General features: G+C 35.7%; 1 protein-coding gene and 1 pseudogene across 1 annotated transcript; both read right to left on the bottom strand.

Annotated features, from left to right (window-relative positions):
* Positions 1–1,602: 1,602 nt before the first annotated feature.
* Positions 1,603–7,812, bottom strand: LOC129880575 (ranBP2-type zinc finger protein At1g67325). Its single transcript, XM_055954662.1, has 10 exons — positions 7,672–7,812; positions 7,021–7,066; positions 6,786–6,901; positions 3,647–3,914; positions 3,344–3,414; positions 3,008–3,053; positions 2,803–2,912; positions 2,473–2,497; positions 2,250–2,401; positions 1,603–1,964 (listed from the first exon to the last, which is right to left on the bottom strand). The coding sequence occupies exons 1-10, from the start codon at positions 7,678–7,680 to the stop codon at positions 1,962–1,964; spliced, it is 846 nt and encodes a 281-aa protein (XP_055810637.1). The 5' UTR covers positions 7,681–7,812; the 3' UTR covers positions 1,603–1,961.
* A 43,744-nt stretch (positions 7,813–51,556) lies between these two features.
* Positions 51,557–51,676, bottom strand: LOC129881291 (5S ribosomal RNA; annotated as a pseudogene).
* Between the last annotated feature and the right edge of the window lie 20,413 nt (positions 51,677–72,089).

Raw genomic sequence — 72,089 nt, 5'->3', positions numbered from 1 at the left:
CATTTTACAAATTTATGAATCTGTTTCAGGGATTCTTTTAATAAAAATATGATGTAAAAAATTTACAAATTCTTTAAATTTTTCCTCCCACCCCCGCCCCACAAAAAAAAAAGAGGAGTCAATGTTCCACCAAAGATTTATTTAGATTGAACTCATAAATTCTGAACCTCTTCGTTGATTTTGGAATGCAGTAGTAGTAAAGGTTACTGCACATATTGTGATCAAGGAGCCGTTATAGGTTTAATTTGTGGTACGGTAATCAACCATACCTCAGTTGACTCATCAAATCCACTAAAAGAAAACACATTTCTTTTTATAAAGATAATATCCGAACCAACTAAGGCGCACCATGACTAGAACCAACTAGGGCGCACCGTGACTAGCTCCATTGAATACTAATACCTTTCCCTAACACAAATACCGAGTAACTTTATCCACCAACACTTTGACAGATCACTTAACATTTCTTACCTCTACTAGAATTTAAATTGAAACCTTATGATTCCAATACACTTCATGACCATTAGGCCACTCCTGGGTGCTACTACAGAAAACAAATCTTGTTGTGGCTGCACTATAATTCAGAAGACCGCGCGAAAAAGAAGTTTCAAATGGGAGACATGGAGAATGAAGAAAATAAAAACCGCATCATATATAGAACACATATATGAAATAATCCTGTAACTTGAAATAATCCTGTAACTACATTTCGGGAACCAAATTGATTATTATACCATTAAAAGCAAGGCATTAAAGGACAAGTGGGGGGAAAATATGCAGCTCAACTGATGGTCTAACCTAACCAGCTGTGGTGATGAACCTGTCGCATCCCTCCAGGACCAGCAGGAAGGAATAACGCGACTTCAAAAAGTTGGTATAAAGAAAGTAAAAAGGCAAAGTAAAACTTACAAATAGAGCTAGAAACAAAATTTTGATCAATTTAACTATTACTGCTATCTTATAATACACTTTATTAAAGGTGTAATACAAGATACGATAGACTAATTTTAACAAGCACTTCTCAAAGATAACACATGATTGGAGGGAGTGTTCACAAACATAAAAAAAAAGCATCATATATAGGTGGATTAGACTGCATTTCAGTGGCGATCAAAGTGCCAAATCAATACTCACCTACTGTTTGGTCAAAATGAGTTAAAAAAACCACAAACCTAACCCACCTAACTCAAAATCAATCTTTTTATTTGTTACCAAATTAAAATGTGTTAGGATCAAAATCTATAAAGATAGAGATGACCCTCTCATAAATATATATACCAAAACAAACCAGCGAAATCAGACCAGCTTATAATTTCATAGGCTAAATTTGACACCCCTATGTAAAAACATAACCTAGGATCTTTTAAATTCTTAACAGTATTCAATGTGATGTGCCAATCTACATTAGGCGCTCATGAGCAATAAGACTGCTCATATTCAACTTACCTGTGGGAACTCCTAATCTAACAAATTCTTTGCCCTATATTATTTTGGGAGAAAATCAAAAGATCCTACACCATGGAACTTGATGTGCGCAACCCAGACATGTTACGACAGTCAGACACATACTGAATACATTTGAAACACGATAAGAGACCAGGATAAGCAGGCTGCATTAGGCTTTTTATATTACCACCCAAAACAAATGGATGACAACAACCCGTCTAACATTTCATGCAGCTACACCAGAAGAAATCCTACTGAACATTTTAACCAAATAAACCTCAATAGCATCTAGCCAGAATGAGCTGGTAGACACCTGATGAAACTCAACAAGCATCCATAAGGACCAGAAAATACCAATTTCAGTTTAAGTACAACTTTGACACCACATTAAGAAGGCACAGTAACTTGACAACCGCTGCAACAGGAAGATGACATGACTGAATTTCAGACACCCACACTGAGCAATGCTGGACGACAACTCTGGACCTTCTCAACCCTTAAACAAGCCCTAGTACTCACTGGAACAGTAGACAACTTTGAATTAATAGATGCAGAATAAAATAGATGCGAACAAACACAAAAAGAAGGATAAAGTAAACAAGAAGAAGAAGTAACATATGAAATACCCAAACAGGAGAAAAGAGAGAAAACTAGAGGGTAATTCCAACACAGAATTTCAAACTTAGGAAGTTTCTTGAGCATAATATGCATGAACGGTGCAATAAATACATAGATAACTCACAATTTGTTGACAACTTCACACTACAAATCATCATACAAATCAAACTTGTCACACAACAGACCTGATCATTCTCATCAGCTGATTGTGAAGGAGACTTCTTGGATTCAGATGGTTTCTCCGCACCGCAATTCTGTCTGTTACACTTGGTTCGAAAAGGATAATTTATGTTGTTGCATTTCTCACATTTCCAGCTTCCATCTGGTGTGTCTGGTTCTGAAGAATTGAGTTGTTAGAAAGTTAATGATAATTAGTAAAAGGCAGCATGCTAGATACTGAAAACTTACTAGTATTCTTCACCGATTTGGAAACCTGCTTAAATGCAAATAGAACCAAGAAATCAGAACGTAGTTTCAAAACTACTTCGAGATTTTTAAAAAAATAGGAAGAAAACGAAGAGGCCAACTTGAATTTCAAAATCAGATCTAACGTAAACATAGCACATACAGACTTGCTAGCAAATCCTTTTTTTTAAAATGAGACACTCGACATTTTGAATCCAAGATAAACTGAACTTCATTCAAAATAGTTAGAAAGTTGGTGGTGGATATTAAAAAGGACACAAAATAATATATTATTATTAGGTGTAAATCCTGGAACGAGTCAGCAAGTCAAACCTGAGAACCAGGCTTTGGAGTGTTGCACTTCCTCATGTTACAAACTGTTCTAAAAGAAAAGTTGACATTTCCACACTTGGGACATGTCCAGTCATTATCACGTGTTCCATCTGAGAAATTTATAGATAAGAAGGTAATAAGTACAGATGCCATAAAATTAATTCAGAATACAGGAGTAGAATATATATTACTGCAGAACTCTCACCTTTCTTTTGAGAACTATCATCAGGATAAAATCCTGGCCTCGGTGCCTGCAATAAGAATTAAAATTAACCAAGTACTTCTTAACAGAACAGAAAACCATTATGTATAGTGTGATAAGCATATTCACAAGGGTGATCACGTCTATTCATTTATCGAGAAAGATTAATAAGTGAGTTTATTGAGTCAAAGATACTAGGGAAGGGGAGAAATTTCAGGCGGTGTTTAAAGAAACACAAAGTAGTCATTTAAAATGTAAAGAACTAAAACTTAATGTCGACTGTCTAATATAGTCAAACAAGACAATTATTTCCAAGAAAACAAAGAAACTTAACCCTACCATGGCAGCAGGGGCCATTGGCAATGCTAGACCATATCGGTCCATGAGTGGTGGCACACCGTACATCCCACCTGTAAGCCAAAAAGGTAGTCACAACATCATTATGGAACAACTGAAACTATATTCACTGCAAAGTGCTGTTTAGATGAGTGACATTACACAGAATTAGCAATGGACAAAGCATTCCCTGTTATGCAATATGTTAATGACCGGAAAACTGCACTACATTACCAAAATATAAACTTGCAAGCAGCACTCTTCATTTTTTTGAACTTATAATTGGTTGAGATTAAGAATACATACCATTTCCCAGCCCACCAGTGTAAGGAGGTGGAGCAGAGAGATGTACAGGGCGGTAAGGGCTGCCCCCAGAAAGGCGGCTCCCAAAATTGTAATGATAAGCTGAACCTCCAGCAAAGGGAACATCATAGGCGGGCATGGATGGTCCATTGAACAAAGAACCACCATATGGTGTTACGCCCATATACATTGAAGAGGGAGCACCAGACCCAACATATGCAGCTGAGGGTGAATAGCTCTGTGGAGCATGCATGGGCCTAACTGCAGATTTCTACAAAGGCAAAGCACTACTAGTAAGAGAAACTAAATCAAGGTTACTGAAAATCAGTATAAGGATACAAGATTTGCAGGATATGCCAAAATAAGGTAAAACTATAATTTCAAGACAACCAACAGACAATGAGCACACCAGATACAGTCAGACTAGAAAGTTAAACTATCAGGGGTAATTTGGTGTGATGGATAAAATGGTGTGATGGATAAGAGTAGTTAATCCCGGGATAATTTTTGAGTGCCCTTAAATTCTTTGTTTGGTTGCAAAGGCTGGGATAAGTTATCCCAGGATTAATAATCAGTATTGGGATAAAGCCCCCCCTCCCCAAATGAAATAGTAATTCCAGGATAACTTATCCATGAAATGATAAAAATACCTTCCTTAAACTATTTTTTATATTCCACTTTTACACTCATATATATTAATATAATTTATAATAACATTCACGACCTTAATTAATCGTTGTTTTTATGATAATATATTTTTCTATTAAAAAATTACATTTTATAAGTACAATTTGTATTTATGAATATATTATAAGGTGAATTTATTTGTCTAATTCTTATGTTTAATTATATTTTAATTTCTCTTAAAATGTTCACTCCACTATCAAATTACATATTTTTAATTAAATAGTATATTACTCACTTAAAAATCATATTTTATATATCAATTAAAATGAAAATAACTTTTAATTTAAATAATTTTAATAATAAAATTTCTTTTACTTTAACAAACTTAAAAGGGAAGTTTTATTTAAGCTAAATAAGATGAAAAAATTATTTTTAGCTAAATAAGATGAAATTTTATTTTTAGCTAAATAAAATAAAAGCTTTATTTTTAAGTTAACTAAGATGAAAATTTTATTTAAGGCTAAATTTGATGGAAGTTTTATTTTTTAAATTAAATAAAATCAAAGTTTAATTTTAAAAACACACGGCATAATCATGGAAATGCATACACAAAAATATTAAAGTTAAATAAGATGAAAATTTTATTTTTAAGAATGAATAACCAAGGCCTACAAAGAAAATGTAAAAAAAAAAACTAAATAAGATGAAGGGTATTTTTGTAAACAAACAACTTATTCTTAAAAATTATGCAATGAATATAATTTTAAATATGTCAAACCAAACAAGCAATAAAAACTAATCCTAGTATAGCTTATCCCAGCATAACTTGAATCCAAACCAAACGACCCCTCAAAGAGATCATACTAGAGGAATACTTCACATAATTAAGATAGTTTTTGAAGCATCCAAAATACCATATAAATATGCTGGGTCAACAAGAGTTGAAGAGTATATTCTCTTAGATAATATGATTGTGTGGGCATGTAAAACTTTACCTAATCTCTACATCCTTGACACCACTTTTATTCATTACATCATATTCTATGCATCCACAAGAAAACTATTCCAGGATAATCCAAGATACATCTCAAACTTATGCTCCAACACTCCCAAACTCCATGCATAATTAAAGTTGAAACACCTCTAGTTAGTGTCAACAATAGTTTCACATGTTCAATCATATAGCAATTCTAGCATGATTGCTATAAGCTAATTTTTATACTAAGTAGGTGTCAAACGTAAGGGTTGGAACTGTTTAAGCAAAAGTTGGGGCCCATGATAAATTGGGCTGGGAAATATGAGTTTCAACTGAGCATCCCCAACTTTTTGGAGAAGTAACAATCCTTTTAAACCAAGCCTACAATGACTTTCACTCATTTTGACGTTTTTCTAGATACTTGTCAGAAAAAAGGCTTTTAATCTTTTATCAACAAGAGAAAAATCAAAGGGCACACCATTCAATAAATTCAGTGTCTTGAGGACAATTAAACTGAAAGCATAAGGAGAGGAACAAACTTCATAATATAATTATGGGCACTACAAAATCCTGTTCGATATTCCACAATGCTATAAATGTAAAATCATTTTTCAAAAGAATTCAGGGCACCTAGCAGGCTAAGAAAATGGGGATGAAGTGTCTTCTTGGATCATTGGACAACTTTAAGCATAAGAAGTCCCTAAATCAGGGAGTGGGTGATTGAAAGATTGGGGCTCCAGATAGTTAGAGAACAAGCTCAATAGACATAGAGTTTAGCAAATATTAAGGGTTTTGAGTCTTGAATGAAAATCCAAGCAACACCCATGGCAGTGGCTGATTGTTGAGGCTAGCTATCAGGAACTTTGTTTACCAAAACATGCCTATGGGTCAGACTGGTTGGTCCTATAAGTGACATCATCACCCATTAGAAAGCATACCAACCCAACTATCAAACTCATGGATAGGTTGGGTGAGTTGCAGAACATACGAAGGTCAGTTTTGACGCCCTTGTACAGAAGATCATCCACCCACAATTTGGAATGATGAAAGGAAGGGACAATGTTTCATTTACTCAGCTTCTAGCATAATGAAGACAAATGTATTCTGCACTTAAATCATATCAAGATATATACCAAATATATAATGTAATTGCCAAAATGATGCAGTGAACGGGGAGAAAATATGAAATAGCATGATATGACTAACGTTTTTTTGGTTGAAAACACTAATCATACTTTGTTCTTATCAACTGGAATAACGAAATTCGACAAACGATTAGGATTATATGGCTCAAATGAAAAAAGTTCTTTTGTGGGGGATTGGGGGGGGGGGGGGGGTTATAGAAATGAAAAGTTAATGTTAAGAACTGCAATTCAGAAAACTGATGTCTGTACATACACAAACAAACTTTGCACAACAATTGACTACACGGTTGGAGGCTAAATTACAGAAAAAAACAGCACAAGTTACAAATAAAATCATGTAACAGTATGAACGTAGCTCTCCCAAACTGAATTAAGAAAATAGTTGATATCTTACTGAGTTGTGATCTGCAGGCCTAGACTGGGTACAGTTGCGCATGTTGCATGTAGTTCTGAAGGAGAAGTTGACATTCCCACAGCTCGGACAAGTCCAGTCATCTTCCCTACGGCCACCTACAAAATGTCAACGGACTAGAAGCTTTTAATAGGAAGCAAAACTCAGGAACCCTCTCCATTGAGTATAAAACAGAAAAAACAGAATGCAACAAAGATGTACAGACTAGCATACATACCATCAGTTCGGGCACGTTTGGCAGCAGAAGAATTTCTGTTATCAACCTGAAAACATTTATATAGCATATCAATACACACTATAAAGCCTATTACAAGTCAATGACTAAACTACTCATGAATTTTAACTAATCGGGGTTTCCTACATGAATCAATCCTCTAAATTCCTTCGCTCTATTCACACACATTTCATTTCAACACTAGTAAACAAGCCAATCAACAAGTAGAAAATAGAAAAGCTTCTCCTTTAAATAGATAAAACCCCTGAACTTACCAATTCTCAAAAAAAAGAAGATAAAACCCCTTCGACTCTTCATTAATTATAGGTAGGGAAAAAGGGTACAACTCATACATAGTAGATAAAAAAGACTAAATTGAGATAATCTATTCAATTTTACATGTATACAGACCCAAAAGCCAAAAAGGAAAACCCTAGCTCCTATGCATCGACCCAATATTAGAAGCAAGAAATGACAGACAATCTAGAAAACCTATTTCGAATCTAATAGAAAACAATTACAGGCAAAAATACAGAGATATTAAGCAGCGCAACAGAGAATTTTACATTATAAGTAAGAAAAATATTGAAATTATATTAAATAGATCATAAAATCAGAAATGTAAGATTATTGAAAGATTAGAAAGATATATACCTGAGACATCGCAGCTTCAAATTAGAGGTATCGAAAAGGGAGGAAAGACGGTGATAAATCCTTTGCTCTTCTGCCGAGCTACAAAATTTTGTCGTCGAACGGCGGAGCGAGAGAGCGAGAGAGCGAGAGGTAGTTTTGTGGTAAGAATTAAATAAGGGCTTGTGAGTAAAATGAGTCAAGGAAGTCAAGCTAATTCGATGGGCCTAGGCAGCCCCTCGGCGTTGTTATGCCCACTTAGTTAGAAGCCCATCCTCGACGAAAGCCCTATAAACGGGTGGGATTTTATCGGGAAAATTACGCGCGATGTCAAATCTTATTACTATATTATATGTTTAGGATATAGTTTAAAATAATTACTGTTCACAATAAATATAGCTATATATTTACACGAATGGCAAATCTCGCTTGCTAGATATACAAATATATATGTATATTAGTTACCATTATACAAATTTTCTGACAAATATACATATACAATTCGACAGATATACATATACAATTCGCCTCTCACTTGCCTCTCTCCTCCCTCTCTCAATATCCTTGCATCTCTCCTCCCTCTCTTGATCTCTCCGCCTCTCTCCTCCTCTCTCTCAATCTCGTTTGCTAGATATACAAATACATATGTATATCAGTTACATATAAATAATTTTTTGACAAAAATACATATACAATTTAACAGATATACATATACAATTCGCCTCTCGCTCTCCTCTCTCCTCCTCTCTCTCAATCTCGCTTGCCAGTTATACAAATACATAAGTATACTAGTATTTGTATATTTTGGTATATAAATAATTCGTGGATATAGTGTTTGTATAATGACAAATTTATGTTTTTCATTATAAGTAATTAGGGAAACTATACCCATATGGAGTAATTATGCTTAAAAGGTTTGTCATATCTGAAAATTTCCTGATTTTATATAGAAATTTTTTACAAATAGCAAACTTTAAACCTTAAATAGGATTGCATAGTTATATTTTCAAAACATTGTCATGTTTTTATTTGCTATGCCTTCAAATTTTGTATTTTTTCTTGTGTTGCATACAAAAAAAAATATACAACATAACTGAATGTATTAAATTTTAGATTATATTTGGTAATCTCTTATAATTTACTCTCTCATTGTTCCTGATACTTATGGACTCTTTATTCCTCATTATCTCTCATCTTTTTGAAACCCAATTCAAAAACTCATCAATTTCCTTTGTTTGTTTTTCTAAAAAATTTAAAAACGTTGATACATCTTGCAAGAAAATTTGGAGCAGCTCATAATCGTTCTTCCACCATACTCTTACAAAACAAGGTTCGTTTATAGACATCACAGTTGTTAAACAAACCAAAATTGTTCAGTAAATGACTCCCTATTTCGATTCAAATATAGTCTAATTTAAATTTCAAATCGTGGTTGAATCTGTTTTTATACATCATTTATTTTTGCTATTTGTAATAATTTAGAATATATAATTGTGAGATTTATATGTCGAATAAGTTGTTAATACAATTTTGATATATCAAATAAGTTGTGAATACAATTTTGATATATCATTCGATTTGTATAAAAAGTGTTTAAAGATTTGAATACAAATGTGTACGTTATATAAATTTGAATTTGGGTACAATTTTTATGCTTTGGAGGTGAGTTAAGTTCGGAATACAAAAAAAATGTAATTTTATGTAGATGAATTTAAATACAACTTTGATGTTCTTAGTGGTGAATAAACTTATGTAGTGTAACACCCTAAATTATTTTTATGCCAACACCCGAACCATTCTTCATATGTGTCACGACCCAAGCCTAGGGCCTAGACGTGACATGGCGAATGAGGAACCCGAAGGTACCTCAAACAAGTCTCTTAGCATTCTTTTAGCCTTTCATAGGTAATGATGATAAATAAACAAGCAGAAATCATAATAGTAAATCTTCAACTTACATATGTCCAACAATAGCTCTAACTATTAGATTTAACAGGGCTAAGACAAGTCTCTAGCTCACCCTCAATCATAATAGAAGAAATGTCATGGTAAAATATCTCAACGTATTATAAGTTAGAAAGATAAAGGAGTATTGTTCTCGGAACATGGGAACTCACCAAAATTAGTCTTCAATGAAATCTCAACTAGCCACGTGGAGGAGAACGAGGAGGAGCATTGGTCCCTACATGGTGATATCATGTAGGCAAAAGAGTATGCGTTAGTACTTTGAATGTACTAAGTATGTAAGGATGCATGAACATTGAGGAAACATTATAACATTTATGTGATATGGAACATAATGTAATGCATGCATAATAAATCATATAGATATCCTTTAAAACATTCATTTTGTGGGAAAATAACCATAACCGACATTTAAGACCATGCGAGCTATTACATGGAATCCAACATAACCCCTTACGTTGGCCGGGGAGACTACTTGTCAGGTAGAACTCCGTCAATTTCATTCGTTTCTTTAACTTTAACTTTAAGAGTTATTTATGGATCCATTAGCCTAAGCCTACAAGGGCTCCTATGTTGGCACATAGTTAATGAGACAAGGGGTTGCTACTAGGATTCCCTTACCAAATCTCACTTCAATGCCCCATTCGGTGCTAAGTCAATCCCACGGAATAGTTTAATACTTCAAAATATTCATAGCATATAACTTGAGAATTCAAACATCATATTCGGTAGAATAGCTCATTAAAACATTTGATAATTCAAATATGCATGAATTGTCCTTATTGCATAAAGAATCCATCATTCATATCATTTCATCATTCTTTCATTTCATAAGACTCCCTTTTGATCATAGATATTACTTTCATAAACATTCATTTGGAGTCAAAACTTTCAAGTCAAACTTTATTAAAAACATAGTAAAACTAGGTGGGTTCAAATCACTTCAACTTGCAAATATGTATGTAAATAAATATACATAAATACTTTAAAATCCATTAATTAAAAATCATGTTTTAAACAACCCATCATGAATTTCAAGAACCTTTAAATAGATAAATAGAGGAATTACTTGCAAACCATCAATTCATACATATGAAATTATGTTGCATCAAAATAAACCAATAATCATTAGTTTAACCATGATTCATACTATTAAGTAAAAATAAGAATTACCATAAAAAAATATTACTTGAAATCAAAAGACTTAATTGAAAGAGTTTTTGGACTACATGAGTGGAAGAACCCATGGATAAACGCCCACATAACTTAGAGTAAAGCTTAAAGAAAATAAATATAATTTATCATATAATCAAAATAATTTAGACATGAGAGTGAAAGGAATACTCTCATTGAAGCCTTACATACCTGAAATCCGAAGCTTTAGTCGGAACCGAAGAACTTAATGAACACTCTTGAGTCCTAGATTTTCTCCTCGCCGGAATATTTTGTGTACTATCCGGAGTATATGAATCATCGGAATAGTATTTATTCACTACTAAGAACTAAAATTATATTTGAGAATGATTAAAGAAGTGTATAGAGAGAAGTGTTGCTTGAGAAAGCTTGATAAATAAAATAAGAAAATAAGGTAGGTATTTATAGGTATGAAGGAGGGACCTAACAATAAATAAAATAATTATAAAGAAAAAATATGAAAATTTAATAGAAAATTATGATGTCATGGGTGATGTTAAATGGAGGACAATTGATGTCATGAGTGATCTCAAATGTATCTAGATCTTTCCATGATAGGTGAGATGAGTTCTTTTTAACAGAATACTCTTTTTCGGAGTTGCGTTTGAATAAGATAATTCCTTATTAGGATTTAGTGTCTTCATAAGAATTGTATATATGGACGTCTAGTTTCATATAGTTCAAGAATCAACCAATTTGGATAATTCTACATTGAGATATGAATTTTTTTCTATAAATACTCTATTCCGTCACAACATCCTATCTTACAACAATTAATTTATTTGACCTACTTAACCTCTGAAACTTAAAATATGGTCTTCAAAAAAGTTGTAGATAATGATCTTTTGGTTACTCAGAAATTTGAATCACCCAATTTGGACAACCATATAAAAAGTTATTCCCAAAATACAAAGGCTATATCATTTTTAGGCGAGAATTGAAACATCGTATACAATGTTTTTAGGAGATGTTACAATATGCATATAAGATATATGAATTATGAATAATTAATAAGTATTTAAAGTATATTAGATGTGATTTAGGATCATAGGGGATCTCTAACACCAAGTCAAGTCAAAAGAATTTCTATTGGCTAAATTTTTGTATGAGTCTGTATAAGGGTCAACTTAGCATATAACGTATTAGGTGGCTCACGATATATCAAATTAAAGGTCTTTGGGTCTTCTTTCCAATGCCACAAGATTGCATTTTTTGGAGTTCGGAGTAAAACGTTATGCCCTCTTAACTAGAAAGGTGCGCGGACTTAGTCAATCTTGGGTCAAATTTTAATTTTGGGAAAAAATAAACTATGGGGGAATACCTCCGCATCGCGAACATGTTCCCAGTTAGTTCAAAATTTAGCAAAAATTTCCAGTTTCAAGTAATGGCAATTTGGACAATTTCCTGAACATATATAGACGGACTTGGATGCATTTGGAGGTTATTTTCCACTTTTTGGCTATCCAAAACCTTAAAATTTCATTCCTCTCTCTCTCAAATCATCTCCAAAAAATATCCTCTCGAACTCTAGGATTCAAGACTCCTTATTGAAGGCCAAACATCAAGATTTTTTGAAACTTTACTCTAAGGTATGTGGATATTTGATTCTAGGGTACTTTCACCCATGAAGCCCAACAAATTCTCTACTTTTTCAATCAATTAAAGTATGTACTTTTATGGATTCTATGAATTTTCTTCCAATTTAATCAATTGAGTTTAATTACATAATTCTCTACTCAAATATGTATGAATTTTATGATATTGCATGATTTCAATAATTTTTCAATAAATCCTCTTACATGATATTTATGGTTCATGATCTCATTATGGGGTTTGTTTAATTCTTATTAAATTACATGAATTATGATTCTTATCATTGTTATGGATCTATTGATTGTAGTATTGAACTGAAGAGTTTTCTATAAATTTTCATACATTGGTCTTTAGGGTTTATAATGTGGATTATGGATTTGTTCAATTATACTCCCATTGATGTTACTTTTCATGAATTATGTATGAGCTGATAGAAAATATATGATCATGCATGTTTTTAAGTTAATCTCATGATTTTCAAGTCAATTGACCATGTATTCAAGTTTTCACTATATTTTCAAGTATAAGCTGTGATCATGGATTTCAAGTGATTTCATTGAAAGTTTTATGAATGATTTTCCAAGTTTATGAATGACTCATGAGAAGTTATGAATGATGCTTTAAAGATGTTTTAAGCAAGTTAATGATAGAGTGAGTTAAGGCCCTAAAGATATTTATGAACAAAGATATGTGATGATGAAAGGTCTACATTCACATTACATGAGATAAAGTTAAGGAGCTATTCTATGATTATATTCTTATAAAGAGTGAACGGGTAGTAGATATGGCCCCTTCCACATGATGTTGACTTTATATCTTATGGTTTGTCTAATCCGTTGAGAGTTTACCTAGCATCGAGTGGATCTTGGGATAGGCATTCTCTCCCGTAGTAAAGGCAAGAGACCCTTAGAAAGATCTCATTGCCCCATAATTACGTGCCACCGTAGGATAAAGGATCACCCATAGAAGAGGATTGATTCCTTTGAGGATCACCCGTAGTTGAGGCTCGATCCTTCATGTAGCTTAGTGGATCCACTTAGGCATATAGGAGTCTACCTTGGCAAGTAGTCTCCCCCTTTCCTCCGATGCATGGGTAAACATTGAGACTCCATGTTAAAACTCACATGGTTTATGTAGGTTAACAGTTGCTCTCACAAAAAGGTAAAAAGTCTCTCTCAAAATGTTTAATATATTTCTTACTATAGCGGTATCTCTCACAAAGTAAAGTATGTGCTCTCACAAGGTTAAAGGTTTCTCCTAAAGGATTTATGGTATACTTCATTATGATTCATGGTATTTTCAAAGTATATGTTTCCCTATCATAACTCATGATTTCTATGATAGTGTTTAAGTTCTTTTATGATTCATGATAGTTCCTATATTGCATTGGCCAAGCCTCATGGTTTCAAATAGTATTTCAAATGATTTCATGGTTTTAAAATGACCCATTGTATCACCTCATTGTATCATGGCATTCTTTAAGTCAAATGACTTCTTACATTGACTTATGATTATCATTATAGTATTTATGTTTTCATGTGACTCCATTGTGATTTCCAAATTGCATTGAGTTTGTTCATAAATTGCTATCATGATTTAATGATTTACTTGGTATGTTTTTTAACTTGATCAATTGCACATTATGATGATATGCATTGCATTGCTCACATACTTAGTACATTCAAAGTACTAATGCATACTCTTTTGTCTATATGATATCACCATGTAGGGATCGGTGCTCCTCTTCGTTCTCCTCCACGTGGCTAGTTGGGATTGCTTGAAGGTTGCTTTTGAGTCAGTTCCCCTATTTCGGGAATAATACTCCTTTTCCTTTCTAGTTTATGCTATGTTGAAGAACTTTAGATATCTACTATGGTACTTTATTATCACATATTATTTGAGGGTGAGATATGAACGTGTCTTAGCCTCCGTCAAGTCTAAGACTAGAGGTATTGTTGGACAAATGTAAGACAAATTTTGACTATTGATGTTTGCTATGATGATTTCCCATAGTCTCTCTTTCCCCTTGTTTCGGCTTGTCATTTAATGTCATTACTTATGAAAGGCTAAATAAATGCTAAGAGCCTTGCTTGAAGTACTTTTGGTGTCACAACCCAAAATCGGCCATGATGGCGCCTACTATAATCCCCCAAGTAGGTAAGTCAAATCCAAATCAAGCGGAAGTTAAACCTCAAATTAATTAAATAAAAAATAACATAAGAAGGCAGAAGCAAGACAAATATAATAAAATAAATTAGTCCAAGGTATATGTAAATACGATACAAAATATACAAAAAAGGATATGTAGCATCCCCTTTGGGAGGATGCCACTCACGAAGCAAAAGATAGTTTTTTTTATAATCTTAACTAGTCAAAATATTTAGAAAACTTATTTTGAAATTCTATTTCCAATTCAACACCATTGCGGGTCCATAAAATACACAAAACTATTATCTTCCTTTGTGCATAATGACAAGTCAAAGTATAAACCCAGCACATGGCATGACTTGAGTTAAAAGCACACTCCAAAAATAGCAAAAATAGTCACCCTGTTCAAGTTACAAGCATATGGTTTTATTTTCACAAACCTTCAAAATTACATACATAAGTGCCACATGTATCTTGTACAAGTCCCCAAAATATTTACAAGACTAGATGCATATGCAGATGTGATCTTCATAAGGATCCAAAAAGTCTACTCCAAATGGCCATCTTCATATCTCATCCCGCATATTACCTACGATAGAAAACAACTATCGCTAAGCATAAAGCTTAGTGGTGTACAAACTTTGGGCTTGGAGCCATTAAATTCTTCAACTCCCTGGTTCATCGCAGGTGGCTTAATAAGGGAAAAGTAAGCCCAAGTGAACAAGTATATCAAAGTATCGAATACAAACCGTGAAGAGTTTCAAAATCAATATCAATATTCGAAGGCTCAAGTATCAAGAAACTTATAATTCAATTCAAAAGAGTTGTCAAATAATCAATTTCACCCAATAGGTACGCCATGCCTTCACACTAAGCACAATCAATATCAAGACGGACCAAAGCCCCAAAATTAAGAAGTGTCGGCACCCAATATCAAGAGAATCAAGAACCATGTTGAAAGTGGTTTTCCACTCGTACTCGAAAATGGATGAAACTCCATCGTCAAGACGAAATATAAATCCAAAGTCAAGATGGACAAGATCCGAATTGAGAGGCATGCCAATATCGATGACAAGTCACCATAACAAGAAGGAAGAAGTTCCAACAAGAATGTAAAATGATCAAGCAATTTGTACAAGTGGGCGATTTAGCAAAACTTTTACAATACTTGAGATAATAGTCATACCATAATACAAGACAAGGAGTAAGGAAACAACCCATCAAAATACTTCTAATATCAGAAAAATAAAATATTCCAAGTTCAAGTTTATACACAAATCTTGGTGTTTTAGTACATAAAAAGTTCTACCCTAACTTGAGGAGCTTAATTCCTCTACGCCATAGACCAACCAAAATCCACTTTGTACCTTAAATACACAATCAAATATCTACTTAAGTTTAAGAGTCTCATCATATTGAAACTAAATATGAAATCAATAAAAATCAGCCCAAACTATCAAAATAGGAAATCTGGACAACCTACTGTCTTGTATTGTTGCTCAGTTTTGAAGGGGTAAATGGGGGAAATAGTCTTTGTGGCCTTAGTAAAAGTTATAGACATGTGTCGCATACAATTTCAAATCACCCATAACAATTTTGTACAAAAAATATATGCCCAAAATACCAACAACAGTCTATGTAGGATTTTCAAAACAAAATCTGGGCAGCACCTCCCCTATACTTCATCACCCTTTTTCAAGCAGATAAAAACAAAAATGGATTTTAGAGCCTAAATGAAAGTTATAGCCCTATGAAATAGATTTCCAAAACATCTTAAATCACTCGAAACGAAGATTTACACAAGGAGTTATACTAATATTACTAACAGAAGTCCCATCCAAAAATGGGTTTGCAAAATAAAGTTTATTCCCCCACTTTCGACAACAACGTATCAACAACATCAACAACAATATCATTAGATTCAACTCAAAAGGAAAAACCTTACCTTGTCAAAACTCAACCTCGAAAGCTCCTTAATCGCGGCTAAAAATTGGTGGCTGCTCATTACCCTTGCTTGCTACCCCAATCAATTTATTTATGTTATTAAGCACCTCCATTTGATCGAAGAAAATCTTAGATAATTAATTCATGGAATAAAATCGGAGGGCTTACCTTTTTTCTTTGTTGCTACCGTAGGTATTCTCTCTTATTCTCTAAGTTTTCTCTCAAACTCTAAGTATAATTTTGCTGAAGAAATGACTTCTTAGTCATCTTAACATACATATATATGCTCCCTTAAAGTGTGACACATGGCAGCCCATAGGGGTGACACGTGTCCAGCCTCTAGGGCACCACCTCATCCATGCACCTAATCTAAAGCTGTCACATGGCAATGTGGGTTCCACCCCAAGTAGGTGCTACGCCTTTTTTTCCCTCTTCCGTGGGTTCGTAATCTCATCTCACTTTAAAAACCTATATAATCCTTGCTACTTAAACTCTACGTGTACTCAAGTAGCTTAATTATGTAAGACATCCCAGTCAATAGCTTATGCAAGTAAGATGATTATCATGACTCATTACTTGGCCTCTAACTCCTTGCAAATCCCTCTAGACCTATTTCCAACCGTCACTACTCACGTAGAACTTCATAGATAACGTGGATCACCTGGAAATCTTTTAGAAAAACCATAAAAAGAAAATTGGGGTGTTATAGGCCCAAAGTGACCAAATCTGACGGACTGACACTAGACCAAACCTCGGACTTAGTGTCACCTATCCAGGATCTACTAAGTACAAAAGTTGATAATAGATATAAATATACAATGCAACGCTAACTGTACAAAATACAAAATACAAATCAAAGCAAAAACGGGAAAGTAGCAAGTCTCTGAACGCCGAAAGCTCACCATAATCCGAATTTGGCACCGCTATGGATGATCAGACGTGCACTGGGGTGGTTCAAACTAGGAACTGCATCAAAAAAATATAGAAGTATAGTATGAGTATCAAAACACGGGGTACTAGTAGGCATCATAGGCCGACTGAGCTCAAAAAGAAGAAATATATGATAAGTAGCACGATGATACCACTAATAATAAGAGAGAAGCATAACGCTACAGTTTACGGGGAAAGGGGTATGTAGAGAATCATATGGTAAACAAGTAAAACCCAACCAAACTGGTAATCATATTAATAATTTCAACCCACGAAATACCAGAGGGATGCATCAATATAAAATGGTAGATATAGATCAATACTTCCTCAAATATATCATGGAGCGCTCAGAATTCACACCTTGAGTTTCCCAATAATAATAATAATAATAGTAACTCGAATATGTATCAATGGGCCGCTCGAAATTCATGCCTTGAGCTTTTCAATAATAATAGTAATACTAATAACCCAAAATATGTATCAACGGGCTGCCCAAAATTCACGTCTTGAGCTTCTCAATATTGAATGCCATAAATAAAATATCACCGATATTTCTTTAATAAAATTCATACCCTTATTCATCAACCAAAAGCCTAAATCTCACCATTTTGTTCTCTCTTTGAAAAAGGATTTTTAACACCAGCGAGACAAATCAATACAAGTACCACGTCAAAATCATATATCATTCGAGCTGAGTAAAAATCCCATCAAGGGCACCAAATCAGTAACTTCAGACTCCGGTATACTGAAAACGCGGCCTCAGGCCCAATATTTCAATATCAAGGTAAACAAGACACAAGCATAAGCCAAAATTCACAACAAGTGGCACACGAAATCAAACAAGTCGAGACACGACATCTTAATTCCAAATCACCTAGAAGTGAGTTCTAAGAATTCTAAGCAATGCCAAACAAATCAAGATATCACCTAGACTAAGGATCCAACGGCTAAAACCCCAAATTAGTCACTAACGATGATCATCGACTCCAAATTTCTCAATGGGATATCAAATCTTAAGTCATCAACCTAATCATGTGTTTCTACTCGAAATATACCAATTTTAATAAAGCCAAGTCTAACAAGAGTAAGCCATAACCTACCTCAAGATCGAAACTGCACACGAACTGCTAAACTTAAGCCTTTCCTTTGTGGGCCGCCTCCAAATGATGCCACTCTATCAAATTATTGATGAACACATCAAAACAAGGCCAACAATACCCATATTGCTATAATTAAAAACAGAACTAAAATCGAGTCAATATTTGACATTGGGACTCGCACACGAAATCAAAAAACCAACTCTATTACAAAGTCCCAAAATAACTCAAGGAACTTATGCCCCAAAAATGGGCACATTCCGAGCATCGGAAGAGCTTAAACAACCTCACCAAAATCAAACCATAGAATAGTTAAAACATTACAAGAAATAACAAAATTTCATGAAACTTATGAGGTTTTTAGGACGAGGAAGGGTCTAGGAACGTCCCCGCAAGAGTTTCCAACACACCGAAGCAAGAATAATCAAAAATGGCAAAAAGAAGTTCTCAAAATCCCAAAATTACTAAGTCCCAAAATAGGACTTAGATGCTGAAAATGGGTCTTTTAATTCATTGAAGCCAGTGAATTTATTTATTGCAATCGCGAGCTGGGTCTCGCGATCTTAAGGTATGATCTAGCTAGTCCATCACGATCGTGATGATCAATCACGCAATCGTGATGTCCAGGGTCTCAAACAAGGGTACGCGATCGCGAAGAGCAAAAGCTCTTGCACCTGTAGTTCAGCTGGTGCTGAACTTTGGAGAATTGAGTTTTTCTCCAATAGGGGTACAAAATTCATTCAGAACCCGGCGAACGCAAACGGTCTATGTTACCCAACTGAAATGACATTCTAGACTCAATGGAATTAACAAATTTTCCAACGGAGGTTGTTTAGTTGAAATATTGACCAAAGTCAAAGAATTTCAAAGAAAACACAAAAAATGAAAACTCATTCCGATCACCTTGGGAACCGAACCAAAGGTGGTTCTAGATCAGACTTGGTGTTTTTGAACTAACCACTCTGACAGAATTTTCATTTAAGCGCTTTTACTCAAAATATTGACTGAAGTCAACCCTTGGCTAAAACTTAAAGTTAAAACGACAAATCGCACAAACTCAAAATGAAGATTCCAAAACCCAAGCCAACCTTTCTTCCAGACCAAAATGGATCTTCCGAAGCTGATAAAACTGTCAAAATTTTCATACAATGCTCGAATCTTCGGATGTTGACTAAAGTCAACTCTTTCAAACCTTAAGCCTCAAAAATGTCCAAACTACCTCAAAACTCAACCAAACACCTTGGGGAGCATGTCACCCATCCCAACATCATATAAGAGCTATAAAGAAGCTATGGGAAGGGGTAAAATGATAAAAACATGAAAATTACCTTGGGGGTCATTAAAATATTCACTACTAAAAGGACTTTAGTCCTCGAAAGTCAAGGAAGAAAGCTACTTGGTGGCTCAAAAAGATGAGGATATCGGGTCCACATGTCCTGCTCGGTCTCCCAAGTAGCCTCCTTGACCGGATGATGTGTCCATTCGACTTTCACCGATGGAATCTTCTTAGACCTCAACTTCTTGACCTGTTTGTCCAACATAGCCATAGGCTCCTCCTCAAAGGCTAATGACTCATCAAATTGAACTGAATCTCACTGAAGCACGTGAGACTCATCTGAAATGTACCACTGCAACATATAAACATGGAATACAGGGTGAACATGTGAGAGTGCTGGGGGCAAGGCCAACTCATAAGCTACCTCCCCTATCCATCTCAAGATCTCAAAAGGGCCAAAAAACTTAGGGCTGAGTTTACCCCTCCTCTCGAATCTCATCATGTCCTTTATGAGCGACACTCGCAGGAATACCCGATCTCCAACCATAAACTCCAAAGGTTGCTACTCTCAGATCAATATACTCTTTTGTCTACTCTGGGCAGTATGGAGCCTCTCTTGAATCATACAAACTCTGTCCATTGATTCATACAGCAAATCGGTGCCCCAAGGCCTAACCTTAAAAGCATCAAGCTAGCCTAATGGGGAATGACATCTCCTATCATACAATGCCTCAAAAGGTATTATCTCGATGCTCGAATGGTAGCTATTATTATATGTGAACTCTGGAAAAGCCAAGGACTGATCCCAAAATCAATAACACAGGCCCGTAGCATGTCCTCCAAGACTTGAATAGTCCTCTCTAACTAACCATCGGTTTGTGGGTGGAAAGCTGTGTTGAGCTCAACTCGGGTACCCAACTCTTTCTATATATACCCCCAAGAAATATGATGTGAACTGAGTACCACGGTCTAAAATGATAGATACTAGCATCCCAAGCAATCGGACCACCTCTCGGATGTAAATCTGAGCCAATTTCTATGAAGTATAGGTAGTTTGGACCGTCAGAAGTGAGCAGACTTAGTCAATCAATCTACGATGACCTAAATAGAATCAAAACCTCGGGAGGTACATGGTAAACCTACTATAAAGCCATAGCTATCCACTCCCACTTCCACTCTGGAATGGGTAGTTGCTGGGTCAAACCATCTGGCCTCTAGTGTTCAAACTTAACCTGCTGACAATTGAAGCCCCTAGCCATAAAAGTTGTAATATTCCACTTCATCCTACACCACCAATAATGCTATCGTAGGTCGCGATACATCTTCGCCGCATTGGGATGAATGGAATATGTGGAACAATGGGCCTCCTCAAGGATGAACCTAACTAGATCTCCAACTCTAGGAACACAGATACGACCCTCAATCCACAAGATGCCCTTCGAATATAAGGTCACCTTCTTAGCCTCCCCATCGAGTACCTTATCATGAATCACCCTTCTCAAACTGCTGTGTCCAAATTTGCTCCATCAAGGAAGACCTAGCCTATACACAAGCAAGTACCCTACTCGTCTCAGAATAATCAAGTTGAACCATCTGGTTAGCTAATGACTAAATACCTAAAGTTAAAGGCTGCTTCTCTACTAACAGGAATGCCAAACTTCCCATACTCACCGCCTTTTGGCTCAAAGAATCTGCTATTACATTTACCTTGCTCGGGTGATAGAGTATAGTGACATCATAGTCCTTCAGCAACTCCAACCACCTGCGTTGTCTCAAATTAAGGTCTTTTTAACTGAATATGTACTAAAGACTATGGTGGTCAGTGGAGATCTCACAATGGACTCCATATAAGTAATGCCTCTAAATCTTCAATACGAAGACCACCGCTGCCAACTCTAAATCATTTATAGGGTAGTTTCGCTTATGCACTTTCAGTTGCCTAGAAGCATATGCAATGTCTCTACCTTGCTGCATTAGAACGCAACCCAAACCAATACCTGAAGCATCATAATACATTGTAAATCCTTTGTCCTCCATATGAAGAGTAAGAATCGAAGCTGAAGACAACAAGACTTTGAGCTTCAGGAAGCTCGCCTTACACTCGCCAAACCATTGGAAGAGAACATTCTTCTGAGTCAATCTAGTTAAAGGCGCTATAATAGAAGAGAACCGCTTCACAAATCATCTATAATACCCTGCCAACTCAATGAAATTACGAACCTCAGTAGGAGAAGTAGGCCTAGCCTAATCACGAACTGCTACTATCTTCGCTGGATCTACCATAATCCCATCCTTGGACACTACGCACCCTAGGAATGCCACAGACTCAAGCCAAAATTCACACTTGGTGAATTTGGCATACAACTACTGATCTCACAAGGTTTAAAGTACTATCCTAAGGTGCTGCTCATGCTGCTCTCTACTCCTGGAGTAGACTAGGATTTCATCAATGAACACAATGACAAAGGAGTCCAAGTAGGGCCTGAACACATGGTTCATCAAACCCGAAAGACATGACGAAGAACTCATAATGCTCGTATCGAGTCTTGAAAGCATTCTTAGGGATATCTGGCTCCTTAATCCTCAACTGGTGATACCCTGACCTTAAGTCTATCTTAAATAACACTGTTGCACACTAGAGTTGGTCAAATAAGTCATCAATCCGTGATATTGGGTACCTATTTCTTGATGGTTACCTTATTCAGCTACCTATAATCAATACACATATGCAAGGTACCATCCTTCTTTTTTACGAACAGAATAGGAACACCGTAGGAAGACACACCGGGCCTAATAAACCCCTTACTCAAGAGGTCCTGGACCTGTACCTTAAGCTCCCTCAACTTAACTGGAGCCATCCGATATGGTGGAATAGAGAGGTTGTGTACCCAACTCAATATCAATATAGAAATCAATATCACACTCAGGAGAAAGACCATGTAGATCGGTGGGAAATATATCAGGTGTAACACCTCTAAAATATGTTGTAGATAGTATTTCAATTTTTGATGAAAATGATACTACTTCTGTATTTAGGGCATTATTTTTCATAAGATATTCTAAATTAGGTGATTCAAATTTCTAAATAACTTCAACATCATTACCTACAACTTTTGTGAGACTATAACTTAAGACTCGGAGGCTAAGTAGGTCAAATAAATTAATCTTTGCAAGACTTAGTGGTGTGACAAAATGGAGTATTTCTAGAAGAAAATTCATATCTCACTGTAGGATGCTCCAAATAGGTTGAATCTTTAACGACATGAAAGAAGACTTCTAGAGAAAAAATTCATATGAAACACCAAATCCTAAGTAGGAAGTTATTTTTTTCAAATATAGCTTCGAAAAAGGGTATTTCGTAAACAAAAAGATTCATCTCACCAACCATGGAAGATCTAGATCCATTTATCTCACGACCTAATTCCTCAGATCATGATGGCACCTACTAGAACCAACCAGTAGGTAAACCAATCTGTCAACCCAGAACTTCAAGTAATGGATTTGAGGGCAGAAACTAAACTAGAGTGATGAATTATAAAGATAAGCCGAAAGAATAAGCGGAAGTAAACCAAAATATGATATAAACAACTAAAGATCCCTCCCAGAACCTGGAAGTCATAAGCACAAAACTGCTATAAAATAAAATACAAGTACAAGTCCCAAAAGTGGATCGAAAATATATATACAACAACTGGCTAGTCTTAGAAGGAAAAAGACCAATTTTAGGGTCTAAAATAGGAAATGTGGGACCCACGTCTGAAATTCCAGATTTGAGCCCCAAATAGGTTCTAAACATCACTCTAAGCTCATAAATCAATACTATAACACAATTCAGAATGGAAAATTACGCGGGATGAGCATGCAAGTAAAATTCACAAAATTTAAAGTAAAAGATAAAAATGGCATCTTCTTGATGAGCGAATTTTGAAAAAGCTAGACCCTCCCAATTCAAAAAAATTACACCATGACGTTCCTTTCGAAAACTCCCACAATCTAGCCTAAAAATCACTAAAAACAGAGTTCAAATGATCAAGATACAATCTTCCAAAATTTCACACAATTTCAATCCAAAAATGGCCAAAACAGTAGTTAGATTCGTGAATTTACCTCAAATGAAGCCTCCTACAAGATTCTGAGTTTACCAGAGGATTCCCCACAAAATTCTCTTGAACTTAGACCCTTGAATCATCAAAATCGGATTTATATAGACCAAGAAATAAATTCTTCAAAAATTAGTTTCAAAAATGAACATTGCAACAACTAGAATCCAGATTTTACCTCAATCAAAACCCTCTCCTCAAGATTCTTTGCTGACCAACGGATTCCTCGTAAAAATCTCTTGAACATAGAATCTTGAATCACTAGATTTAGACTTGAAAAGATCAAGAAATGAGGGTTCAAAATTGAGAGAAAAATTTGGAAAAAAATCTGCGTTTTTGCACCAGATTTTGCTGATTTTTGCATTATTTAAAGTCTCCGAAAGGATCCTCGAAATTCATTTAGAATCTGATAAAAATAAATCAGATATGCTACCCCCACTAAATTCGATGTTATGGACTCAATGGCACATTCAAAATTATCATACGAGGTCATTTTAATAAAAAGTGGATCCCACACTCAAGTGACATTTTAAGCCAAATTCCACAACGGACCTCGGGATTAGACTGAAACTTTAAGAAGCAAACAAAGGGTTGTTCTAGACCAAACTCAAAATTTTGGAACTAACAACACTGTCAGATTTTTTATCTTAGTGCATTTTCCAAGAATGTTGATCAAAGTCAAGCACATGCTAACTTTCAATGTCAAAAGCATCAAATGGCCCCAAACTCGTATCGATTGTCTCGATAGTCATGACAACAACACTACTAGCCTAATTTGACCATTCCAGAGCTGATGGAACCATCAAAATTCAAATTCGAGATCTCCTTGACCCAACACTCGAAAAGTCACAACTAAACCAACTTAGGCCTTCAAAATACCAAAATGGGCTCGAGACCTCTAAAAATTCGGCCAACACTTCTTCTAGAACAAACACCATCCCTCAAATCCAACGGAGTCATTAGAATTCCATTCCGAGCATCAAAACTCCAAAAGTTGACCAAAGTCAAACCTTAGCCTAAAATTCCTCAAATTCTCAACTCAAAACGTCAAATCTTGGTTACAACTCCAAAACTGATTCCGTAAACTCTCTTAGGCCAATTTCGATATTTTGGAGCTACTGAAATCAATGGAATTTCATTTTGACACCCGTAGCTCTGATTGGCCCCAAATACCACTTTTAAACACTTAAAGCTTATAAAATTCAAAATATCGAAAAACTTAACTTTTCATAGAAATGACTCGAGGCAACTAAAGGGAGGGGTAAAATGATCATTTTACAAAATTCAAAAAATGACCTTCAGGCTCATTACAATTTAACATCACCTATGACATCACAATCCTCCATTACATTTTCAGATTTTTCTTTATAATTATTTTAATTATTGTTAGATCCCTTCTTTACACCTATAAATACCCACCTTATTTCATCATTTTGTTCATCAAGATTTCTCAAACAACTCTTCTCTCTATACACTTCTTTACTTATTCTCAAAATATAGTTTTATTTATTAGTAGTGTAGAAATACTATTCTGTTGATTCATATACTCTGGGTAGTACACAAAATGCTCTGAAGAGGAGAAAATGTTAGGATTCAAGAGTGTTCATTAAGTCCTTTGACTCTGTGTAAAACTTCAGATTTCAGGTATGTAAGGCTTCAATAAGAGTATTCCTTCCACTCGCATCTCTAAATTATTATGATTATATGATAAATTATGTTTATTTTATTTAAGTTTTACTCTACGGTATGTGGGTGTTCATCCATGGATTCTTCCACTCATGTAGGCCAAAACTCTTTCAGCAAAATCTCTTAATTTCAAGTAATATTTTCTTATGGATAATTTTTATTTCTATTTAATAGCATGAATCATGATTAAACTAATAATTATTGATCTATTTTGATGCAAAAAAATTTCATATGTATGAATTGATGGTTTGTAAGTAATTTCTCTATTTATCTCTTTAAAGGTTCTTTAAATTCATGGTGGATTATTTAAAGTATGATTTTTCATTAATGAATTTCAAAGTATTTATGCATAATTTTATTTACATTCATGTTTGAAAGTTGAAGTGATTTGAACCCACCTAATTTTACTATATTTTCAATAAAGATTGACTTGAAAGATTTGACTACAAACGAATGTTTATGAAAACAATATCTATGATGAAAAGGGAGTCTTATGAAATAAAAGAATGATAAAATGATATGAATGATGGGTTTTTTATGCTATAAGAAATTTTTTTGCATATTTGAATCACTAAAGGTTTTAATGAGCTATTCCATCGAATGTGATGTGTTGAATTCTCAAGCTATACGCTATGACTATTTTAAAGTATTAAACTATTCCGTGGGATTGACTTAGCACCAAATGGGTCATTGAGGTGGAATTCAGTAAGAAAATCCTAGTAGCAAACCCTTGTCTCATTAACTATGTGCCAACATAGGAGCCCTTGTAGGTTTGGACTAATAGATCCATGAAAGCCTTTAAAATTAAAGTTAAAATTAAAGAATGAATGTAAAATTGACAGAGTTCTACCCTAGGCAAGTAGAATCCCCAGCCAACGTAGGGGTTATGTTGGATTCTATGCAATAGCTCAAATGGTCTTAATTAGGGGTGTGCATCGGTTGGTTTGGTTTAGTTTTATGTATTATCGATTCGATTTATCATTTTTTGGGTTTTAAATACGCTAAACGAATAACAAACCAATAAGATATTTTTTATTAGTTTTTAGTTTATCAATTTTTGGTCGTTAGCGGTTTGGGTTTTGATTTACCCAATAAGAAATGACTCATAAAATAAATATATGACTTCACATTTATCTAATATTTTCCGATAAACCTGTAAATGCTTTGATATTTTAAAACAAAAAAGATAATGAGAAATTACATCAATAAGAGCACATGTAGTACGGATGCTACAATTACATGTTACAACCAAAATATAATATGAAATTTCTGATGTTAATCAAATTACATACATTTACGAACTTTCAAAAACTACAATTACTAAGTAAAATTAAAACTAAAACCAAGAAGTCAAACAAGACAATCTTGAATAATCTTAGTTCTTACTTTAATCTTTAGGTTTTCTGTAAAGACTAAACCGGTCTAGTGTGAAGTAGAAGTACTGTGAAGACTGTAGCATACTATTATATTAGATTATTTCTAATATTTAATATTTATGAAGAGTAAAGAAGTACAATACTACTGTCTTAATGGGTTATCGATTTATCCAATAACCTAATACTAAAAATCGATAATGAAATGATGACCCAATAATTTTTTTTATAAAACCATTAAGAACCCATTAGCCTAATAAAAACAACCCAATAATATTTTTTCAATTCAGTTTATTGGTCGGTTTGGTTTTTGTACACCCATAGTCTTAATATCGGTTATAGTCAACTTTCCACAAATGAACATTTCAAATGCTATTTACATGATGGCTCATGCATGTATATATCCAATATGTATGATTTAAATGATATCTACTTGGTTACTCATGCATGCACTCATTTATGTACTTTACCTTATAAATGTCCTAAATATTTTACTTTCTAATGCAAGCCTATATACTTAGTATATTTAAAGTACTAAGGCATACTTTTTTGCCTACATGATATCACCATGTAGGGACCGGTGCTCCTCTTCATTCTCCTCCACGTGGCTAGTTGAAATTTCATTTAAAGGCTACTTTTAGTGAGTTTCTATGTACTGGGAACAATACTCCTTTATCTTTCCAGCTTATGATATGTAGAGACCTTTAGACACTTACTATAATATTTCTTTCCATTATGAATAATGGTGATCTAGGGACTTTTCTTAGCCCCGTTAAATCTAAAAGCTAGAGGTATTGTTGGATATATGTAAGTTGAAGATTTATTTTATGATTTTTATTTGTTTATTTGTTGTCATTACCTATGAAAGACTAAAAGATTGCTAAGAGACTTATTTGAGGTACTTTCCAGTTCCTCATTCCCCATATCACATCTAGGCCCTAGGCTTAGGTCATGACAAACTTGGTATCAGAGCCTGTGGTTATGAATGATCCTCGGAGTCTAACATACCATTCATGATTGTGAAGCACGACAAAACTATGAATAGGAGACTATGAGACGTTTAGAAAAGTTTTTGCTTCTTTGAAATTCATGTTATGCCGTAGAGTGTCCTAAGATTTCCTCTATCTAATGTCCCATTTTATATTCTCTATATAATGATTCATGGAAAAGCACCTCCAAGAGTAAGGGTTGATAATGAGGACTAACCTCCTTTGGTTCCCAATGCCCTACATCATGAGAAAGGGGTAACCTATGCTGAGTTTCACAATATCATTACATTTTTGGCTTAAGTTGTAGCCAATCAAGGGCATCCAGGTGTTCCTCCTCCCCAAATACAAAATCCAACCTCTAGGATTCAAGATTTCCAAAGGATGTCCCATGTTTATCTTGCATAAAGTTATTCCTTGTGATCTCATTGAGCTTGACATGGGAGATTTTGATGTCATTCTTAGGATGGATTGGTTACATGCATCTTAAGCTTCCATAGATTGTAGGACTCGTTGAGTGAAGTTCCAATTTCCAAATGAGTCCATTATTAAATGCGAGGGTTGTGATTCGGTAGTGAAGGGTAAGTTTATTTCTTATTTTAAGGCTAAAAAATTGATTGCTAAGGGTTATATTTACGACATTGTGAGGGTTAGGGATGTCGACTTCGAAAGTCCTTCCCTTGAGTCAGTTTCCGTAGTCAATGAGTTCCTCGATGTCTTTTTCAATGTCCTTCTCGGTGTCCTCCTGAAAGGTTAGTTGATTTTGGTATTAATCTCCTCTTCGGTACCCAACCTATCTCTATTCCTCCTTATCGGATATCCCCGGCAGAATTGAAAGAGTTTGAAGGAATAATTAAAGAACTTGTTAGAAAAGGAGTTCATAAGGCCAAGTATTTCGCCATAGGGTGCTCCCATGTTATTTGTGAGAAAGAAGGATAGATCGCTTTGAATGTGCATAGACTATTGACAATTAAATAATATGACCATTAAGAATAAGTACCCAATCTCTAAAATAGATGACTTGTTTGATTAATTGCAAGGAGCATGTCACTTCTCCAAGATTGACCTTCGGTCCGACTATCACCAACTAAGGGTAAGGGAGTGTGAAATTCCCAAAATGGCTTTTCGAATAAGGTATGGTCACTTCGAATTTGTGGTGATGAGTTTTGGGTTGACGAATGCGCCGACGATGTTCATGGACTACATGAATAGGGTGTTAAAACCTTACCTTTCTACTTTTGTAGTGGTCTTCATTGATGATATTTTGATTTACTCTCGAGGTGAGGAAGAACATAAGAATCACTTGAGAGTTGTGCTTCAAACATTGAGAGATATGCAATTATTTGCAAAATTTAGTAAGTGTGAATTTTTGTTGAAGGAGGTGGCATTTCTTGGTCACGTAGTGTCCAGTGATGGGATCAAGGTTGATTCTAAGAAAATAGAGGTAGTTAAGAATTATCCTAGACCGTTATTTCCTTCAGGCATTAGGAGTTTTTTGGGTCTAGTCAGGTACTATAGAAGGTTTGTCAAAGGGTTTTCTTTCATCCTATCTCCTATGATGAAATTGACCTAAAAGAAAGCCAAATTTATATGGACAGATGAGTGTGAGAAGAGTTTTCAGACCTTGAAAGATTGACTTACCTCTGCTCCTATTTTGACTCTACTAGAAAGATTAGAGGGGTTGGTGGTTTAATTTGTATAATTTAAAGATTGGTTTAGATTGTGTCATAATGCAAAATGGCAAGGTCATAGCCTATGTTTCTAGGCAATTAAAGGTGCATGAGCATAACTACCCCACTCATGACCTTGAATTAGGGGCCGTTGTTTTTGCTTTGAAGATTTAGTGGCATTATCTCTATGGGGTGAATGTAGATGTGTATACCGAACATAAAATTCTTCAATATGTATTCACCCCAAAGGACCTTAATCTAAGACAAAGGAGGAGGATAGAACTCCTTAAGGACTATGATATGAGTGTGCACTATCATCCAGGTAAAGCCAATGTGGTTGCCGGATGCACTTAGTAGAGTGTCTATGAGGAGTGTGGCCCATGTTTATGAAGGGAAGAGGGAGTTGGTGAAAGATTTTCACCGATTGGCTAGATTAGGAGTAAAGTTGTGTGGTACCAATGATGGTGGTATGGTTGTTCAAAATAGGTTTGAATCCTCTTTGGTGTTGGATGTTAAGTCAAAGCAAGATCTTGACTTAACATTTATTGAGTTTAAGAAGTTGGTGAAGGAAAAGAAGGTAGAGGTCTTTTCCCGAGGAGGAGATGGTGGTGCTATACTACCAAGGTCGGCTATATGTTCTGAATGTGGATGGTCTAAGGAGTTTGATCTTGGTGGAGGCTCATAATTCTACATACTTCATTCATCCTGATTTGACGAAAATATACCGAGACTTAAAAAAGTTCTATTGGTGGGGTGACATGAAGAAGAACATAGCAAGGTTCGTGTCTAAATGTACGAATTGCCAATAAGTGAAGGTTGAATATCAAGGGTTGGGTGGCCTAGCCCAATACATTGAAATCCCTATTTGGAAGTGGGAAGATGTGAATATGGATTTTGTAGTGGGTTTGCCTCATACCCGGAAGCATCATGACTCGATTTGGGTATTTTTTGATAGAAAGACTAAGTCTACTCTCTTCCTACCAGTTAAGACTTCCTATAGTATCGAAGACTATGCCAAGTTGTATATTCAGGAGTTGGTGAGGTTGCATGGTGTACCGTTATCCATTATTTTGGATCGTGGTACCCAATTCACTTCTCATATTTGGAGATTATTTCAAAAGGGCCTCGGTACTAAGGTAAACATTAGCACTGCATTCCATCCTCAAATCGATGGGCAAGCCGAAAGGACAATCCAAATACTAGAGGATATGTTAAGAGCTTATGTGTTAGAGTTTAAAGGAAATTGGGATGATCATCTACCGCTCATCGAGTTTTTCTATAATAATAGTTACCACTCAAGTGTTGAGATGGCGCCGTTTGAGGCTTTGTATGGGAGATGATATAGATCCCCCAGTTGGTTGGTTCGAAGAAGGTAAGATGACCTTGTTGGGGGCCCCAATTTGGTAGTTGATGCTTTAGAGAAGGTGAAGATTATTAGAGAAAGGTTGAAGATGGCTCAAAGTCATTAAAAGTCCTATTCCGATACTAGAAGAAGGGATGTTTTATTTAATGTGGATGATTGGGTGTATCTCAAGGTTTCACCCATGAAGGGTGTGGTTTTATTTGGTAAGAAAGGGAAATTGAGCCCTAGGTATGTAGGGCCTTATAGAATCTTGAGACGTGTTGGAAAGGTTGCGTATGAGTTGGAGTTGCCATTGGAAATGACCATGGTTCACCTGATGTTCCATGTGTCTATGTTGAGAAAATGTGTGGGTGATTCTAGTTCTATTTTTCCTTTGAGAGTAGTGAATGTTGAAGAAAACTTGACCTATGAAGAAGTCCCAATTGAAATTTTGGACCGACAAGTTAAGAAATTGAGGAACAAAGAATTTGCATATGTTAAAGTCCTTTGGAGGAATCAATAAGTTGAAAGTGCTACATAGATAGTGGAAGCGGATATGATTAAGTGATACCCTCATATTTTTTCCTCTACTCAAATCTAAGGTATTAAGTTGTCCTTGCTCAATTTCTTAGAATCCTTGCATTCCAACTTTTCTTGTCATATTCTTGCAAAATTATGTAATATGTTTCAAAAGATGTTTTAAATTGCACAATTTCATTAATGATGGATTGTTGGTTTACACTCTACTCTACTCAAGTTAAGTCTTGCATCATTCGAGAACGAATGTTCCCAAGGGGGAGATAATGTAACACCCCCTAAAAATATTGTATATAGTGTTCTAATTCTCGATGAAAATGATACTGCTTCTGTATTTTGGGCATCACTTTTCATATGATGGTCTAAATTTGGTGATTCAAATTTCTGAATAACCCCAACATCATTACCTACAACTTTTATGAGATCATATCTTAAGATTCGGAAGCTAAGTAGGTCAAATAAATTAAACTTCGCAAGATGGGGTAGTGTGACAAAATGGAGTATTTCTAGAAGAAAATTCATATCTCAATGTAGGATCTCCAAATAAGTTAAATCTTGACTGACATGAAAGAAGACTTCTAGAGCTACAATTCATATGAGACACCAAATCCTAATTAGGAAGTTATCTTGTTCAAACGTAGTTCCGAATAAGGGTATTCCGTAAACAAGAAGATTCATCTCACCAACCACAGAAGATCTAGATCCATTTGACATCAAGATGACATCACAATCCTCCATTAAATTTTTAGATTTTTCTTTATAATTATTTTAATTATTGTTAGGTCCCCCTTCACACCTATAAATATCCACCTTATTTTATTATTTTATTTATCAAGCTTTCTCAAGCAATTCTTCTCTCTATACACTTCTTTACTCATTCTCAAAATATAGTTTTATTTTTTAGTAGTGTAGAAATACTATTCTAGTGATTCATATACTTCGGATAGTACACAAAATGCTCTGGCGAGGAGAAAAGATTAGGATTCAAGAGTGTTCATTAAGTCCTTCGATTTTGAGTAAAGCTTCAGATTCCAGGTATGAAAGGCTTCTTTGAGAGTATTCCTTCCACTCTCATGCCTAAAGTATTTTGATTATATGATAAATTATATTTATATTCTTTAAGTTTTGCTCTACGGTATATGGGTGTTCATCAATGGATTCTTCCACCCATGTAGTCTGAAAACTCTTTCAACTAAATTTCTTGATTTTAAGCAATATTTTCTTATGGGTAATTCTTATTTCTACTTAATAGCATGAATCATGGTTAAACTAATGACTATTGCTCTATTTTGATTCAAAATGATTTCATATGTATGAATTGATGGTTTGCAAGTAATTTCTCTATTTATCACTTTAAAAGTTCTTGAAATTCATTGTGGTTGTTTAAAGCATGATTTTTAATTAACGGGTTTCAAAGTATTTATGCATATTCATTTACATACATGTTTTAAATTTGAAGTGATTTGAACCCACCAAGTTTTAATATATTTTAAATGAAGTTTGACTTGAAAGTTTTGACTCTTCATAAGTTTTTATGAAAACAATGTCTATGATCAAAAAGGAGTCTTATAAAATAAAAGAATGATGAAATGCTATGAATGGTGGATTCTTTATGATATAAGGACAATTCTTATATATTTGAATAACTAAAGGTTTTAATGAGTTATTTCACCGAATGTGATGTTTTGAATTTTCAAGCTAAATGATATGACTATTTTGAAGTATTAAACTATTCTGTGGGATTGAATTAGCACTGAATGGGGCATTGAGGTGGGATTCAATAAGGGAATCCTAGTAGCAACTCTTTGTTTCATTAACTATGTGCCAACATAGGAGCCCGTGTAGGCTTAGGCTAATGGATCCATGAAAGTCCTTAAAGTTAAAGTTAAAGAATGGATGTAAAATTGACGGAGTTCTACCTTAGGTATGTAGACTCCCCAGCCAACGCATGAGTTTATGTTGGATTCCATGTAATAGTTCACATGGTCTTAATGTCAGTTATTGTCAACTTTCCATAAATGAACGTTTTAAATGCTATTTACATGAGTACTCATGTATGTATCTATCCACATATGTATGATTTAAATGATATCTACTTGATTATTCATGCATGCACTCATTTATGTACTTTACCTTATAAATATCCTAAATATTTTACTTCTAATGCATGCCTACATACTTAGTACATTTAAAGTACTAACGCATACTTTTTTGCCTACATGATATCACTATGTAGGAACTGGTGCTCCTCATCATTCTCCTCCACATGGTAAGTTGAGATTTTGTTTGAAGGCTACTTTTGATGAGTTCCCATATCCCGGGAATAATACTCCTTTATCTTTCTAGTTTATGATATGTTGAGACCATTAGACACTTACTATGATATTTCTTTCTATTATGAATGAGGGTGAGTAGGGACTTGTCTTAGCTGCATTCAATCTAAAAGCTAGAGGTATTGTTAGACATACGTAAGTTGAAGATTTACTTTATGATTTTCGCTTGTTTATTTGTTGTCATTACCTATGAAAGGATAAAATATTGCTAAGAGGCTTATTTGAGGTACTTTCAGGTTCCTCATTCTCCATGTCATGTGTAGGCCCTAGGCTTGGATCATAACATTAGGGAACTCTCGGACCACTAGAACAAAATCAATAGACGGACTGTTAGCACTAGTGTCACAGACATAAACAAGATAGGATTGACACCCTTTTCCCACTAACCGCTGGGCCCTGAGGAAGGATATCACACCACACGATACATGACTAGCTGTACCTGCCCACACGATCGGAGGAATGCCAGGTATACTCAGGGTAACGGTCTTAGAGAAGCAATCCAAAATCGCATGATGAGTAGACCAATCCATGCCTAGAATGTAGTCAAAGTCTACCATATCTAGTACAATCAGGCCCGCTCTAGTATTATACCCTACTATAGTCACCACACAAGATCGATACACTTGATCCACTAATAAAGAATCAGCTATGGGGGTAGCTACGCATATAGCCACAGGCAGTGGCTCATCTAAAATATCCCATTGCGTATCATGACGAGCAGATACATATGAGTAAGTGGACCCAAATCAAATAAAGTATAGGTAGGCGGATGAGAGATGGAGATCGTACTTGTGATGACAACATCTGATGTCTCTGCCTTCGGCCTACCCAAAAAAGCATACATGTGATTGCGTCCACCTCTACCATCTGTCCGGCCTGCCGGGGGACCATCCCCAGTGCCCTTAGACTCGCCTCTACCACCCTGCACTCTTTCTCTCTTGGTGAATGAACTGAGAACCTAAGGCCTGAACCTGCTGACCCTATTGCATTTGGCGTCTACGATGGCTAATAGTATGATACTGCCTGGCAAAGTGACCTATCACACCACACTCATAGCACGACCCTCTGAATAAACCTCCATGTGATATCCCAGCTAAACCTAAATGGACACCATAGCCTGAATACCCATAAGTTTGACCCCAAGAAGACTGACTCGAAGTCTGGCCGCCCTGACTGCCGGCACCTGCTGATCCACCATCGGTAAGCTGCAAGGCTTCCTGTACTGGTCTGCTGGGTGGATACTTTTATGGATGGCCTCTGTCAAAAGAACCCCTACCATGTAATTGGCACCCACTGAAACTGCCCTTGCATCGAGGCCTTTTGTCGCTACCTCCGTAGGCCTTTTTTTGCTGCCTTCGTAGGCCTCATGACGTATAGCCTCAATAGTGCGGGCACGATCTACTATATGCAAGAACGAATAGCCTGATGCAACCATCTACTCTGTAGATAACCTCAAAAAAACCAATAACCCTTTAATAAACTGGTGTACCCTTTTCTTTTCTATTGGCATAATCATGGTATTATGCCTGAAGAGATTATGGGCATCCTCTGTACCAATGCTATGAACACATCCCTCAGCCTCTGTCTTAAACTGTAGGGTGCATACTTCTCCAATTAGACCTCAGAGAGTTGGGTCGATGTCATCAACGGCGATCCCGTGAATCTACAACTGAACTATGACCTCTACTACTATTTCACTGGTTCATCTAGATGGAAAACAATGTAATCAACAACGTGGGACTCCACCAACCCGAGGTTATAGAACCTTTCATGGCAACTAACCAAAAATTCGTGGGCATCCTCGCACGCGACACTTGAGAACCTGAGAGGTGCCAATCAGATAAATCTACCTAATATCTTCTACTCCTCCGCAGTTATAACTGACCTAAATTCCATGTGATGAACAACCATAGGAATAGGATGAACCATCAGACAACCTGTAGTAGGTTGTAAAACTAGGGTCTGATTGTACTATTCCCCGGCTTAGCCTGAAGGTTGTGCCTCCTCTCAGACCTGAGGTCCAGCTGCTAGACAGGGTCCCTACTCGGGACATACTCTCCATGAAGGTGAGGATCCATGCTAGAGTATCTTGTAACAGTGGTATGGCAAGGAAAAGGCGCAAAAGTGACCAAATCTGACGGACTAAACTTGACCAAACCCCGGATCTGGTGTCACTTATATAGGAGCTACTAAGTACAAAAGCTGATAATAGATATAAATATACAACAAAAACTGACAATATATATAAATATACAACGCAGAGCTGACTTTCCAAATTACAAAACACAAGTCAAAGCAAAAAAGGGAACGTAGCAAGTCTTTGAACACCGAGAGCTCGCCATAATCCAAATCTGGCAGCGCTATGGATGATCGGCGTGTGATGGGTGTGGCTCGAACTGGGAACTGCATCAAAAAGATGCAGAAGTACAGTATGAGTACCAAAACATGGGGTACTTAGTAGACATCAAAGGCCGACCGAGCTTAGATAGATGAAATATCTGATAAGCAGCATGATGATACCACCAATAATAAGAGAGAAGCATAACGCTATAGTTTACGGGATAAACAAGTAAATCCCAACCAAACAGGTAATCATATTAATAATCTCAACCCACAAAATACCAGAGGAATGCATCAATATAAAATGGTAGATATAGATCAATATTTCCTTAAATGTATCATGGAGCACCCATAATTCACACCTCGATCTTCTCAATAATAATAATAATAACCCAGAAATATATCAATGCGTCGCCCAGAATTCATGCCTTGAGATTTTCAATAATAATAGTAATACTAATAATCCAAAATACATATCAACGGGCTGCCCGAAATTCACGCCTCGAGCTTCTCAATAATAATAGTAATAATAATAGCCTAAAATATGTACCAACGGGCTGCCCAAAATGTACACCTCGTGCGTCTCAATATGAAATTCCATAAATAAAATATCACTGGTATTTCATTAATAAAATTCATACCCTTATTCATCAACCAATAGCCTAAATCTCATCATTTTGTTCTCTCTTTAAAAAGAGGTTTTTAACACCGGTGAGGCAAATCAATACAAGTAGTATGTCAAAATCATATATCATTCGAGCCGAGTAAAAGTCCATTAAGGGCATCAAATCACTAACCTGAGACTCAGTGTACCAAAAACGCAGCCTCGGGCCCAACATTTCAATATCAAGGCAAATAAGACACAAGTACAAGACAAAATTCACAACAAGTGGCAACCGAAACCAAATAAGTCAAAAAACGACATCCCAAGTTCAAATCAACTAGAAGTGAGTTCTAAGGATTCTAAGCAATGACAAACAAATTAAGATATCACCTAGACTAAGGAACCAACGGCTAAAACCCTAAATTAGTCACTAACTATGATTACCGACTCTAAATTTCTCAAAGGGATATCAACTCTTAAGTCATCAGCCTAATCATGCATTTATACTCAAAATATACCAATTCTAACCAAGCCAAGTCTAACAAGAGTAAGCCATAAACTACCTCAAGGCCAAAACCGCACACGAACCGCTAAACTTAAGCCTTTCCTTTTTGGGCCACCTCCAAACAATGCCACTCTATCAAATTGTTGATGAACATATCAAAACAAGGGCAACAATACCCATATTGCTATAATTAAAAACGAAACTAAAATTGGATCAAAATTTGACTTTAGGACATGTGCACGAAATTGAAAAACGAACTCTGTCACAAGTTCCCAAATAACTCAAGGAATATATTCCCCAAAAATGGGCATATTCCAAACACCGAAAGAGGTCAAACAATCCCACCTATCAAGCTCTAGAATAGTTCAAAAATATCAAGAAACAATGAAATTTCACGAAAATTACGAGGTTTTTAAGATGAGGAAGGGTCTCAGAATATCCCTGCAAGAATTCCCAACACACCGGAGCAAGAATGATCGAAAATGGCCCAAAGAAGCTTTCAAAATCCAAAATTACTAAGTCCCAAAATGGGACTTAGCTGTTGGAAACGGGTCTTTTAATTCACTGAAGCCAGTGAATTTGTTCATCGCGATCGCGAGTTGGGCCTTACGATCATGCGGTGTAGTCCAGCTAACCCATTATGATCGCGATGGTCAATCATGCAATCGTGATAACCAGTGTCTTAGAGCTTCATGATTGAGTACCAATGGGTCGCGAACGCTAAGTGAAAAATCTCTTGCACTAGTAGTTCATCTGCTGCTGAATGGAGAATTGAGTTTTTCTCCGATGGGGGTCCAAAATTTATTTGGAATCCTGCAAACTCAAACGGACTATGCTACCTAGCCAGAAATGGCATTCTGGACTCAATAGAATCGATGGATTTTTCGAGGTGGTCATTTTGTTGAAATGTTGACCAAAGTCAAAGAATTTCAAAGAAAATACTAAAAATGCACAAACGGCCAAAAACTCATTCCGATCACCTTAGGAACGACCAAAGGTCATTCCAGAGCAAACATAGCATTTCGGAACTAATTGCGTTGATAAATTTTTCATCTGAACGCATTTACTCAAAATATTGACTAAAGTCAATCCTTGGCCAAAACTTAAAGTTAAAACGATAAATTGCACAAACTTAAAATGAAGAATCCAAAACTCAAATCAACCTTCCTTATAGACCAAAATGGACTTTCGAAGCTGATGGAACTGTCGGAATTTTTATACGATGCTCGAATATTCAAATGTTGTCTAAAATCAACTCTTTCAAATCTTAAGCGTAAAAAATGGCTAAACCACCTCAAAATATAATCGAACACCTTGGAGAGCGTGCCACCCATCCCAACATTACATAAGAGCTATAAAAAAGCTACGAGAAAGGGTAAAACAGTAAAACCACACAAAAGCACAAAAATGACCTTGGAGGTCATTACATTCGTGTTCCTCATTCGCTGTGTCACGTCTAGGCTTTAGGCTTAAGTCGTGACATGTAGTTTATGTAATATAAAATAAGAATAAAATACAAATTAAAACTGAACTAAAAAATGTAATTATAATGCAAATAAATCATTAATAAAAATAAGTTTAGAATACAAGTAAATTCTGATACAAATAAATCTTGGATACAAAGAAGGTATATATAATACAAATAAAATTATAATACAAGTAAGTTGAGGATACTGATTATTTTTCAATTTAAATAAACTTTTTATACAAGTTATTGTGGACTATAAAGTGTAAAGTTGGAATACAAAAATATTTTATGTGCGATGTAAAGTGGTAATACAAGAAGAAATTTAGCATACAAATTGGTTTGTGATACAAAATGTCTATTTGTAATTAAGTTTGAAATATAAAATATATTAATATAACTTTGAATAATGATACATTTAGTTTGATGCAGAATGGGAAGCATTAGTTTTCTGATCATGAGCTTCGGAAGATAGAACCAAAATAATTGTTATGTTGATTACACGATAGAGGTGATTACGTTGAAGGAGTATGCAACATATAAAGATTTAGTTAAAGACGTTGCTAAACAAATTGATATAGATTTGAGATTCAACTGTATGAAACTGAAGTATAAGATTGAAGGTAGTGATGCACCTTCAGAAATACACAATGCGATGTGCGTAAGAGTTTATGCATCTTTAAAAAAAGATAGCAAATATGTGGTGAAGAATCCACTTTGTGTGACAGTATCTGTGAAAGATAAAAAATTGGGTGACAAAAATGGTCATGATGAACTGATAGGTATGTGAGGACTAGATGCAGATGATACAGTTGATATATAAGCACTAGTGGTTGTAGATGAGTTTTGGTGAATCAAAAACAACATTATTTCTAAACTAACCAAAAAGAAGTGATGGTAGATCAACTTTATAAAGACAAGGCAACAGTTAGAGCTGTGATGACACAATGTTTCATTGACCATAGGTTCCAATTTAGAACAGAAAGGTCAAATGCAATCAAGTATGTGTATTTTTTTACTCTTTAAGTTTTTAATATATTTTCTTCTGTATACTTGTTTTCAGTTATAAGTTATATTATTATTAAATATCCTTTATCCATATTTGCATCAGCTACACTCTTATTTGTGTATCCGGGGGATTGTAAATGAAAAATAAAGTTGTCAAATATCAAAAAATTCAGAATATTTAAAATTAGGGAGTTCAACGATGAGCATACTTGTCCATTGAAGGATATGGTGTATTCTCAACGACAAGAAAAAAGCAATATCATTGGAGGGATAATTAAACTGAAACTCCCAAATCACAAAAGAAAATACACACCAAGGGATATAATGATTGATGTTAAAGCATATCTTGGAGTTGATGAAACCTACTCTTTGGCATAGAGGGCAAAGGAAAAGGCTGTGATTTCATTGTGGGGACACCATCTGATTCATATGAAAAATTGTCGAGCTACTTACATATATATTGGATACAACATACCTCGGTTCGCATATAAGGATGAAGAAAACATATGAGAATGAGTTTTGTATTTGTTTATTTCTCTCTTTCTGATTATAAAGGTTTTTGAGAGTTGTAAGCCAATTGTTAGTGGATGACAGCCACCCCAGAGGCACCTATAATAGAACTTTTATGTCTGCAAGTATGTTGGATGGAGCAGGTAATTGACGTTCTATGAATACTAACTGATGCATGATCATTTTTTTTGAGAATGTATGTTTGTATGCGGGAAATATATGGCCACTAGCGTATAATATTCTTGATTCAGAAAATGATGCTTCCTAGACTTGGTTCTTTGAGAAATTTAGAGAAGGTCATAGTGAAAAAAAAATATGTGTGTTGTAACCGATAGGAACAAGAATATTATAAAGTCAATTTCGATGGTATACAATATTGTTCCACATTATGCTTGCATATGACACCTATGGGGTAATATGAAAAAGTGATATAGAAAGTCGCATGATATGTTGTCGAAAGTGTTTTATACCATGGCAAAAACATAAACAAAATGATTTTGAACATGTGGATGTTCGAATAAAGGAGTATTTAGAGTTGGCAGGATATGAAAAATGGGCTAGAGTATTCAACAGTTGATAGGGGATAGAAGATGACATATATCAAATATCGCAGAGAGCATAAATGCAACACTTGTTTTAGCAAGAGAATGACCTATTTATGATTTTCTTGAGAAAGTTAGGTAGATGTTTGAGAGATGGAATTAAACCAATCATAAATTTGCTTCGTTCACATTCACACCACTCTATGGGAAAGCTCAGAAAATACTTACTGATAATGAAACAAAATCAAGGCGAATGGCGGTATATTATATTTATTATTCATTATATATTATCAAATTATAGTAATTAGTGGTGTTCATTGGACATCTTGTTATGCATAGGTTGTATCAACCAGTGATTATGTGCACACCATATATGATGAAGGTACACAATTTATAATTTGTCTTCAAACTAAAATTTGTACCTGTATGCGATTCCAGATGGAAAAAATATCCTGTTTACATGTTTGGGCTGTTTTCAAAAGCAAACATATAGTTTTCAATCCTTTTTGTTCTAACTATTACAAGCCAAAGGTGTTGTTGAATACATACAACATTCCTATATAACTTTTGTCGAATAGAAGAGAGTGGAAGGTGCCTGATCATATTAAGGATGACATAATTCGGCCACCAAAATTTAAAAAACCTCCTGATAGGCCACTAAAGAAGCTACATAACAAATCTTATAGAGAGTTACATGGGAAGAAGAGTAAAAATTCATGTAGTACTTCTGGGAATAAATATCACAATAGACGGTCATGTATGAATGGACCACGTGTTACATAGTTTGTTAACTTTATATGTTTTCTTTATATTCTATGTTTGTTGGATAATTTGAGCTCTCTATATTTTCATTTTATAGTGAACATCTCTAATGATGAGTTTGACTAAATTATGTTCAGATTATAGTATTCACTTTTTGGAATACAAAAAATGCCCTTTTCAATCATGAATTTTGTGAAAATTATGATTTTGATTTTAATTAGTTTCTGCATATTGTATTTAAATAAACGCTAAGATAATAAATTGTATCCATTTATATTTTTCTTGATAAAGTATTATATTGGATTGATTGTTATTTAAAGTATTGAATTGTGAACTGACTTTTTTATATTTGCCAAAATGTTAGATGCTATTGTAAAAACTATATGTATAATTATTTTTGTATATTCATATGCAAATAGTGTCAATTAGAAGGTGAGTAATAGTTGTATTCAATAATTATATGTATATTTATTTTTGTATATCTGTATGAAAATAGTGTCAACTAGAAATTGAGTAATATTTGTATTCAATAACTATATGTATATTTACTTTTGTATGTACGTATGCTAATAGTGTCATCTAGAATTATATCTATGTATTCTCAATATCACGTTTACCATTTCTCCTATTTAATCATGAGTAATAGGTGTATTCAACATAATATATATGTTTTTGACATATTTACATGCAAGATCTGTCAAATATATTTGTATTCATGAATTTTTAATAATTGTATTTATCACTGTGTGTAAACTGGTGTTGTTGAATGATTTTTAAATGCGCAAGTAATTATATATACAAAAGCAACTTGTACTAAATAAAGTGTGTTCAATAAATCAAGACAAATATATTGAAGTGAAACTTAGCAAACATAACTGCTACAAAATATATAGAGTAGGCTTGAGTATTTGGAACCAACCCAAAAAATTACCAACTTCAAAACACAATCTAATACTAATGAATTACAATTCTTTCACTGCTATCACAATTAATGCATATTCTTTTATTTTGGGAGGTGACTCGCTGTCACTTATGACTTTGGCATCGTTCTTCTGCTGACCATAATCCCAAAGAAGGACAACATATCTTGTACGCAATAACTATGTATCGAAATTACCTTTTGGGGTATCTTGGTCATAACTTAAGTACTCAGCAAATGCAAGCATATATATACAACAGTCCCTGCACACAATCTAACAGCTAAAAAAATAAATCAAATACAAATACGTAATCATCAAGTTGCCAGTCAATTAAACAAGAAAAAATAATAAATTGAAGAAAGTAAATTTAACTTACATGTTACCAGATGGCTGTTGAGGTATATTATTCATGAATACGACATCAAAGAAATTTGATTCGTCTGATGATTCGTCGAGTTCTTTCTTCTTGTAGTAATGATTCTTTGTTAGATACAAAGGAATGAGCTGAACTAACTTTTCTATTTCAAACTTGACGGATGCATCACGGCCTGCCACTCTATAAGAATCATAGACATCAATACGTTTGTCACTAAGTGATAAAACAGCTAACACCCAATGCATTTTGTCCTTCAGATTCACAGGAAAAAACACATAATCTACCATATGCCATGGTAAAGTAGCATGCACTTTGTATCCATCGATATAATCACCTATGTCATGCTCTTCATCCACACAACTTTCATCCCGTTCTAGATTAGCATACTTGTCCCAGATCGATGAAATTCTTGACAAAAACAAATAATCTACAGTTGTGTATTTATATGTGTTGTCAATGTTATACTTGGCTTTCTTCCACAATAATAAATGTTGACACTGATATGCTGACACGTATAATATAAAAATTAACAAAATACTTATATTACATAAAGAATAGTCAGCATTACTCAAAATATAATGCTTACCGAATCATTCAACAACAACCCTTTGAAAGATAACTTGTAGAATCAATTTTTGTCGTTGATTTGATCAACCCCAAAATTCATGGGGATTGGCATAGTTACTTTGTTCTTTTTGTATCTGTCTTGGTGATACTGCCTATAAAGATGATAAAAAAACAAGAAGATACTAGTTGTAAAGAAGATACAATCAAGAAATTAATTGAAAATATATATGAAAACATTTCTTACTTGTGATCATGCCTGACAAGAAGTCCTTCCCGAACCTATTTAAGGTATGTATAAATTAAAGTAGTGTCATGAGAGCCCAATATGAGATTAGAAACAAAAGGATGTTTCAATTAAAAAATAGAAGTGTGCATTGATGAACTACCTGCAAATATAGCCATATGTAGCATTTATTTTATGCATTAAAATAAAAATTAAACAAATATACAAAGGTTGTGGATAAATACAACACCAGTGGATGATCCAAAGGTCATCAAGTAAGGAGATGAATTAAAGGGGCCTGAGCATCTGTTCTTGTGCACAGGTAATGGTGTATGTTCTTCAACAACTGTGATTGAATGTGGGATAATACTCTTTTCTAGATTCAGACTTGACATCAACTCATTCGGCAATTCAAACTGTGACTGAGTTATTTGATTAGTGGGATGCAATGTTCGAATAGGGGCTGGACACATGACTTGATGGGGGAAAATTGTTTTGACCTTCGAATGATATTGTATGTGCTTCTTTTGCTATCATCGGATATGCTTTAGTAGAAACCTCATGTTCGAGGTTTTATCCAGATACCCATTTATCTAAAAGATGATTATTTTCAGATACAAACTTAATTGTATCGCACATAATTTCTATTTTAAAAATATGAATAATGAACATACTTGTTCCATTGTGTCGATATCATTTGTTATGCATGCAATGTTTCCTAGAATTTCTATAAAAAATTTGAGACAAACACTCTTCAAAGTAAAAAATGCATTGTAATTGCATTAGTATACGATCAAACAGTGTACAAACGCACGTAAAGAAACATACTTGTTGTCCTACTAATTTTGCATCAGTTTGAATGCCATCCGTGTTCAAAATATCCCAATAGGAGAATTAGCAGAAACTCCCTAAAATAAGATTTATTAAATATGATCATATTGCTTAAAATAAAGCACTGAAATGGAAATATAATACATTCAAGGTACTATGCAAATATGCGATTAATACACATACTTGATGCATAGCCTTTTTATCACTTTGTATGCCATTCATCTTCGGCATATTTTTAATAGGATAATTGACACCACTCATCTTAATAAATTAAATAATTTGATTAACAATGTGCATTAAAATGGAAAATATTAATCAAAATTAATTTATTAGACATACATTTTATTCGATAGTGTTGGCATCAATTCGTACGTCAGTTGTGCTCTGTATGTTCTTAGCAGGATAACTAACAGCATCACTTTGAAAAAAAACATATAGGAAAAAACACATAGGTAATTTACAAAAGTGTATTCATATATCTAGTTTAAAGAGTCTATACCTGCACATCTGCTTTTTCAGATATAAGAGCCTGACTGTGAACTTTGTATGCTATGTCGGTCGAAGTCTTATAATATAATGATAAATTTAAGTGTAGTAGAATTAAATATAATGAATAAAAATACTTAAATAAATAGAAAGAAATATAATAGGTGGTCCGAATTAAATACAAAATATGGTTAAAAGTTGATATGCATTGAGTAAATACATAATACAAAAAATACAATAAATTGTTTCAGGTCATTTAACTTAGAAAAATTAAATAAAAAATTACAGAATACAATGCAAAGTCTATCACAAAAAAATTGCATACAATGCAAATTCAATGTAAAGGTCACAATGAAATAGGTTCCAGCTACAAGAAGATATAAAACAGTTGTATCTTTTCTCGAATGATGATATAAAACTTAAGTTATTCACCAAACATATACATATAAGATGAATACATGTGCATAACATGGGAATATGTAAATATAAACAATAAATATTAGTAATTGGAGTAAATACGAATACCTCTGTCTCCCCAAACTAATTTCTGTCTACCTGATTTGGTATTTCTTCTGAAAATTCATGAATATTAATTGGTGGTGACCTTTTATTACCATCTTCTGGTGTGTCACATTAAACTACTGGATCATCACCTGAATGTCCTCGATAAATAAACAAGGCATAATCAATTATACGATTATTTCAAGCTATAGTACATTATGATTGAGTTTGATAGACCTTTCGGCACAGTTGTTGCATTTTGTAGTATTCAGTAAGAGTTTGACGTTATCATTGATTAATTTTTGAATATCTTGAAACTCTTGCCAGACCTGAGTTCTCAAATAACAAATTACACCTTGATGAGAATCGATAAATGTTAAAATGAAAATAAAAAAAATAACATATATCGCACGTACCTCTTTTTTGAAAGAAGAAAATTCTTAAAGCTTTTGTCTAGAGACACTTGCCTTTTGTATCTCATATTTGGCTGATGGTATTTTTTTAGATGGTAGTGTGAGTGGATTTCCTCGTAATCACAACATCTGATTGCTTGTACACAGTCTTTTGTGGTTGGATTTTTTTCATTTGATGCTTTAGGACATGACGAAGCTGGATCTTGTGTACAACTTGATCTTCTATGTTACACCCCACACTATTGAACCTTGAAACGTGTTCCTAATCTTTTTGAAAGTAGCCATGAGACCCCTACTATCCACACACATTAAACAACTCGAAGAAAAGAAGACTGTGATACCCCGTGAGAGGGAAAGTTGGAAATAGAATCGTAGGAATCCGAAATGAGTTGGAGGCCAAGAAATGAGTCGTAGGACTCGAATTACCTACGTAAGCTACTTGCTTAGAAGTCTTACATACCTAAGATACTTGAGGACATACCAAGCTTATGTAGCATGGATTACACGGGTTCTTAAAATAAGATGAGATTACGAACCCACGGAAAATAGGAGAAGATGACACGTGGCAGCCTAGGAAGGCGACATGTGGCAGCACCTCAAGCAAGCAGGTGACCCATCTGCTCGGAGTCAAGTAGGTGACCCACCTACTTGGGGGTGGACCCCACCAAGGACACGTGGCAGCCCCTAACTAATTGCATGCTTACGTTGGCCCAATAAGGTGTGGACACATGTCCCCCTATGGGGATGACATGTGTCACCTCCCAAAACAACACATAAAGGTATGTTAATGACTCTTAACTCATTCATTTTCAGCAAAAAGGAAACCAAAGAGAAGAGAGAACAAACGTGAAGCAAGAAAAGGATTAGCTACGACTTTGGCCAAATTTAAGGTGAGTTCTTCAATTTTCCTCCGTGAATTAATTATCTACAATGTTTTTCAACCATGTGAGGGTGTATACATGTGTCTTAGTATGCCTACGAAACCATGGTTGCAGTTTACACTTGGAAAGAAATAAGAGAAAGTTGAAGGAGAAAATGTTAAGAACTAATTAACAAACCCATTTTCGGAAGGGACTATTGTTAGTAATATTGGTATAACTTCTTGTGTATAGATTCGTTTCGAATGATTTAATATGTTTTGGAAAGGTATTTCATAGTTCTATAACTTTTGTTTATACTTTGAAATCCAGTTTTGCTTTTAGCTTCTCGAAAAAGGGTGATGAAGTGTAGAGTAGGTACTGCCCAGATTTTGGGTTTGGAAATCTTACACGGATTGCTGTTGGTGTTTTGGGCATATCGTTTTGTAAACAATTGATGTAGGGTTGATTCTAAACTGTATGAGACCCCACGACACATGTATATAACTTTCATGGAGGACGTAAATCCTTTTTCCCTCCATTACCCCTTCGAAACGAAGCGACAAGGTAAAATAGTAAGCTGTCCAGAATTCACGTTTTGATAGTTTTGAGTTAGTTGTTGCTGCAGGAGTGTAATGTATTGTTGCAGGGCCTAAATGCATTCTAAAAGGGATGTGGATGCTTTTGGTTGCAGCCACACGACCCCTCGTTGTGTATAATGAAAGGCGTTATAAAATAAAGGCTAGACGCCCTATTGTGATATCATATTTTTGAATAAGTCATTCGGAGTTTATGTTGTATATTGTTGGTGTGGATTACTTAAACATATACTGCATGTTGTTGTTGTTGGTTGGCTTTAGGTCTTAGGGACCTAATTGGAAATTTGGATAGGGCACATTATAGGGGAGGTGCTGCCCAATTTTCGTTAACGCCTTACCAAACTAAAGAACTAGTCGAGGAAACTACTAAGGAAATAGATTCCATTAATACTAAGGTGTAACCTAAGATGCTGGAAAGCTAAGAGTAGTTGATATTCATATTACTTTCATGTTTAATAGGTTCAAAGGACGGCAAGACAAACAGGATAAGAAATAATTCAGATAAAGTATGTGAAGCTTCTCTTGGTATATTTTTGGTATAGGTATGTAAAACCTATCTTTTCTCTTTTGGCATGTCTTAGATGTAAGCAGGATATGATATGATCTTTGGGGGTAATTCCATTCCCAGGTTCTGAATATGGCTTTAGGACCCTCACTCACTTTTGAATGTTTAACTTTAAAGTAGTAAGCTGCTATCTTCGAGTCTTCTATATGACTGTATAACAATTGATTCGACTAAACTCTTGTTTGTAAAAAAAGAAAGGCTCTGAGATAATCAATGCTCGTACTACTATAAGATATTTCACATTGGCATACGTCTAAGATTTCTAAAAACTCTTTTTTACATAGTCCTTAGTGACAGTTAGAGAGTATACGTCAGATACCTTCTGCCCTGATCCCCAGGTGATGGTTCACTTGATGACTTCATTGAGTCTCAGATAATGATTTAAACTGTGTTTTGTTTCTCACTACACTACTCATGTATACTGTAACACTTCTTTCACCGAGTCCCGGGCTGGGTCCATTATCGTGCACAACTCACTACATTGTCCACCGAGCCCTTCACTAGAGGGTCGGGTACGTATATATATATATATATATATATATATATATATATATATGATGATGATGATATATTGTAATAAGGTGACAATGGCGCAGGGCTTGATACTAATACTACAAATATGATTCACCGGATCCCTGAAAGGGCCGGCTATATTGTATAATTTGAGCATTCATGCTTTTATGACTCACAGAGGACAGGTACAGGTTTCCAATTTTGATAGTTTATCCCCTGTTTCTCTACTTCAGATATGCTTCTAGTTGTATTATGTTATGTTTTATATACTCATTACATATGTCGTACTGACTCCCTTTCTTCGGGGGGCTGCGTTCATGCCTGCAGGTATAGATATAGGTTTTGGGAGTCCGTCAGCTTAGGATTCCATGCAGCTCAGCTAGAAGATGCTCAATTATATCAGAGCCTAGTTTTGGCACTAGCCACTAATGTATATCCTCATTTTATTTATTCAGGGGTACGACGGGGGCCCTGTCCCGCCAAATGTTGTCCTTATTATTTTTAGAGGTCTACAAACATGTATATGTGAGTTGTGTATGTCAGTTTGATTTAGTTGGGTCTACCTGATATATGATATATGTGATTATGTTATGGCAGCCTTGTCGGCTTGCATGCCTTGTCATATTGTGATACAAACGAAAAAGGCTACAGGTTTATGAAAATGTTATCTCCTAGTGGGGCTCTATTGCATGATATTATCTTATTTATGATTTAATGTGATCACAGCTAATAGATATGTGTATGGGGGGTCCAGGTCAGACCCCAGTCGCGGCCTACGGGGTTGGGTCGTGATAGAAGTGGTATCAGAGCATTTCGTCCTTGGATTGTTTGCAGACCGTGTCTAGTAGAGTCTTGGTTATCGATGTGTTGCGCGCCACATCTAACCAGGAAGCTACATGATATTTAGGATGTTACCTTTCTTCTACATCTGATATCGTGCTTTAGATCCGAGTCGTAGGAAAATTTCTTATACTAACCTTGGATCTTAACAGAAGAACGACATCAACCGAAGGAAGTAATTGACGATATGGAAAGTTACGAAGCATGCAGGTAAGTAAAGTAAAGCCATGGAAGATATCCGTTTGGTAAGGTATTGAACTAATATTGAAATGTAAAGTTGAAACCTGAAAGGAAGGCAGACAGGAAATGCCACAGATGCAATTTGAAGTTGGACATACGAGGTAAGTCCAGTATTTTTATATTATTATTAATATTGAAAGCCCCGTGTGGCTGCAGTGTAAGATTATATTGAAAGCCTTGTGCGGCTATGATGGGATATGAATATATATATGTGTTGGACCTGTGAGGCATTGTTGGTATTTTTTGCGTGCAGGTTATGGGATAGTAAGAAGTGTAGAGGAAACTCTCCCAAAATTTTCCCAAAATGGGAAAAAGGAAATGAAACATAGATTTTTGAGATATCTGAGAAGTTGATACCAAGTACCCCTACTGTGTTCAAATAAAGCTGTAAGAGGTACCCTTTAGGTCGTCGATAAGGGGCACCCTTTTCACTTGAAGAATTTTGTTTCGGAGGAACAAAAGCTTATTTAAGTAGTAAAGTTCAGACTACGGTATTTCCAGCCGTATTTGTACTATAGGAATATAAACAGAGGGCTCAGGGTGAATGATAAGATGTCCCGCGAATGAGTTTCACTCTTTTTGGAAAAAAATACCAAGCCCTCAACTCCTATTGTAAATTAGACGAGTTGTTCATAACTTGAAGTTAAACTCGGAATGAGACCAGGAGGGTCAAGTATTAAACTAAGTACTGTGATGTTTCAGAGATTCTGGGTTCTTTCAACAATGGTTGAAAAATGATTTATGATAACAGTTTATAGTTCTCCACCGACTAATTGGGAAAAGAACTCCTAACGGAAGCATCTCAAGGAGATATCAGGGACTGAATACGAATGCGAATTAAAAAGGGGATATGTAAGTATGAATTGACCAGTGTGATACGAGTATGCAAGAATAAAGTGAAACCACTAGTAAGATGCACTTAGTACGTGTTCACTAAGTTAAAGGCCTGCGTTGAGAACGCACTAAGAGCATGGGGCTTAATATACAAAAAAATGACGTGTGTACACAACGTCGCCCCAGAAATAGTGGAACCCTTAAGGGATGAGGACGACAAGCTTAAGGAATAATTGGTGTAACCTACATTCACCTCAAGGAATAAAGGATATAGGTTGGGGTAAAGCTACTACTTCAAGAAAACCTTAAATAGTTATCGTCGGAATACTAGCACTGCCTAATTGGAATTGGAACGACTACAGGTGCTAAGTAATTCTTGGAAACGGAAAAGTAGAAGGTGGACTTGGACGAGTTGTCCCCTGGGTCACATTATTCAAGTACCAATTAGTAGACAAGACATCACATTAGATATGGAAAGGTTCTCGTTGCTTCATAATTTAGTCAAGGCTCTGTACGCAGATAGTCAGGTTATAAAATATGCAGATATACGGAGACATGATGCAGTATCAAATAGATTGGTGAAAGGAATTGGACAAAAATTGAGATTGGACATAGAGATGTAGAACAAAGTATAGACAAATGAAAGTACGAGTACCCTCTAAAGGGGGGAAGTTAATGAGAAAATGGCAAAAGTAAGGTAAAGGCAATCGATATAGGAATATATCTGAGATGGACGTCTAAACTTCAATAAGATATCTTGCCAAACCAAGTTAGAAAGGTCCGAAAGCCGCCAATAATTGAATGAAAGCCAGAATACTACATAAGACAGTGTTAAGAAGTTTGTGACAAGACCCTGAACAACATAACACTAGAAGGCGACTGTGTATAAAAATAAAAGAGAGTAACCATGAAAGGATATCAACCAACTTAAGAGACATTACGAAGGATAATGACAGCATGGTAGACCAAAAGCCAAAATATTGATTATAGCATTAGTCGCAAATGATGTTGCGATAGATAAATAACCATAGAAAAAGGAATAGAAAGTCTCCTGTGGTAGAAAATGAGGAGAACACAAAGTGAATAGAGGATAGTGGAGCTAAAGGTCTACGCCGATACTAGATGCAAGATTACAGACGAAAGGACAGGGCAAAACATAAAGACGCGCGAGATAACGCTAAGGTAAATCTGGAGCTGAGTTGAGTGCCCCACACATTATGGCAAGGATTGTAATGAAACGCGACACGAAGACTTCCCAGGGAGTTCACCCATCCCAGTATTACTCTCGCCCTAGCACGCTTAACCTCGAAATTTTGATGGAATTTAATGTGTTAGTGCTGGTATGATCACGCGAGATGGAAGAATCGGAACTAGCGGTAGAGGAACAATATGAGATTATGTTCCTGGAATACTATACGTTATGTTAAGGCAATTGTGATAAGGGCTTAAGCAAAATAAGAAGGATTAGCTAATTGCTAACTGACGACACATTCAAATGCCACAACTCTTCAACATAGTACCAGTTAATGAGAGGAAAACCACAGAATGACTATATGGGCTAGTGGACGAGGGAATTTCGACACCACTTGGTAGCCAACTCTGAGGGCGAAAAAGCAGAACCCAAAAGGTAAGGGTACCAGCTGATGTAATTTACGAATGATAAGAAGCAATGCCTAAGATCAAAAATTTCATAATATGACCAGGACTACAAGACTCATTTCGCACTCCAGCGCTAGATGAATCTAGAGGGAATGTTACTTATGGATTAACGATGTTAGTCCCTGCTCCTTTGATCAAAGGTTACCTACTCCATCGAGAAGGTGTAAAATTATAGAGTAAAAGAGTGGTAGGACCTTATGGAGTCCCCATAACTATTATCCCAGGCGAAGGAGCCCAAGTTGCAATCAACTACCGAGAAATGCGAAAGTAGGTTAAGACAAACTATTGAGATAGAGTTAGTACTACGGGTAAGGTAAGACATGGCCACGATTGGACCAAAGACCTACCCCAACATCGAATGTAGTATAAGGGAGAGAAAGGCAAGGTAAGACATGAGAACTAACGAGATAGCACTGGGATATTTCTTGTACCCTCTCATAATCTTGTAAAGGTAAAGAATGACACAAGATAATGGGTCTAGAGGATTACAAGCGGGGGTATCCAACCCTAAGGATTGGAAAAATAGGGGAAGAAGGACCCAAAAGATTGAATGCCAGTTAAAGTTCTGAAAAGAGTTGAGAAGGACTATATGAGGCTAACGGTTCCCAAATTATCAACATCGTTATGAACCTATTTTGTACTCTGTAAGAGTAGGGTGCTATATGGGTTATTGTGAGTAGTCTAATAAATCAGCCCATTTGCTTCCAATCAAGAGCACCTATACAACTAATATTAGGTGGAGTTATACAACATTGAGGTAGTAAGATTCCGTGAGGTTTCCCCAGCTAATATCTTAGATGGAAGAACTTCAATTAAGATTAACATTTGGACATCAGTCCAAGAAGAGATTGGGAACACAGGTAGGTCTTAGTACACCAATTTTTCCCTCGAGCTGCTGAATAGACTGAGCATACTATCAGACTTTAGAAGATATATTGCGGACTAATATGGTTGGCTTTAAGAGTAGCTGAGACGATCGCCCACCACTTATTGAATTTGCCTACGAGAAGGGCTACCATTCCAGCATTCAGATGACCCCCTATAAGAAGTTGTAAGGTAAAATGTATAAGTCCCCCTATTGGGGAAAAAGACTAAGTTGGTAGGCTAAACAGGATTAAGAAAACTATTGACTAACAACCCAGAGTCAGCCAAAATGATGTACATATAATCGATATCAATATTCAGAGTTCAAATTGATGATTGAATGTTCATAACGGAGTCACCCAGAAAAGGGAACGTAACCCAAAATATATTAGACTGTATCAAGTTACTCATAAGATGGGCAACGTGGCGGGTAAGTTGAGCTTACCACCTCACTTGGAAACTATACGCCCAGTCCATCAGATAAAAATGCTTCGCAAAGGTACTAATGAGCCACCCAGGGTATATTCCATAGATAAGGTCCAGGAGATGGAATCTTGTGAGGCAAAACCTATCGCCATCTTAGATCGGCAAACTAGAAGATTGTAGACTAAAGATGTGCCTTCCATCAAGATACTGTGGCAAAATCAAAACTAGAAAAGGGGATGACCTGAGAAATTGAAGAGGACTGGAAACACAAGTATTCGTACCTATTTCCCGATGTCTACAGGTAACCCCAACTCCTGAAACCTGTATACTAATCACTTAGGTAGGAGTATGTATTATAATAACAACAAAGAACCTCCCAATACTCTGTATAAAGTTCTAAGGGAGATTTTGTTTAACATTCGGGGACGAATGTTCTAATGGGGTGAAGGATGTTACACCCCACACTATTGAACCTTGAAATGTGTCCCTAATCGTCTTGAAAGTAGCCATGATACCCCTACTATCCACACACATTAAACAACTTGGAGGAAAGAAGAATGTGATACCCCGTGAGAGAGAAGGTTGGAAATAGAATTGTAGGAATCCAGAATGAGTTGGAGGCCAAGAAATGAGTCGTAGGACTCGAATTACCTACGTAAGCTACTAGATTAGAAGTCTTACATACCTAAGATACTTGAGGACATACCAAGTTTACGTAGCATGGATTACACGGGTTCTTAAAATAAGACGAGATTATGAACCTACGGAGAAGAGGAGAAGATGACACGTGGCAGCCTAGGAAGGCGACACGTGGCAGCACCTCAAGCAAGCAGGTGACCCACCTGCTTGGGGTCAAGTAGGTGACCCACCTACTTGGGGGTGGGCCCCACCAAGGACATGTGGCAGCCCCTAACTAGTTGCATGGTTATGTAGGCCCAATAAGGTGTGGACACGTGTCCCCCTATGGGGATGACACATGTCACCTCCCCAAAAAAGCACATAAAGGTATGTTCATGACTCTTAAGTCATTCATTTTTAGAAAAAAGGAAACCAAAGAGAAGAGAGAACAAACGTGAAGCAAGAAAAGGATTAGCTACGACTTTGGCCAAATTTAAGGTGAGTTCTTCAATTTTCCTCTATGAATTAATTATCTACAGTATTTTTCAACCATGTGGGGGGTGTATACATGTGTCTTAGTATTCCTACGGAACCATGGTTGCAGTTTACACTTGGAAAGAAATAAGAGAAAGTTGAAGGAGAAAATGTTAAGAACTAATTAACAAACCCATTTTTGGAAGGGACTGTTGTTAGTAATATTGGTATAAATTCTTGTGTATAGATTCATTTCGAATGATTTAATATGTTTTGGAAAGGTATTTTATATTTCTATAACTTTAATTTAGATTTTCAAATCTAGTTTTGCTTTTAGCTTCTCGAAAAAGGATGATAAAGTGTAGAGGAGGTACTGCCCAGATTTTGGGTTTGGAAATCTTACACGGATTGCTGTTGGTGTTTTGGGCATATCGTTTTTTACAAAATTTATATAGGGGTGATTATAAATTTTATGCGACCCTAAGACACATGTATATAACTTTCATGAAGGACGTAAATCCTTTTTCCCTCCATTACCCCATCGAAATAAAGCGACAAGGTAAAACAGTAAGCTGTCCAGAATTCACGTTTTGATAGTTTTGAGTGAGTTGTTGCTGCAGGAGTGTAATGTATTGTTGCAGGGCATAAATGCATTATAAAAGGGATGTGGATGCTTCTGGTTGCATCCACACGACCCCTCGTTGCGTATAATAAAAGGCATTACAAAATAAAGGCTAGACGCCCTATTGTGATATCGTATTTTTGAATAAGTCATTTGGAGTTTATGTTGTATATTGTTGGTGTGGATTACTTAAACATATGCTTCTGGTTGTTGTTGTTGGTTGGCTATAGATCTTAGGGACCTAATTGAAAATTTGGATAGGGCACATTATAGGAGAGGTGCTGCCCAATTTTCTTTAACGCCTTAACAAACTAAAGAACTAGTCGAGAAAACGACTAAGGAAATAGATTCCATTAATACTAAGGTGTAACCTAAGATGCTGGAAAGATAAAAGTAGTTGATATTCATATTAATTTCATGTTGAATAGGTTCAAAGAGCGGCGAGGCAAACAGGATAAGGAATAATTCAGATAAAGTATGTGAAGCTTCTCTTGGTATGTTTTTGGTATAGGTATGTAAAGCCTATCTTTTATCTTTTGGCATGTCTTAGATGTAAGCAGGATATGATATGATCTTTTGGGGGTAATTCCATTCCCAAGTTCTGAATATGGCTTCAGGACCCTTACTCACTTTTGAATGTTAAACTTTAAAGTAGTAAGCTGCTATCTTCGAGTCTTATATATGACTGTATAACAATTGATTCGACTAAACTCTTGTTTGTAAAAAAAGAAAGGATCTGAGATAATCAATGCCCGGAATGCTATAAGATATTTCACATTGGCATACATCTAAGATTTCTAAAAACTCCTTTTTACATAGTCCTTAGTGACAGTTAGGGAGTATACGTCAGATACCTTCTGCCTTGATCCCTAGGTGATGGTTCACTTAATGACTTCATTGAGTCTCAGATAATGATTTAAACTGTGTTTTGTTTCTCACTACTCTACTCGTGTATACTCTAACACTTCTTTCACCGAGTCCCGGGCCGGGTCCGTTATCATGCACAACTCACTGCATTGTCCACTGAGCCTTTCACTAAAGGGTTGGGTACGTATGTATATATATATGATAATAATGTGTTGTAATAAGGTGATGATAGCGTGAGGCCTGATACTGATACTATAGATATGATTCACCGGATCCCTGAAAGGGCCGACTATATTGCATAATTTGAGCATGCATGCTTTTATGACTCATAGAGGATAGGTAGAGGTTTCCAATTTTGATAGTTTATCCCCTGTTTCTCTACTTCAGATATGCTTCCATTTGTATTATATTATATTTTACATACTCAGTACATATGTCGTATTGAGCCCCTTTCTTCGGGGGACTGCGTTCATGCCTGCAGGTACAGATACTGGTTTTGGGAGTCCATCAGCTTAGGATTCCATTCAGCTCAGCTGGAAGAGGCTCCATTGTATCAGAACCTAATTTTGGCACTAGCCACTGATGTATATCCTCATTTTATTTATTCAGGGGTACGGCGGGGGCCTTGTCCCACCATATGTTGTCATTATTATTTTTAGAGGTCTGCAGACATGTATATGTGGGTTGTGTATGTTAGTTTGATTCAGCTGGGTCTACCTGATATATGATATACGTGATTATGTTATGGCATCCTTGTCGGCTTGCATGCCCTGTCATGTTGTGACACAATTGAAAAAGGCTACAGGTTTATGAAAATGTTATCGCCCAGTGGAGCTCTATTGCATGATATTATCTTTATTATAATTCAATGTGACCACAGCTAATAGATATGTGTACGGGGGGGGGGGGGTCTAGGTTAGACCTCAATCGCGGCCTATGGGGTTGGGTCATGACATGCTACATGAGACAACTGATGGTTCATCCTTTTTTTAACAGGAGACAATGAAGATCCAACTTTGCCTTTTTCTTTTGATCTTGGGAACATTTATGTGCCCATGTGCCTTGTTTTTCCCATATTTAGTAGCTATTTTGAGAATATTTTACAAGTTTAATAGTGTGTTTTGTATTGAATGAAGAATAGGTGTGCACTAAGGTATGTGTTTAGTGAATGTATGTATTTGGGAGAAAAGCCAGTGCCCGAAAGAAAATAATGGACAGTAGTACAAGTTGAATGGGAGCAACAAAGAAATATTGGAAAATCTAGGCTAGGGCGCATCAATTATGGATCGCCCCAGCGGTGTAACTACAAAAGATAGTCACGGGCATCCTATAGGCACGCCGCGCCAATGCTTGAGCAACTGTAGGCCTGGCCCGGCGCATTGGTGGTGCGCCGCTCCAAAGGTGAACCTACTCAAGGACTTTGCTGGTGCACCATGCCACTGAAGCCTCAAAGTTTTTCCTATTTTTTATTTAGTCCAGGTCTAACTAGGAAAAAGGGTTATTTTTCCAAACCCTTTAAAAAGACCCCTAGGGCTTTTGAGAAGGGGTTCACGCACGTTTTGAAGGAGCATAGGGATAAGAACACACACACTTTAGGTTTCCTTTTCTTCTTCTTTCTTTTGAACATTAAAGTGTATGAAACTATGTACTTGGTGTTCTCATTGAACCTGAGTAGCTAAGCGCCCTTATTCTATAGCTGTAGCTACGAAGTTATTGCGTCATATAATTTGAATTTGGTTGATGATGGATTGTTATATATAATTACTCCTACATTTTTGTTTTTACTATTTTAATGTTTGACCAGCATTAGAATACATGTGTTGTCTACCTTAAATTCAGAAGAGGACAAAGAGATAGAACAAAGAACGTGAGAAACGTGTTCATTCTAGGTTAACTTAGGGTGATTCATATAAAGGATGCCAGTGACACATACCTATATACTATATTTGGTTAAGAAATAGAAAGATAGCTTAAGGCATTTTTATTGATTCATACTTATCCCGCTCAACGATGTAGCTAGGCTGTTAATAAAGATAGGCAATTAGTGGTCAGAAGACCATGATTGTAATAGCAACCCTATAAATAGTAACCCTTCAGATACTAAATGCGAAGAGTATTATGTTTAACTTTCTTTTATGCTACAACCCTGAAGTTTCTCATAATCTGATTAATCTTCATAACCACTGAATTACTGGTGATAGTAGTTACTTTTCTTATAACTGAAATTAGTAGTAGACATATCTCAATCCCTTACAACATACACGATTGGTTTAGTTCATTGAAAAGAGATAAGTAACCTTATTAAGGTACTTTGGGTTCGACATCTGACTTGAAAGAGCCACTTTATTACTTGAAAGACTGTGTATACTTGCATGTGTATTTGGATGCAACAAGTTTTTGGTGCCATTGCCGGAAACTTTAAATTAGGCAATTTGTTTTTTATGAAGTTTCTATATTGGTCGTGCTAGTGTTGAAAATTTGATCTTAGCCATGAATTCTTGCAGGTAACTCAGGCAGTACACTAGAAAGAAGTGGGGAGATTGTAGAGCTACTATCTGAGCTTGTAAGATGCTTCCATCAACAAGGGTGAAGAGCGGCTTCTCAATAACCAGTACAAAACCTCAATTTAAAGGATAATAAAGAAGTGTTGAGGTGGTACCTGTAGTAATGGCATCAAGGATAGTACGTGATGTGGCAATCCCACTCACAACAAATATTACTTCCAATATTCAAAAACAACCGGCTGGAGGTAGATTTGAGTTAAAACAAAATATGGTGGAACTTTTGCACACTAATAAGCAGTTTACTGGTTTGTCTCATGAAGATACCCAAGTACATATCCAAAACTTTTTGGAAATTAATGATACTTATATGCCAACTAAGGTATCTCCTGATTATGTGAGGCTAACATTATTTCCCTTTTCGCTATTAGAGAAAGCAAAGAGGTGGTTGAAGTCGGAATGACCAAATTTGATTACTACGTGGAATGACTTGGCTTGCAAATTTCTAATAATACTCTTTCCTTCGGGGAAGGCAACAAAGCTGAAAAGAAAAATCCTGAGCTTTAAACAAAAATATGGAGAGAATTTGTACCAAGCTTGGGACAGGTTTAAATCTCTACTCATTAGTTGTCATCACCATTATCAAGCTAATGAGGTGTTCTCCCATACCTTCATTAAGGGATTGGAAACCAACATCAAAATTCTTCTTGACTCTGCTGCAAGTGGACAGGCGCTAGAGAAAACCTATGATGAGCTGTACACACTGCTTAATCGCATATCTCAAGAAAATCCTGAGTGAAATAGAGGGAACTCCAGGCTTGTGATGCATAAAAAAGAAGGAATGTTGGAAGTTGATACTATGACAGCCTTGACTACACAAATTGCAGCAATATAGAATATGATGTCCACACATTTCAATAATTTGGCATTGGGACAGCAATAGACTTCAGTAAATATGGTTCAACAGCAACCAATGTGATGTAAGGTATGTGGAACTAGTGAACATGCAACAGAATAATGTAGAGCTATTCCCGAGTCTGTGAACTTCGTGGGTAATGCACCAAGGGGTGGAGGTAACCAGAATTATAGAAAAACTTACAACCTAAATTGGAGAACCACCCAAACTTCTCATGGGGTTGAAATTAGCAAAATCAGCACCAAGGGTAGACTTAATTCAGACCACAAGGAGGTGGGCAATGGTATAATAATCAAGGCCAAAGTAACCAGAGTTTAGGAAAATTAGGAAACATGAGTGTTGAGGACATGTTGAAACAAATCATGACTGACCAAGCTAAGTTAGATGCAAATGTTCATCAAAATTAGTTAGCTACTCAGAATTTAGAAAAATAGCTTGGGCAATTAGCAAGTGGATAGTTTGTTCGCCAACAAGGTGGTTTGCTAGGTAACACTGACCCAAACCCCAAATAGGTGAATGCCGTGAGTACTCATAGTGGTCACCCACTAGCTGAATTAGCTCCCCAAACTAAATCGGCCAAGGTGAAAGGTAAAGGAAATGTTGGGGAAAAAGGTGAATCCAGCAGGCCAAAGGAAAATAAAGAACCAAAAACAAAACTTTCTCCTCCATTCCCACAAAAATTCAAGAAGAATGAGGAGGAGTGCTTTGAGAAGTTCATCAACTTGCTAAAACAGGTACAAATTAGCTTACATTTGATTGATGTTTTGCAGGGTATCCCTAAGTACGCCAAGTATTTCAAGAACATTGTGTCCAATAAGAGAAAGTTGGCTGAGTATGAAATAGTGGCACTCACTGAGCAGTACAGTTCCAGAATTGTGAATAAAGTTAAGCTCCCAACCAAGCAGAAACATCTAGGGAGTTTCATGGTATAGGTTACTATTAGTAGGTGTGTGAATGTAAGATTAATATGTGACTTAGGTGCAAGTATCAGCCTGATGCCCATCTCTATATTCAAGAAATTGGTCTTGGGGAATCTGAAGCCTACCACCATCTTGTTGCAACTGGAAAATCGGTCAGTGGCTAGGTCAGATGAAATCATTGAATATGTGTTAGTCCAGGTGCAATCTCTCATTTTTTCTGTGGACTTTGTCATCCTAGGCTTTAAGTCAGATTTGGAGGTCCCTTTCATTTTGAGATGCCCATTTTTAGCAATAGGGGGGGCATTGATAGATGTAGTGAGTGGACGACTCACAATAAGAGCTCATGACGAGGGGACGTATTTGATGTGTATAATGCATTAAAATTTCATATTATATATGAAGAGCTAATTGTGATAATGGTGATTGATAAAGCAGTGATAGAGAAATACATGGAATCAAGGGATCCTATGGAGAAAGGTATAATGGGTCAAGACATAGAGGGTGATGTGATAGAACAAGAAATTATTGGTATTTTAGATTCTCACAATGTTAGCATGTGGAAAAAATATATGGAACTATTGAACTGTGTTAGGTCCTTCACCCAAACCCTCAACTGAGGAAACTCCTAAATTGGAGTTGAAATCACTTCCATCTCATCTCAGTTATGCATTCCTTGGTCCCAATGATACTTTAATGGTAATCCTTCCATCTTCCTTGTCTGAAATGCGAGTTACATCAGATTTAGAGGTGCTTAGACAAAGAAAGAAAGCTATATGATGGAAAATGGCTAATCTATATGGGATTAGTCCATCTTTGTGCATGCTCAGGATCTTCATGGAGGAAGGGCACAAACCAGTCACACAAACTTAGCATAGATTAAATCCGGTGATGAAGGATGTAGAGAGAAAATAAGTTATTAAATAATAGATTCAGGCATCATATACCCAATCTTAGATAGCAAATGGGTGAGTCCACTCCAGTATGTGCCTAAAAAGGGGAGGGGATGACTGTGATAACAAATGAGAAGAATGAGCTAATCCTCATAAGAATAGTCACTGGATAGATAATTTGCATGGACTACCACAGACTAAATGAGGTAAAAATAAAGGATACCTAGTTCCTTTCATTGATCAAATGCTAGACAGGTCGGCTGGGCAGGAGTACTATTGTTTCCTGGATGGGTATTCAGGGTATAATCAGATCTCACTTGCACTTGAGGACCAGCAAAAGACTACGTTCACTTGTACCTATGGAACATATGCCTTCAAGCTTAAGCCATTTAGATTATGGAATGCTCCTACAACTTTTCAAAGGTGTATGATGGAAATCTTTTAGGACATGGTCGAGGATTTTGTGGAGATTTTTATGGATGACTTCTAATTCTTTAGGGAGTCTTTTGATTTGCATTTGCAAAACTTAGACAAGGTGTTAGCAAGATATGAAGAGATCAATCTTGTATCTAGGAAAAATATCATTTTCTAGTGAAGAAGGGGATTATCTTGGGTTACAAAGTGTCAAAACAGGGGTTGGAGGTGGATAGAGCCAAAATAGAAGTGATAGAGAAGTTACCTCCTCCGATTTTAGTAAAAAGAGTACGTAACTTCTTAAGAAATGCTGGGTTCTATAGAAGGTTCATTCAGGATTTTTAAAAAAATAGCCAAGCCCATGTGAAGTCTATTGGACATGGAAGTAAAGTTCATATTCGATGATAAGTGTGTGCAGGTATTTGAGTAATTGAAGAAGAGGCTGACTGAAGCCCCAATCTTGATAGCTCCCACCTGGGAGTTACCTTTTGAGCTTATGTGTGATGCTAGTGATGTAGTAGTAGGGGAACTCTTGGACCAGAGAAAAGAGAAGATCTTTTACTTTATCTACTATGCAAGCAAGACTCTTGACTCAGCCCAAGCTAAATACACTATCACAGAGAAGGAGATGCTAGCATTGGTTTATGCATTCGACAAGTTTAGATCCTGTCTAATTGGTACTAAAGTGATTTTTTATACTGACCATGTAACTCTTAGGTATCTATTCAACAAAAATATGTAAATCCATGACTCATAAGATGGATCATGTTGCTTTAAGAGTTTGATATCAAAATCAAGGATTGCAAGGGATGTGAGAATCGGGTTGCCGACCACTTCTCCAGGCTAGAGAGTTCAACACATGTTGGGGAAGAGATGCAGATTAAAAAGGAATTTCTAGATGAGCAACTATTAGCTCTAGAAGCAACTGAATATTCGTGATATGCTGATAGTGTCAATTACTTGGTAAGTGGAGTGTTCCCACCAGATGCAACCTCACAGTAGATGAAAAGGTTAATATATGAGGCTAGGTTCTATATATGGGATAGACTTATTTATTCAAGAAGTGTGCTGACTGAATGGTAAGGAGGTGTATGCCCGATATTGAGGTACATCAAGTGTTGGATAGTTGCCACTCGTCCCCATAGGGTAGCCATCATGGAGTGGAGCGCATTGCCCATGAGGTACTATAATCTGGTTTCTTTTTGTCTACACTGTTTAAAGATTCTACAGGGTATGTGAAGAATTGTGATCAATGTCAACGGACGGGCGCAATATCAAAGAGACATGAAATGTCTTTGAACAAAATTCTGGATGTTAAAATCTTTGATGTATATGGCATGGACTTTGTGGGTCCATTTTCATCATCTTACGTGAATTAGGATATCTTAGTGGCAATGGATTATGTGTCCAAATGGTTTGAGACGAGAACTCTACCCACTAATGATTTAGAAGTGGTGAGCAAGTTCTTGAAGGAGCACATCTTCACTCGATTTGGCACTCCTAAAGCCATTATCAGTGATGGAGGAATGCATTTCATAAACAAACAATGAAAAATCTTTTGGCAAAGTATGGGGTGAGGCATAAGGTATCCACAACTTGTCATCCATAAATCAGTGGGCATGTCTAGGTATCCAATAGAGAAGTGAAGCAGATATTGTAAAAGATGGTAAATGCGCAAAGGAAGGATTGATCAACAAATTTGGATGAGGCACTATGAGCATACAAAAAACCCATTGGGACCTCCCCATATTAGTTGGTATTTGGTAAAATATGTCACCTACCAGGTGAGTTAGAGCATCAAGCCTATTGAGCAATCAAGAAGTTAAATCTTGATACAGAGTTAGCAGGACGAAAGCAGTTGGACCAATTGCATGAGTTAGAAGTGTTTAGGATTCACGCCTATGAAAAATCCAAGCTCTACAAGGAGAAAACAAAGCAACAACATGACAAATACATCATTATTCGCACCTTCAAACCAAAGCAAAAGGTACTCCTCTTTAACTCTAGACTCAAACCTTTTCCAGGAAATTAATGTCCAAGTGGAGTAGCCCTTTTGAAGTGGTGCGTATGACACCCCATAGAGCTATAGAATTGTACGTTACCACGAAGACGTCCATATTTTTGGTTAATGGACAAAGAGTCAAGTACTACTTTGGTAATAATGTTGATAGTGAGGAGAAAGGTGTAAAACTTGAATATGAGGGATGGAAGAGCTGAGTTATGCCACGATGGTAAATCAGATGCTACACGGAGGAAAGCCGTGATTTGTATTACCAGGTAGGACTTAAATTTTGTAATTTTGATTTTAAGGTAAACTTAATTTTATGTTATTTTTCTTTGAAATTTTAAGCATAGGATGATTTCTAGTTGACCAAAAAAAGAAGCGTCGTGCCATGACAAAAAATAAGGCACTGGGTGGGAAGCAACCCACCGTGTTTGTTTTTCTAACTTTGTGTGGTTGATGCGCAGAATGAAAGGAACATGATAGGGAAAGAGAGAAAAAAGGAAATCCATTTATGGAGGCTTACCTTCGTACATTCAAGAAAAATTATGACTCATTGTCATCTATCAATGCACCGGTATCCCAATCTAATATGTTTACATTAATTTAGAGCAAGAGAAAGTAGACACGCAATGCGAGGATTAAAAAAATCAAAGAACTTGCAGGCTAGCACACTGCTAGCACTTTGTGCCAGGACCAAAACTACTGAGGTCCTGGTTGGGTGCTCTACAGGTACACCACGCTAGGGGTAAAACTATAGAAGGCTTGGACGAGTACTATCTGGGCTCGCCATGCCAAACCTTAATTGGGGAAAATCCAGTAGGCGTGAAACTGGCACGCCATGCCACCAATGCCCTAGTTATGGGTTTGGGCCCCAAATCAGAAAAAAACATTTTAAAAGAACCCAAAATCAAAAAACCATCCCATTCCCTCAACTCTTCCACTCCTCCACTCGATTCTTAAACTCCCAAAACCCTTCCTCTTTATCTTTCCACTCAAATTTCTCCTTTAAAACCCTCTCCCCACCACCTCTGTTGTTCACACAACCCTCCAAATCCCAAATCACTACTCTTCTTTCTTTTTAGTCACCCACCATCCTCAAACCACCACCATAGTCATCTAATATGCCCCATATCTATAACTCCCTCTTGTTCTTCTTCCAATGGCACCCAAAGACAAGCTAGTGGTGAAAGGAATGAGTAGCAAGAGACCTCAAAAGAAGGGAATCCTCTTCTTTGGAACCAACAAACTCAAGGCTACCACCCTAGCATTTTGGAAAGCAGGCAGTAGAGAGGTATGGATTGGATTAGTTCGAGTCCCAGAAGGAGACCAAGTATATAAGATATGAATATGTCGATGAGGGCTAATTGTAGGTCGAGTTACCAAAAATTCAAGAGATGGTTTATAATATGGGTCTTCAATACATCTTCGAGGACCAAAGTGAGTGTAATCTTACTCTTGTGTGTGACTTTTATGCAAATTAGAATACTGAGCAATCTAGTAGTAATAAGGTGAAAGTTAGGGATAAGACTATCTATTTTACTATGTGAGCATTGAATGAATTTTTGGGGACTCCTCATTATGACTATTTAGATATGAAAGAAAAACCCCTATATAGAGACATTCGTCATACCTTGTGTAGTGTTAATTCTGCTGCACATTGGGATAGGGATAAGGATATAAGGAGGCATTATATGCTTTACTATGTACATCTCAATAGTGAAGCTAGAGTATGGTTAAAAATCATTGGTAGTGTATTCTTGCCTTATAAGCACATGTATGATGTTACTCGGGACAATCACTTGATAAAGGGTTTGTAGGTGAATGTTGGATCTGTGCTACGCCACAATATAATAAAGTTTTGGAACAAGAAATTATGGTGTTTCTGCTATGGTAGTGTGGTAACTCGACTTTTATGGGCAGAGAGGGTTGAAGAAGAGGTTCATGATTTGTGCGCACTGAGGGTGACATATTTGGTTTGTAATTTGGTTGATGTCACTAAGACAAAGGCATAAGATATAAACCATGGTCCGTTGTTGTCTGTTGCTGACTGATAAGCTCATGACGATAGTTGGATGGGTCAAATATTTGGTATAGCGGAGTTACAATTGTGAATTGGTAGCCGTTCAGGGATGGATGAAGAGATGGCTGCATTGGCTGACCGCTATCCTCTTACGGATAGTGCTATGTACATGTGTCGGATAGGCATTGCATTTCAAGAGCCTCTCGATGATGATGAGCCCATAGTTAATGAAATGGGAAGTGATGAGGAGGATGATGAGTCAAAGGATGATGCTGCCACTGCACTTATAGCAGTTGATGATGCTACTATCGGAGATGATCAATGAGGAGACCAGGGAGTTCATTCTTCTACTCTTGTACTTTTTGCTAAATTTGTGCACTGGATAATGCTTAATTTAAGTGTGGGTGGGAGTTGGAATTCTCAAACTGTATTGTTGTATAGAGTTTTTATTTTTGTTGATTTTGTTTTTAATTTTAGGTTCCTTGGTAGTTATTTTTGGTTCTTTAGCCAAGGATAGTCTCTCTTGAACTATACAAAAAAAAGTGTCCTAGGTGTAATTTAGTCTTAGTTGAGTGACAATGCCCTATGATAGATGGATGAAGACCGTCTTAAGGATATTCGTTGTCATTATATATGCATCTATATATGGTGTTTGACTAGGCTGCATAATTGTATGAAAAACAAACCAAATTCTGAAAAGCATGGTATTGAATGAAATGACTAGTTTAAGACACCTACGCTCTTGTATTTGACTCAAGTGATGCATTCTTAATATTGAATTCATATAATTGTATGGTTGGTAAACTGTAGTTGACATTCTTAAATTGGATATGTACCATGCGTGTGAGGCTTTGTTGTGATCGGTACGTACATGTTGTTAGTTAGAACTTGCCCGGTGTGTATGTAAAATGAAATGAAGATTGTAGAGTTTGAAAAATGATGTAACCTTATTTTGTTTTCCCCCGGTTGGTGCCTAACCTTAATACATAATCCCTATCCTTTAGCAGCCTCATATGTAGCCTATCCCCATTCCTTCCGTAGCCCATCAATTTGATCCAAAAATCCTAAATGCTTTAGGTGAAAAGAAGTAAAAACAAAATGAAGGAAAAGGAGTAAGCGAGTATGAATCCGTGTGAAGATGAAGTATGAATGCGTGAAAATGACTTACATCTTATGATAGGGAAGTACAAAAAAAGAAGAAGTCATAAAAAAAGGAGAAAAAAAAGAAGATAAAAGTAACTCCCTAACATAAAATGGGTAAGTAGCTTAAAGATAAGGGGTAAAAAAGAAGAAGGGGAAAGGTTAGATTTGTTGTTGAAGTTGAGCTAAATGAGAAATGTGATGTATTAAAGTGCTTGGAGAAGTTAGTCACTATTTATAGCCAATAATTTCTATCCATTCCTTAGCCTACGTTACAACCTATGAAGTCCTAGTGATCCTAAACTATCATATTCTTTTATTAATAGAGAAAAACACTAAGGGAAAGCCTATGGAAAATTTTCTGTGGCACACAAAATTGTTTGAGAGAGTGAGCAAATTTGTTTGTATACCCACTTATGCTAAAACTTTTGTGTGCGAGTGGGTGATTCATTTGTGGTGAGAGGCACATGTTTAATTGAAATAATGAGTAATTTACATGATTGCTAATCGAATGATGCATATGAGTTTGCAGCATTATATCATCAATACTTTAGGTTAGTAGGTGTTAAACTAGCCATTTTTGTGTAAGAAATGTGAACATGCTTGCGCAAAAATGAATAGTTAAATGCTAATTTTGTAGCCAAGTTGGAATGCCTCATATACATAGTGCGTCTGTGTCTATTCATGAGTCAGGTGTTCATTCGAGAATGAATAAAAGTCTAAGTGTTGCCCATATTTAGTAGTTGTTTCGAGAATATTTTACAAATTGAATGAAGAATAGGTGTGCACTAAGGTGTGTATTTAGTGAATGCAGGGATTTTGGATATAAGCCAGTGCTCGGAAGAAAATAATGGACAGTAGTACAAGCTGAACAGGAACAACAAAGAAAAAATTGAAAATCTGGGCTGGGGCACATCAATAGTGTGCCACCCAGAAGACAGTCACGAGCGCCCTATAGGAGCGGTGTGCCAGTACCTTAGCAACTGCAGGCCTGGCCAGGCACACTGTTGGCGCTCCGCACCAGAGGTGAAACTATTGAAGTACTTTGCTGGCGTCACACTAGTGCACCGCGCCACTGATGCTCCGAAGTTTTTCTTATTTTTTTATTTAGTCCAGGTCTAACTAGGAAAAGAGGGTTATTTTTCCAAACCCTATAAATAGAGCCCTAGGTCTTTTGAGAAGGGGTTCACGCACGTTTTGAAGGAGCATAGGGATAAGAACGTACAAACTTTAGGTTTCCTTTTCTTCTTCTTTCTTTTGAACATTAAAGTGTATGAAACTATGTACTTTGTGTTCTCATTGGACTTGAGTAGCTAAGCGCCCTTATTCTGTAGCTGTAGCTATGAAGTTATGGCATCATATAATTTGAATTTGGTTGATGATGGGTTATTATTTCTAATTACTCCTACATTTTTGTTTTTACTATTTTAATGTTTGGCCAGCATTAGAATACATGTGTTGTCTATCTTGAATTTATAAGAGGAGAAGGAGATAGAACAACAAATGTGGTGAACATATTCATGCTAGGGTAACTTAGGGTGATTCGTATACAGGATGCCAGTGATACATACTTGTATACCACGTTTGGTTAATAAAAAGGAAGATAGTTTAAGGCATTCTTATAGATTCATGCCTATCTCCACTCAACGATGTAGTTATGCTGTCAACAAAGATAGTCAATTAGAGGTCGGAAGACCATGATTGTAATAGCAACCCCATAAATCAGTAATTACATAACCCTTCAGATACTAAACGCGGAGAGTATTATGCTTAACTTCCTTTTATGCTACAGCCCTAGAATTTCTTGTAATCTCATTATCTTCCTAACCATTGACTTGTTAGTGATAGTAGTTACTTTTCTTATAAATAAAATAAGTAATATACATATCTCAATCCCTTACAACACACACGATTGGTTTAGTTCACTAAAAAGATATAAGTAACCTCATTAAAGTCCTTTGGGTTTGACATTCGACTCGAAAGAGAGACTTTATTAATTGAAAGACCGCATACACTTGTGTGTGCATTTGGATGCAACACCTTTGTTCTTTACTGATGATGGAGGGACCTCTTGAAAATCATCATCAGAATTTTTATCAGATGTTGATGAGGAATTATAGTCCAATGAATCTGTCAGGTGTTTTTGTTTTTGAATTTTAATACCCTTCGGTGGCAATTGACATACTACAATCTCCCTTAAAGGAGTTATATTCCTAAACTTTAACTGGAAATAAGAATATTGTGATTCACATGAATGTCAATTTTAAATATGTCTTAACTGATTAAATAAAAAGGTATTTTCCATAAGAATAAAGTGATTACCTTGTTGTTAACATCACTGAATATTCCTTTCATCAAAAGTTTGTATTGAGGATGCGCGTCTAGTGTCTTCTAGTTTAGCAATCTGGAAATATGATTTTCGACCTTTCTAGCAATCTTGAGATCGACATTGAAGTTGCACTCATGTAGCAACACTTGCATAACAAGTGGTATGCCATTAATTCTATAGTACTTTTTTGAATGATCCATCTTTATACTGATGCTCTTGAGCAACCCATAAAAAGCTCGCTTACCCCATGGATATTCTTTGTACCTACCACTCTCAACCAAATCAAAGTGTCTTCTCGGTACTGATTTACAATTCTTTTTACTAGAATACACAAATGTATGTATGAAGTATAAGATAGAAAACTTCGGAGCATTTTTGTCATTATCTCCCCCAAACTTTATCTACAAAGCTCTCAATCAAGTCTCTTTTCTTGACAGACATTTTACCTTCAAAATACTTTTCCATTAACCTGTTTGGTTCTTGTGTATCAAATTTGAATTCATCTTCATCGCTGACACAATTTTACCCACTTGTAATTGCAAAATTTCTAAGTGTGAAATGCAATATGATTCCATTAACTCGTATAATAAATGATTGACGAGAGCTACAATTGAGTTCTAGAACCATAAAACATTTGGAAATTTGTGGTTGAATAGAACAATCATGCATTTTTATGTAATAACCAAAAGTTGTGTCCTCACAAAATAATTTATACTGATGCTCATTTAGATATTCCATCAGATCCTATTTAATGTCATTGTTACAATAACACTGCATGTGTGGAGCATGCTTAGATGGATTTTTGACATAAAAATCAGTATATTACATAAATTTCATGAAATGAATACATAACTAGTTAAAACATACTATTTCAATAATTGAATACATAATATACTTGTATTTCTAAATATAAGTCAAATAGGTATTCTGGAGTGAAAATATCATATAAAATGACCGATTAAGAATGTCGATGGATAGAATGTGCTTGAATAAATCAAATGTTATTGGAACAAAAATAAGTTACAATAACAAAAAAAATACAACTGAAAATACATGTTAAGAAAGACTACAAATTAGCTAATTAGCCTATGCTGTTTTTAAAAATAAATTTACAGAAAATATATGGAGAATAAAATGGATACAATGATGCAGTATATTAGTAGCAAATATAATTACTAAAGGTATTATAAATACAATTTAAGTATGAATACCGATTAGTCAATTATGTTGTATTATTCTGTCCTACAAATTTAATAAAGACTACAAATTTAGGAAAGACTACCAAAATAAATACAACTAATAAATAGATATTGTGAATACAATTTAACTAGGATACAAATTAGGTAATAATAATTGTATTATTTAGTCCAAATTTCATTGAATCACAAATGCCATGATAACACAAATGAAGATACAAATGAACAACTACAAATGAATGTACAAATGAACTACTAAAATGAACATACATTTTGAGAATATCATAAGTGAAAGAAAATTTTCATGAACAAAGATAGATACCTCTTCATCAGTTTGAACTTCCTGAAGTTGTTTGACTTCATTCATGGTTGAAGGAGCGTGATGGATTTTCCTATTTTTTTTCATGGCTGGATTTCTTATTTGAACCATTAGGCTGTTCAATATTATTTTCCTTGTTGTTATTGCTAAATTCTTGAAGAGTTTTTGAACTGCTTTCTGAATATAACTGAGTAGTCATGCCAACATTTTCGATATAACCTTAAGTAATACGTAGATCAAACGACGTGAAATAACCTAAATAATGAACATTATTTGGGATACCTCTGGTTATCCTCTTTTCGACTGACATTTTGTGATAAATTTTGGGACTTCCTTTAGGTTATACCTAAATGCAAATGGAGAAATGTGTAAACACAAAAATACATAAAATACTTATGGATTGGAACAAAATACAAACTCAATCCTAAAAAATGGAGAAATTATCTAAAAAAAAGATATTTCCGATCAAATTGATGAATAAGATACATAAGAGACTAAAAAAAATACAAAAATATTAAAAGTGGCAAAAAATCTGAAAAAATACATAGTTACCCACTTCAGCGGAATTCTATTGGAAAATCTTTTAGAAGATTTTTTATTTTGAGAAAAAAAGAAGCAAAATCTGTAATGGAACAGAATTGAGTGAAATATGAATAGACAAGGAAGAGTTAGAAGAGAGAGAGAGAGAGTGTGAGGTTGAGGTGAGAGTATGTAGGAATATGGAGATGCACGATTGAAACAGAAGAGAGAGAGTGAGATTAGGTTTGAGGAGAGCGAGTATATTTGATTGAGAGCGAAAAAAAGAATATATTTTGGGATTATAATTAAAATCAAATATTTTTCTATAAAAACAATATGTAGTCTTTTTACAATATTTTAAAACTATATCTATTATACATAAATAAATTAATAGTTTTGCCTAGTTTCATATTTTTTCCATTTTATATGGTATAAGCGTAAAAGGATGTTACTTCATATTTAGAACACAATTTTAAAAATTTCAAAAATAATAGTTTCATGTTATAAAATATTATGGTAAATAAGTTTGATGAGGTTAAGGTTAAGTAAGAACTGCCCACAAAATTTCTCTCTAGAATACATGAAAAAATCTAACCAAAATCTACGTAATTCGTCGGCGTTGTATGGTTGCAGCCAACAAATGGCTGAACCCCGTTATCTGATGGAGAACCACCACCACAACCAGCTATCAAAACCACATATCTTAATATGTTAAAACTTCCATACACCTTTGATACTCATTAAAGATCTAACATATGTGAATGAGGAACCTACCATTGTTATTGGGAAGAAGACGAGGTCAACAACATAATAGTACAAGAAAATTCATAGTTCACTACACTTGATAGGTTTTCATATGTATAGCTTAAATTAGAGGAGATTCATAAATCTTTTAGCTACAATGTGAAATCAAATCAAAATGCAAAGTGGGGTTCTTAAGCGATTGACATATTTTAATTAGCTTAACAACGATGAACGATTATGTTAACGGAATGTCAAAGTCAATATATTTTCTTATGATTAGGGATGATTATTATCACATGCATCCCTTTAGTGGGACACTAATTT

The sequence above is a fragment of the Solanum dulcamara genome, chromosome 2, assembly GCF_947179165.1.
Source record: "Solanum dulcamara chromosome 2, daSolDulc1.2, whole genome shotgun sequence".
Taxonomy (NCBI): domain Eukaryota; kingdom Viridiplantae; phylum Streptophyta; class Magnoliopsida; order Solanales; family Solanaceae; genus Solanum; species Solanum dulcamara.
This window is presented reverse-complemented; position numbering and strand designations above follow the sequence as displayed.

Excerpts from the sequence above, each read along its gene's own strand:
- LOC129880575 (XM_055954662.1), bottom strand. Across the intron at positions 6,902-7,020 it reads CAAACGTGCCCGAACTGATG|GTGGCCGTAGGGAAGATGAC; the intron begins GTATGTATGCTA and ends GACATTTTGTAG. Across the intron at positions 3,415-3,646 it reads CACTGGTGGGCTGGGAAATG|GTGGGATGTACGGTGTGCCA; the intron begins GTATGTATTCTT and ends TTTGGCTTACAG.